Source organism: Neoarius graeffei, chromosome 3, assembly GCF_027579695.1.
Source record: "Neoarius graeffei isolate fNeoGra1 chromosome 3, fNeoGra1.pri, whole genome shotgun sequence".
In the NCBI taxonomy this organism is placed as follows: Eukaryota; Metazoa; Chordata; class Actinopteri; order Siluriformes; family Ariidae; genus Neoarius; species Neoarius graeffei.
In genome coordinates, this window is record NC_083571.1 from 71,710,964 (window position 1) to 71,783,052 (window position 72,089).

Genomic DNA, 72,089 nt, shown 5'->3' on the forward strand with positions numbered 1-72,089 from the left:
CCCTCAACTTGCAGCGAAAATGCAGTCATTCACAAAGAAATTGGAACTGTGGGGGCAGAGAATTGAGGAGGGGGACACAGATTCATTTCAGAACTTGCATTCCTTTCTCGGAAATACCAGCTGTCAGAACACAATCTTGCCATGCATTCAATCGCACATTTCTGCCCTCCAACAACATTTTCATAAGTACTTTCCAGCGACAGATGCGGTGGCACACTATGAATGGCTCACAGACCCCTTCAGTGGAAAGACACCTGCTCACCTCAGTGTTGCTGAGCAGGAGCAGTTCATTGATGTGACCTCAGACATAGGATTAAAACAGCAGTTTAGGGCCAAGTCACTGCCTGCCTTTTGGATTGGGGTGGAGAAAGACTACCCACTGCTAGGTGGAAAGGCGGTGTCCATACTCCTCCCTTTTGCCACTTCTTACCTTTGTGAGGCGGGCTTTTCTGCAGTGGCCTCCATCAAGAACAAATACAGGGCAAGGTTGGACATTGAAAGCGAACTGAGCGTGGCAATCTCACAGTTGTCACCAAGATTTGAAAAACTCTGTGCTGAAAAGCAAGCACACCCAAGTCACTGAAAAACGTTTTTTGGGGTGGGGAATTTTAGTATTCTTACAAGTTGAATGTTTGATGTTCTGCTTTTGGGATATGCAGTACTGTTTACTCCGCAATGTTTTTGAATTTATCAAACGAAAAAACTTCAGCCACAAGGCTTGTAGCCTTGCATACTCTCTGCAATGTTTGTTTGAATTTATCAAAAAATAAAACTTCAGCCACAAGGCTATATTTACGTCTGTGAAGATTGATATTATTATTACAATAATAGTAATAATAAATAATAATAACAACAACAACAACAACAACAACAATAATGTCTGTGAAGTTTATTACTATACACAGCAACATTAATACCCAAGCTGTGGTGGTGGTCTGGGGGGGTGGGGGGTGGGGTGGGGTTGGTGTGTTCGCAAAAATAGTCATAGGTCAAAAAGGGGATCCCCTGAAAAAAAGTTTGGGAACCACTGCACTAATGCAACCCCATACCATCAGAGATGCAGGCTTCTGAACTGAGCGCTGATGACAACTTGGGTCGTCCTTCTCCTCTTTAGTCCGAATGACACGGCGTCCCTGATTTCCATAAAGAACTTCAAATTTTGATTCGTCTGACCACAGAACAGTTTTCCACTTTGCCACAGTCCATTTTAAATGAGCCTTGGCCCAGAGAAGACGTCTGCGCTTCTGGATCATGTTTAGATACGGCTTCTTCTTTGAACTATAGAGTTTTAGCTGGCAACGGCAGATGGCACAGTGAATTGTGTTCACAGATAATGTTCTCTGGAAATATTCCTGAGCCCATTTTGTGATTTCCAATACAGAAGCATGCCTGTATGTGATGCAGTGCCGTCTAAGGGTCCGAAGATCACGGGCACCCAGTATGGTTTTCCGGCCTTGACCATTACGCACAGAGATTCTTCCAGATTCTCTGAATCTTTCAGGGATGTGATTTGGGGCTGGTGAAATTATCTGAAAATTTTAGCCGGGGGTCTGGGGGCCACAGGCCCCCAGCTGGTTCAGGGCAGCGCCCTGGTGGGGGGACAAAGTCGTCAATGAACCAAAGTAGTCAAATTTTGAAATGCAAGGTAGAACTGTCCATACAAGTCGCCAGGTCATCACAGGGCTGACACATAGACACAGACAACCATTCACACTCACATTCACACCTACGGTCAATTTAGAGTCACCAGTTAACCTAACCTGCATGTCTTTGGACTGTGGGGGAAACCGGAGCACCCGGAGGAAACCCACGCGGACACGGGGAGAACATGCAAACTCCTCACAGAAAGGCCCTCGCCGGCCATGGGGCTCGAACCCGGACCTTCTTGCTGTGAGGCGACAGTGCTGACTGCTACACCACCGTGCCACCCTTAATTTTTTTTTTTTTTATTGCTGTAAATTTTGTTAATTATGCCTTAGATATCACGGTAATGTGTAAATAATGTAATGTATCTACATTGGTTGTAAATTTAATTAAGTTCATTTCATTCATTCATAATTATCATACTTTTTAAAAAATAATTTTAAAAATAATAAATAAATAAATTTAACAACCTGGCTGATAACACTGGTAAAGATGATGTTGACACTTCTCTAAAACGAAACTAACTTTATATAGTAGCCTCCATATACACACACTGAAGGCTCAACCCCAAATCACTTCCTCCTTCCTATACAAGTGCCCTACACAGGGGGCACACACAGCGAGCCCCTGTAGTCTCTCTAGTGCACTCTATATGCCTTATGGAGCGGTTTGGTCTTCAGCGCAACAGATTTCCTCTTCATCAGCGCGGTGGAGCAACAGGACAGGGGGCGTTTCCAGCTGCGCAGCGCTCACTTTCACTTGGCCTGTTAGCCAGAGCAGCCAGCTGCAACACATATTTTGACTTCCTATGTAGCCAGAAGAAGCTATACATGCTCCAAAATAGCATTAAATTATAAATAAATGCCCTTGACAGACTTGTGTTTAAGCGGTGCGTTAAAGCTCTTGCTAGCTACATGGCTAAGTAGCAACAAGCCTGAGTGTAAAGTAACAGAACTTCACTGCTACTAGCAAGCCGTGCTAACTCAGGAGCTAACTCTGGTGTCGGGTCTGTTCCCTGAGCAAATGTTCCAGTCATTTTACACCCAAAGTGGAAATATTTCCGCAGACTAAATGACGAATGGCATCTCCTCCTCTCCTTCCTTTCCTCTCCTCTCCGCCCAGCGCGCCGGTACGTGAACTCATTCCGGGTGACCGTCAGCCAACCTCTCGCCTCCCTAAACACACACACAAAGCCCACTAGCTCGACCCAGACAACCGTGTCCTGTCAAACACACTCGGCTCTGCCACGTCGGACAAAACGCACACACAAAAATCTGAGTTTGTTCATGACCAAACGACACACACTCACAGATAACACGCTGATGCGTACAGGGGCCTCCAGCAAGCACGCCATCTCTCTCTGCCCGAGCGAGAGACGATCCGCCCCGACCTGTACAAATGTCTCACGGTATTATGTCCAACGTCTGTAGCAACCTCTTTCTCCAACCATTCCCAGCGGAACTTGTTTTTCACTATTCTGTCGATTTCTTTAACTCGATTTGCATTTTTACGCTCGATCATGGAGGCTGCCATCTTTCAACTCTTTGTTTGAAGCGAGCTTACGTACAGCTATCTAATGGCCCTTTTCCACTACCCTTTTTCAGCTCACTTCAGCCCGACACGGCTCGCGTTTCGACTACCAAAAAACAGCACGACTCGGCTCGCTTCGGCCCTGCTTAGCCCCTAATGCCGCTTTTCCACTACAAACGCGGCTGAGCCGTGCTGAGTCAAGCTGAGTCGAGCTGAGTGAGGCTGTTGGAGTTGCATTTCGACTACAACCGCGCTGAACCGTGCTGGCTGGAAGTGGGTGGACACATTGGGTGGAGTTAGCGAAAGTGGGTGGACGTCACGTGATGTCGTTAAGCAGCGCAAACAGTGACATCAGTGACAGTGGCGGAACAAGTCAGAGCCGGGCCGGGGGCGGGGCAAATGACCGGGCCCTTTATTAAAGCTTATCATAACATCATTTTAGGCTACAAAATGTCCGCAACTGCTGTGTTTACCAATTTCAACACTACCGGGTGCAACTATGTTATTTAGTACATCAAGTCCTTCAAACGAACATGTAACTCAGAAACAAAAAACATTAGGATACTGTACATGGCTCATAATAAAACATCAATAGCCTATACTGCGCACATTATTTGAAGGGCATACGAATGAGCGCTCAGAGGTTGCAACGGTGACAGGAAGAGTCAGAAATAAAAGGAGGGCGGTGCAAACCTCACTGAATGCACTGTGTTTACCAATTTCAACACTACGGGGTGCAACTATGTTATTTTGTACATTAAGTCCTTCAAACGAACATGTAACTCAGAAACAAAAAAACATTCGGCGACATACTGTACATGGCTCATAATAAAACATCAATAGCCTACTGCGCGCATTATTTGAAGGGCATACGACGAGCCTTGCGCTCCGCGAACTCGTCCACGATGCTCTGTATGTCACTGATTCAGTGAGCTTTTAAGCGGTAGTCTCACGACCCGAATAGTAAACAATAAACATGGAGGACATGGTGTCGTTAGTGTTGCTGGTCTTGGTGCTGTGGCTTGTTGTCACCGACAACGCCAACAGATACTGGCAAGAGCGTATAGATGAGGCGAGGCGCATAAGGCTTCAGAAATTCTCGTAATTCGTAATTATTCTTCTTCCGGGTTTGCGGTGTTTACAGATCCCAGCGCGCTCGCGGGGCGTGTGTGGGCATGTGAGGACACGCCTCCTCACCAATCAGTGCACAGGGGAGTGTCTGCTCACGTCCCCAGCCTCACTCGGCACGGTTTGGCTCGCTTCAGCCCCACTCCAAAACGGTGCGAGTTTTAGGGGCTAAGCAGGGCTGAAACGAGTCGTGAGTCGTGCTGGTTTTTGGTAGTCGAAACGCGAGCCGTGTCGGGCTGAAGTGAGCTGAAGCGAGCTGAAGTGAGCTGAAAAAGGGTAGTGGAAAAGGGCCATAAAACTCGCACCGTTTTGGAGTGGGGCTGAAGCGAGCCAAAGCGAGCTGAGTGAGGCTGGGGGCGTGAGCAGACACTCCCCTGTGCACTGATTGGTGAGGAGGAGTGTCCTCACATGCCCACACACGCCCCGCGAGCACGCTGGGATCTGTAAACACCGTAAACCCGGAAGAAGAAGAATTACGAGAATTTCTGAAGCCTTATGCGCCTCGCCTCATCTATACGCTCTTGCCAGTATCTGTTGGCGTTGTCGGTGACAACAAGCCACAGCACCAAGACCAGCAACACTAACGACTCCATGTCCTCCATGTTTATTGTTTACTACTCGGGTCGTAAGACTACCGCTTAAAAGCTCACTGATGTCACTGTTTGCGCCGCTTAACGACATCACGTGACGTCCACCCACTTTCGCTAACTCCACCCAGTGTGTCCACCCACTTCCAGCCAGCACGGTTCAGCGCGGTTGTAGTTGAAATGCAACTCCAACAGCCCCACTCAGCTCGACTCAGCTCGGCACGGCTCAGCTGCGTTTGTAGTGGAAAAGCGGCATAACAAGCGCGTTCGTTGGTTGTTACAGAGCGATGGGCCAATCACGTACCTCGTTTCATCTCAATGACGGAATTACTGAAAGTCGGAACGAATAGGATACAAATGTGGATTTTTGAGCGAAAAATCGGAAAAATTTTTCAAATTTTGAGGTGAAAAAAGCGGAATTCCGCGAATTCGCGGAAAAAATCACATCCCTGAATTCTTTTGATGATATCATGCACTGTAGATGATGATATGTTCAAACTCTTTGCAATTTTACACTGTCGAACTCCTTTCTGATATTGCTCCACTATTTGTCGGCGCAGAATTAGGGAGATTGGTGATCCTCTTCCCATCTTTACTTCTGAGAGCCGCTGCCACTCCAAGATGCTCTTTTTATACCCAGTCATGTTAATAGCCTATTGCTAATTGACCTAATGAGTTGCAATTTGGTCCTCCAGCTGTTCCTTTTTTGTACCTTTAACTTTTCCATCCTCTTATTGCCCCTGTCCCAACTTTTTTGAGATGTGTTGCTGTCATGAAATTTCAAATGAGCCAATATTTGGCATGAAATTTCAAAATGTCTCACTTTCGACATTTGATATGTTGTCTATGTTCTATTGCGAATATAATATCAGTTTTTGAGATTTGTAAATTATTGCATTCCATTTTTATTTACAATTTGTACTTTGTCCCAACTTTTTTGGAATTGGGGTTGTACTTGTTTGAAATGATCAGTCTTGTGGTTTCTAATTTGGCAGTTTTCACTGAAGTACTACAATAATAGTTTGTGCAGTTCTGTGCAAAAGTCCTCAAAATTAATGAAAAGGTTCGACATATGGACCAATAAATGAACTAATTTACACTAAACACAATTAAATCACTTTGTTGTAACTGACTTAAAACATAAACTCTAAGCTTCAGTGTTGCACAGTTTTTACAGAACTCCGCTGTAGGTTGTTGGGTTTTTTTTTCCCTGCATCTTGGAGAAACTCACACGGTTCTTCTGGACATGATGGTTCTCACTCTGCTGCTGTTTCCAAAACCAGAACAGCCTCCATTATGGGTTTATCCACAATGTGCTCCATTACTGGCCACTTGTACATTTCATTTTTTTCCTCTAACTTTTTTTTTTTAATGAAACTTGGAAATCTACGTGTTTCTCTTTCTACTCACACTTTAACACTGGAAACAAACAGCTAAGAATATTGGTGTCTATAAATAAGGAAATGTTTTACATCTTTTGCTCAGGACTGTAAATGAACAGCAGGGGGCAGTGTTATGTTCTTATTTACTGATTGTTTATATGTGTAATGACGTCATTTATAATTTAACTCAACGATCAATGCCCATTAAAAACAGAGAAGGAAAGATCTCTGTGGGCTAAAATGAGCAAGCCTCAGGCCTGATCACGCCTGCTGTGTGTGAAAGAAGCAATAATGGACTTATTGTCATTTACTGAGAAGAACTTTACAGCCTGACTGCTTTAGCATCATCAGGTTTCTAACCGGATGGTTAATTTAATTATTCAATCCCAAACTGGGCAGAAGTTCAGCCTTTTAAAAGGCCATTTAAAAAAAAAAAAATCACAAAAGCAGGAATTTACATGTTTCCATTTTTATTGCAGGAGAAACTGCAAACACTGCATTCTCTCTGACTGATAATACAAGCTCTCTGCAGCTTCGGTCTCTTCCGGTTATAAAAGTTGTTTGAGCTACAAAAATAAAGCCAGAACAATCAGTGATCCAGGAAGATAATCAGGCCATCAGGTTTTTCAGGAACTAACAGTACGTGTGTTAAACTGATGAGCAAATAAACATCACTAATATCTGTAACACTATCTTCTGGATCCGTCTCTCTGTCAGGAGCTTTAACAGTCTGGTGTTATGCTGTGCAGTGTGTTCAGTATTCCTGTTCTACTGGTTTTGCTGGTCAGAGCATTAAACTGTCTCATATTTTCATTTTTCTTGCATTAAACAGAAACCAGTGTGCATTCACTCTGTAAATGTACAGGTAAGATCCAGTGGAGAGAGCAGGACAGTGGTACAGCAGGTAGCTTTGACGCCTGGTTCAATCCTGAGCTCAGGTTTCTGTCTGTGATCAATGAATGAAACCACAAACTAAAAATCACTATAAAATATCACGTGTGGACAGAGACAAAAATATCATCAGTATGAGGAGACGGAGCTGATGAGAATTCTGGGTTCCTCTAACACAGAGCTCTGTATCTGATCTGATTTGGACAATACGGCTGTAACCCGAGAAGCTTAAACACTGAAAGGCAGCTGGGAAACTGAAGCTGATGATTCATTTAAAAACCCTGATGTGTTCCAGTAAATACCCTGAAACATTTTCTGATGAGCTTGCCTTTCTGACACTTGGTTTTTCGCTAACTTTAATGTTGCTAGTCATGATTATATAATGACAGCATGCAAATATTACACTAATATTAAACACTGATGCCTGAAGACATGCCCCAACCCTGCAGGATTTCTCAGCACAACTCATTAAAATAATTAAAAGGATATTGTGATGTGATGAATTATATGTTACGCTTCACATGTGAATACACCACTGAGTCAGGCTCTGCTTCAACAGGCGTTATTCTCGAGTTTTCTTCCTGTAGAGACACAACAGTATATTTCAGTATCGGAATCAGGGTGAGACTTCATCACTCCTGTGGAACTAATGTGACTTTTTTTTCATCCAAATCCTCTAAAGTATTCCACATCATGATTATTTTCAGAAGTTTTATTTAGATATTTACCTCTTTAACTCTCTCTTCACTGTGAGCTGAAATTTTCACATCAGCATAAGTCAGTTCCTCAGTTTCAGACACTAAAGACACAAATCTGATTAAATTGTATGAAACATCAAATATAAAAACTAAACATAACACATGCACAGAAAGCTGCATTACTTACTTGTTTGCCTTTCGTTTTTCAGAAAAATACACACAGATACAAATATTATTAATAACACAAAAAGTCCAGCAGATATCAGGGCAGGAAGCAGTTGAAGGGAACGATCAGTTTGTCCTGTGAAGGTAATGATATATTTATAAATTATTTTATCTACAACCTCAATTCCAAAAGAAGTTGGGATGCTGTGCAAAACATCAATAAAAACAGAATAAGAAGATTTGCCAATCAAGGAAACCCTATATTTGATTGAAAATAGTACAAAGACAACATATCAAATGTTTAAACTGAGAAATGTTATTGTTTTTTGAAAAATATATGCTCATTTTGAATTTGATGTCAGTAACATGTTTCAGAAAAGTAGGGACAGAGGCGACAAAAGACTGAAAAAGTTGTGCAATGCTTAAAAAAAAAAATTATCTGGTTAATTGGCAACAGGTCAGTAACATGATTGGGGATTAAAAAAAATAATACATCCCAGAGAGGCCGAGTCTCTCAGAGGTAAAGGTGGGGATGGGTTCACCGCTCTGTGAAAGACTGCGTGGGCAACTAGTGCAACAATTTAAAAAAAACATTCCTCAATCTAAAACTGCACAGAATTTGGGGATCACATCATCTATGGTACAAAATATCATTAAAATATTCAGAGAATCTGGAAAAACCCTGTACACGAGAGACAAGGCTGGAAACTGACACTGAATGCCTGTGATCTTCAGGCCCTCAGGCGACACTGCATTAAAAGCAGAAACGTGTCTGGAGTGGAAATCACAACTTTTTTGGAATTGGGGTTGTATATGACACAGACATAAGACTAGTGCTTGGCGATATGACAAAATATCACATCACAGTACCTGAAGACCTGATGTGTATCACAATATTTCAGTATCATAATATCTTGAATTTGAGTATCATAAAACTCACAATATCTTAGAAAAATGTACTGTGGTATAATTTATCATAATAATGAGATTAGATCAGATCACTCAGCCCTACATAACTCGTACTAATCCCATGATATTTTGATTCCTGCCTCAAATCCATAAGAAACCTGTAACATGATGCTGCACTTGATTAATATTCCATCGCGTGTTTTTTTTTACGGTATTGTTATTAACTCCACTGAATGTGTTCACAGAGCAAAGCTCACTGAGACTTTCACACTGAAACATTTAAACTACTGAATTTTTCACCAACCAGACTCACAGGCCATCAGTAATGAATTTATTTTACATCTTAATCTTCAGTCACCTCTGTCTCAGTCCTACGTGAATATTCATGATTCTGTTCTGTTCAGAGTGATGATGGTTTCGACTCTCTGACGTACCTGAGTTATAATTACAGAGCTGTGTGATGTTGAGAGAAGTTGTTTTATTGCTGACAGGGTTTGCAGACACACAGATATAAGAGTTCGTGTTATTCTCTGGGTGTTGTATCTGAAGTGTGAGATTGAGGGGAACACGGAGATCTGTGTTATTGGTGATGTTGATTCTCTCATTCTCTCTGTACCAGGATAACTTCACATCTTCTCCATTCTCCACAGAGCACAGGAGGAAACACGGCTCTGTAGAAGACACTCTTTGCTTTCCGCTTTGATTTCTGATTACTGGAGCTGATACTGGAGCTGAGAAACAGAAACACAGATTTACAGTAAAACACAGAGTGACAGGGTGGTGTGAGTTACTGTTAATGTGGAACATCCATGAAACAGCTGTAGACAGCTGTTTTGTCATAAACTCCCCCTTCAGTCCGTCACACAGCGCTGCACGTGCTGCTTTATCTTCTTACATTTTCCATGTCATTTGTTTTGGTCTCCAGCTCTGAAATGTCATTGATTTGTTCCTCTGACGTGTTCACCTGTTCTGTGTTTTACTTTAACCCTTTGGGGTCAAGAGCTTCTCCGGTGAAGCTCGGCAGGTTTAGAATGAGTAGGTCATGTATTTAGAGAAATATCTTCGCGACTTTTTCCATCATACAAGTATGATAAACATATTGACAGAAACTTTATACTTTCCTATGTGCCCACTGCCAAATTATATTATAGATTTTAAATTACCTAAATTAGATGAAACAAAACTCGTCACCTTACACATCCCACCAGAGTCGGAGCGCTGAGCGTTCACTTACACATTCATAAAAGACTGTTCACATGGTAATGGCATGATGATCACTTTCACTCCTTCAGTTTCAATTGGTTTCTCTTTTGCAGTGGGAATGGCCACCGTAAACAGGATAAAATCTGTCAGACATAGGCTACGTTTACATTACGTCGAATCAGCGGATCATCAGATTAACGTTCTTAAAACGATTCGCGTTGACACTAAAACCGTTAGCCGTGCACACAGCAACACCAATACGCGGATACGCTCGGCTCCGCAGGCATCCTGCGCTCCAAATCACTCCGCCCTGAACAGCGAGTGCCCTCTGGAGGGTGCGCACTCCGGCCCTGCGCAGCTCACAGAGCGCGCGAGTGAAGTGAACAAGCCACGATTCGGGACTGAGCCGCTGTGTGTGTGATCCCAGCGCATATCACTTATTACTTGCAAGTGGAAGGATGGCAAGCCTAAAGACAATCATAACTACACAATGGGCAGTATTTGCATCAGTATTTGCAGTATTTTCATACTTTTATACTCTTTAATGAAAGGTGATACAAGGCGGAAGTCTGCGCCGTTTTTCAGCAGTCGCATCACATGACCAACGCCAGCGAATCAGGAAGGTGGATGTCACAGTGACGTTGTCCAATGAGACGCCAGCTAGAGCTCAGCACAGCGTATTCGCGTATTCTCAATGTTTACACAGCACCGGAGCTGATACGATCTAGATTGAATACGTGGACTCTGGCGGATTCCCGTTTCCCCGCTTTTTCAGGGGGGTTAATGTAAACGGACAGTGCGTCCGCGAAGAAAACGAGACAGATACGGTCTAGTGTAAACGTAGCCATAGTTTAGTTTATTTGGAGGTAAAACTTATTACGAGATGGCAAGCAGATTTATTGTGCTTCGGATGATTCAGGACAGCGATTCAATTTCAGGACAGCGAATCAATTCATGATTCAGGACAGCGATTCAATTTCAGGACAGCAAATCAATTCATGATTCAGGACAGAGATTCGGTTCAATCTTGAGAACTGCGACACTGATTAGCAGTGTCTTTTTGTTTTTTGAAACTTAGACTCGATCCAGCCAAAGATCAACTCGAGTAAGTGTAAATATTTATTCTATTGATTATGAGCAGATCGGTTGATATGCGTGCGCTGTAGTGCATACACAGGAAAAATGACTGAGCAATTTTGTTCCAGGAGTTAAAAGTATTTTCCTCAAAAATTAGTTAATTTTGCTTGATTTTGAGTTTGGAGAGTAAAATTTGGAGTTGGAGCAAAATTGCAGAGTAAGAGAGATGATTGTGGCTCTGAACTGAGCAAAATAGTACAAGAGTTAATTTCACGACTGTGGGTGGTAGAAAAGGGCAACTGGACTTGCTTGAAGATTCTTGAAAACGTTTCACCTCTCGTCCAAAAGGCTTCCTCAGTTCTGTCTGACTAATAGGGAGTATCAGATATTTATCCTCTCCTGGCTCAGAATCAGAATTCTGATGACCAGCTCATCTAAGGTGTCACTGAGGCATCATGTTGGTGTGGGTCGCTGGAGGCTGGGTGTGAATGGCGAGTCATTAGGGTGATCAAAGGATTGCCCGTTAGGGTGATCAATGGCAATCTGACTCTCTCTGTCCTCCTGTGAGTCCCCGAAAACAGCTGGGTCCTGGCGTACACCCAGCCGTCTGGGAAGAGTGTCCAAGACCACCTTGTAGATGGTTGACAAATGATGTCTTAGACCCCCACCTCTGTTCAGTGATGGCCGTTCCAGGTTTACAAAAATGGCTTCTTTGACTCCTCGCTCATACCAACGATCCTCTCTAGCTAAAATGCGTACGTCACAATCCCGAAATGAGTGTCCTTCATTGTTAAGATGAAGTATCAGATCTTCAAGCAAGTCCAGTTGCCCTTTTCTACCACCCACAGTTTACTATGACCTGGATGATTGAGAATCTTCACAGACATGTTAATTTCACGACACACTGAACAGAGTCAAATACTAAAATAAAAGTTAAATACCAGATAAATGAAGATGTTGTAAAAAAAAAAAAAAAAAAAAAACAGTTTTAGAACTAGAGATGAAAGTGGAGCAAAGAAAAAAAACCCTGAACTTTTAAAAGTCAAACTAAGATGGGGGGGGGGGGCAACGTTCCCCGAAAATATTTTAATAACATAACATGCAAAACCCTGCATTCTAGTGCATTTTAGTACTTATTTTCACTAAAACAAGTTATAACTTTTAAGCCCTTTTCTTTCATGTACATTAATGATTAACATGTCAAAAATCTCATCTTATCTCATTATCTCTAGCTGCTTTATCCTGTTCTACAGGGTCACAGGCAAGCTGGAGCCTATCCCAGCTGACTACAGGCGAAAGGTAGCCTGGGCCCGCCCATCCTAAGTGTGACGCAACACGAGGGCCTGTTGCGAGCTTAGTCTGGCAAGGCAAGTTATCTCCAGCTCTTCCAAGCTCCCAAAAAATCGGGAGCCAATCAACTTTGAGCATCTCCAACGGCCCTGGGTAGAGGTGTGTTCAAGGCAGTGACGTAGTAGAACTGCGACCGGAAGCCATAGATTGTTTACAGAATCTATGCCGGAAGCGCTTCATTCACTAGAAACATTATGAACATGGAGCAGCGGCAAGCCTTTGACACCACGGTAGATGCTGTATTGAAAGCATTCAACGGGAAGTTCTCATTGAAAACGGTGCAAAGAGCAGCCCTGGAGGTATTTATTCTCCTCCTTCTTCTTCCTGTTACTCAAACAGTTTCCGTCGCGTCACATATGTCAGAGGAAAGAGTGATGTGATTGGTTTAAGCTTCGTCACAGCCTTTTCTGGCTTTGACCAGTAGCAAACTGAGGCATTTCAGGGAGGCGGGTCAACCACGCGCTTTGGGAAACGGTTGGGCTTAATATCTTTGCCAGACCAAATGCTCGCAGAGCTCTGAAGTCGCGTTAGCCAGACTAGGCAAAAGGTGGGGTACACCCTGGACAAGTCGCCAGGTCATCACATGACACATAGACACAGACAACCATTCACACTCACATTCACACCTACGGTCAATTTAGAGTCACCAGTTAACCTAACCTGCATGTCTTTGGACTGTGGGGGAAACCGGAGCACGCGGAGGAAACCCACACGGACACGGGGAGAACATGCAAACTCCGCACAGAAAGGCCCTCGCCGGCCACGGCACTCGAACCCAGAACCTTCTTGCTGTGAGGCGACAGCGCTAACCACTACACCACCGTGCCGCCCTTAAACACACCAATGAATACCAAATTTCTCATGTAAATCAGGGGCGTAGCTAGGATTTTTCGGGGGGGGGGGGTGTCACACACTGACTGGCAGCCTGAGTACATTATGTAACAAAAAATACATGATGTCATTGCTAGTTTTAGGTAGCTTAGAAACCAGCTCTTCCATTATTGCTGTTTCTTCCACGTTTTCTTGATGATGTGTTCTAGAAACGGCACTAAAACTTAGCTTCAAAACCACAAAATGCAACTTTGATGGAAAAAATATATATATAATAAATTGCTTACCTCTCTTCACTTCGAAAGAAGGAGGAAAGTTTTGCTTGTTTTGACATGGCGAATTATTAACACGAGAAAATACTTGTAATTTGCAACTAAAAAGACTGCAGCTACACTGGCAGCTTGAACATGCTTTCTAGTGCAATTGTGTTGCGCTTGCACAGAACGGTGTCAGTCCTGTGCACCTTAGCACGTGCACCTGAAGGCGCGTCTTGGGCGCGCGCGCCTAACGAGCTCCGGCACGCGCACCGTTAACAAAGAACACCCGTCTTTCATCAATGAACTATGTTTGGGGTATTTAAGGACCGCGCCCATGCAAGGACGATGCGAAGTATTACGCCGCGTCTAGGAACGCGAAAAATCCGAAAAATAAATTTCTCCATTCGGAAAACCGGAGATTTTCAAGAGTTTTGTCAAATACCCGGATTTCCGGGTAAATCCGGAAGACTTTCCTCCCTGTAGAACTGTGTTGGAACGTACAAAAAACATGACCTTACCCATTGTGACTTGAACTGATGAGGTTAAGCGTTAACCTGATGGGATTAAGAGCTGGCAGTGGGAGGGGTTTTCACTCTTCTCACTGAATGGAATTTTTTTTTTTACCACACTCACTGAATACCCCTCCTACTGCCAACCTTTTATCCCAAAACAATAGGACATATATTTTTTGATGGACAGTTAATTGTCCAAATCAATGGAGCAGATTTAAGTTTTTGTGTTTGATACATTCCTAAGACTGAACAGAATCACTTCGAGTGACCAAAACAGTTCGACACAATGGGTTAGGTCATGTTTTTCACACATTCCAACCATTCTAAAACTGCTTTTTACAAACATCTTCATTTATGGTGTTTTTTTTTTTAAAAGTACAATCATGACATGCTCGTACATACTACACAGACATTATTGTAGCTGAACTTGTGCTGAATACAAAAAAAAGTCATATGACTTTGAAAATACTGCTTAGATTTGTTGAAATTGACAACAAAAATCAGAGGATACCAAAATCATTAGAGTGCCAGAAAATATCCTCAGACCCCAGAGGGTTAATTAGTTAATGTTATTTATACCCTGTTTCTCTTCCTCCTCATGCAATTCTGAGCCTTGTTCTAGCTTTATCCCACTTCCCTGACCCTGGCATGTGTTATCACTTTGGAATATGGATTTCCCTGTGATTAGTTTGCCTGCATGTTTATGAACCCATTCTTTCACTTCTGACTGCAAATACTGGAATGCCCTTCATAAGGGCACACTATCTCCTTTCACATACAAAATCCATTACTGTATGGGTGAAAACAACACGGAATAAATCATAAATTTTTCATTCTCACTCAGTCTTCCATAATGGATATCGTGTAATCCCACTTGACTGTGTTTAACAGAATGCTACAGAAAGACTTTGGTGCAAACCCTCGAGACCAGATATGAGGAATAATTGAGAAGGCGGCGAGTTCATTGTCATGAAAAGCCCAAGCTGAAATATTGGCGAATTAAAATATTATATAAATAATAAAATACTCGTCTTCGACGCATTCAGCATCATGCTAGCTGAATAGAATATATCTGATATACCATGAAAAAAGCCAGCCAATATTATTATTATACATATACTCCCTCTTCATATCAGCATTCTCGAAGGCCAACGCTAGTTCACCCAAGAGTTGACGCTGTTAGCACGGCAGTGAAGTGACCTACAGCTGGCGTAGAGTTCATCAGCGCAGCAGTGATTGCTCTGGCATTCATCAGTAACACAGGCTAATGATTGAAAAACTGGGATTCCTGTCTCCAGACTCCTGTTCCACGCACGCTCAGCACAGCATTTTTCACTTAAGTATTCATTTCCCTATGTAATTTACTTAGTTACTTTTAAATTAACATTGACAACTACTAACAACAGCGCGACCTGGCAGCCAAAATTCTCTCAAAATCTTCTGCTTTTAATGAAGCAAACCTTGCAGCCATATTTGTTTACAAACCGTCAGAGTCACTCGATAGCGTGGAAGTTTTACATCTCCGACGTGTCTCTTTTCCAGTTTTTCGATGTCCGTAGGTATGTTTTTCTCTTGTAAATATGCATGAAGAATATAGAATGAAGTTTTGGTAGCCTTTCGGGTGTTCAGCGCATCTTTAGTTTCAGTTTTCAGTTTATTTATTTAGTGTGTAATTATAGCATAGCTAATCTTAGCAGTAGCACTGGATTAGCCTCATCATCTTTCTCTCCCAGTGGACAAAGAAATGGTTCTGCATGTGCGTAGCAGAAAAGATTTATCATTGGATGAGCTCTGACGTGTGACGTCGTGTTGTCTTGACAACATGCAATATTGTAACAATATTGGACGCTCATTCTCCATTGGGGAGAGTGGTGTAATACACGTAGGATAAGCGATATGACAACAGTATTGCATACCATCAGTAAACTCACTAGAAAGGAATAGAATACATGTTTTGATTCCAGGGAAAACATGGCCTGTATGCATAATTAGCAATATAGCATGAGTCGAGTCGCATCACGTCTCAGAGTCTCTTCCTGTTTCTGGACATTTCTTTTGTTCAAGCAAAGTCTATTTGTAATATTTTTGCTGATACAGTGGGGCTGCCATATCTGCTGACTTGCTCAGGCATACAAGCCTGACCCCTCGAACTCCAGTTCCCACAAAACCCCACACACTTGCTTTCAATTATTACTCCCTTTATTTAAACCCTGCCTTCTGTTAGTTTGTCTTGTATTTGTTTTTATTTTCCATCCCAGTGCTCATTGTGTCCCTCACCACGACGTTTTCATGCCTGGTGTTTGTTGTTGCTTTGACTATCCTATGTACCGTAAGGCTACAGTTGCACTACAGCTCGCGATGGGTTTGCGAATACTTGGCGATGAAAACTTGGTTATATCACCACCAATCATGTGATACATGGCGAATGTTCTCTAAGCTTTGCGAGTTGTTTTTTGGTGTGTCTCCGCCTCGTGAGTGGTCAAAAACGTCTTGAAAAATTTCAATGCATGCATTGAAATTTGGTGCCGATGTTTTCATCAGCAAACTAAGTGGCAAATTCTCACTGATGGGTTTGGGAATATGTCCCGAAGCTCAGGGAAGAATCGCCATCAAACGCCTCATTTTCACTGAAAACTCATCATGCAGCATCGTGAGCTGTTGTGTGACCGTAGCCTAAATTAAAGGTTTCTGCACTTGCATCTTTTTCCACACCTCAATCCTGATAAAACTATTAAGTGGAAATGTCAGAATCCCGAGAGAGAGAGTGTACAGTCACATAGCTTTATTACATTATCTTGTCATAATTATTTTATATTAGTTACTGTTTTTGATGTGTGTAAGTTTCATTTATAAACATCATGGGTATATACACATAAAACAAGCTTTATATACGATTCTCTCCGACCCACCATTTCAGTTTTCCTTGTTAGATCTGGGAACGTATCCCCCGTGTATACGCCACTCCCACTGTATCTGCAGATATTTGCTTCTTGTTTTGAGTCACTGCCGGTTGGTTTACAGTGAGACAGTCCAAATGCCGTCACAATATCCCTACATCATTTTAGATCTCCGCCAGCACCATCACACCACGTAAAATCTGATGGTTCCAATTCCCACTGGTGCCATAACAAGTGATTTCTGTACATTTTATGAGGTCACCAGAGGGGAGATTAATGGTTCGGCTTTTCCGTTTTACTCTCATTCACACACGACACCATTCCAGCATAATAAGGGGATATTTACGGTTTTCCATGTGAGTGGGTATGGGGTAACGGAGCTTACATTCTGACTCTCAGGGCCCGTTTACACGAGGATGCTGTCGGGTAAAAACGACTAAATATTTTATTGGAAGTGCCTTTTGTCTACACGGGGACGGCATTTCCGAGGCTGAAAAACGGAAAAAATTGAAAACGCCTTCCAGAGTGGATAAGTTAAAAACAGCCCCTGTTGCATATCCATCTAAACTACCCAATACGCGAAACTCTGCTCGGATCTGCTCACGTCGGGTACGCGTTTACGTCATACATATGTCATATACTGTACATGCCAGCCCGGGAAGTAAGAAAGTAAGTAAAAAAGTAAGAGTATGTCTGATTACATCGATCCAACGGACCTTCAAGCTGCTCTGGCAGCTTTAATAAACGTCCAGGAGTCCTTCGAACATCTATACCGAATCTGCACATATATCATTAATGAACAGAGGCGGGTAGAGTATGCTCTTACTTTTTTTACTTACTTTCTTACTTACCATAGCCAGAGTAGTCAAAGTTTTCGCGGCGCAGATGTGCAGATCAGACAAGACGGAAGACGTTGCGCATGCGTGCAGACATAGCGGAGGTCTTTCACAGCACCACCTAGCCGCCTGGCATGCACATCCAATTGAATTCCACACATTTACGCGTCACCATATAGACGCAGATTTCCTCCTTGAAAACGGTCGTGTAGACGCGGAAAAAAGTGAGAACGAAAACGGACTTTTGCGTTTTTGTTTCAGACCGTCCCTGTGTAAAGTGGGCCTCACTCCACATTACACGTTCCCTCAATAGCCTCTTTTTTTCCTCTCTCAAAGTTAAAATAAAATAATGCAGTTTGTCATTTTGAGCAGTGAATGGTTATGTTTAAAACAATGACTGAAGTTAATTTAGTTAAAATCAGTGGATAGTTTCAGACTGTTTTATCTCTGCTCCTTTTCTCAGGTGTTTCCCCTTAGTTGAACACTAGTCTATAAATTTCCAGATTTAACAGATTTGGCACAAATGATTATACAGGTGTTTGTCCATGATGAAAGTTTGTCCTCACAAAAGGTATTTGTTAGTGTAAAAATCTTTTCATGGCAGATTTGTGCGTAAATGATGTTCCTGATGCAGTCTGATGCCACACTGCTCTGATTGGCATCAAACTGCATCAGGAACATCATTTACACATGAATCTGCCATGAAAAGTTTTTTACAATAACAAATGCCTTTTGTGATGGCATGATGACTCATTTCACAGCACACAACCATGACATCATCAGAAATAACTCATTCACCTGTATCTGGAGTTAATGATGGCACATCTCAAAGGATTCCTGATCATAACAATATGGAGCTAAAAACCTTTCAATATTCTGATTATAATTTACTGGATATAGAAAACGATATAGATCTGGACAACAACTTCTTTTTCAAAATTAATGACAACTGCTATTATTATACAAACGAACAATACAATCAGACCGTTAGAACTGACAAATTATCCATAATCCATTTCAACAGCAGAAGCATGTATGCAAACTTTAATAACATTAAGGACTACTTAAGTCAGTTTACAAAACCGTTCAAAATTATTGCAATATCAGAAACTTGGATCAACACTGATAAGGAGATGGATTTTGAGATGGATGAATATGAATTCAACTATATAAACAGGAAGAGCAAAGGCAGAGGAGGTGTGGCTGTATATGTGGACAAAAATTTAGATTATAGGATATTGGAAAATATTTAGTTATTTTCCAGTATCCTAGTAATAACCTAGTTACTTCATCTGTGGTGATCTTAATATTGACCTTTTAAATCCTAAGAAGCATAAAATGACTGACGAATTCATTAATACAATGTATGAGTCTTTATCCAAAAATCACCAAACCCAGCAGAATCACGTCATACAGTTACATTAATCAATAACATTCACTAATGACATTGAAAACAATACTGTGAGTGGATTACTTATCATTGACATCAGTGACGACCTACCAGTTTTTACAGTTTATGATGGCAATTTTAAAGGAAATTATCCAGATACAAGAACAATATATAGATGATTGAGGACAGAGGAAAACATGAATGCATTTAAGAATGACTTGCTAGTGCAAAACTGGGATGCTATATACAAGAATAATGATATTGGCAATGCATATGAAACATTTCTGAGGATATTTACATCAGTATATGATAAAAATTGTCCAATTAAACAATATAGCAGGAAACAAATACACAGATCGACCATGGATCACCAAGGGATTACAAAATGCCTGTAAAAAGAAAAATTACGCTGTACAGAGAATTCATGAAACAGAAAACTAAAGAGGCAGAGAATAAATATAAAAATAAGTTAACCAATATTATTAGAGCTAGCAGAAAGGAATACCATCATGAAATATTAAATAAAAAAACAATATTAAAGGAATCTCTCATCTCATCCCATTATCTGTAGCCGCTTTATCCTGTTCTACAGGGTCGCAGGCAAGCTGGAGCCTATCCCAGCTGACTACGGGCGAAAGGCGGGGTACACCCTGGACAAGTCGCCAGGTCATCACAGGGCTGACACAGACACAGACAACCATTCACACTCACATCTACGGTCAATTTAGAGTCACCAGTTAACCTAACCTGCATGTCTTTGGACTGTGGGGGAAACCGGAGCACCCGGAGGAAACCCACGCGGACACGGGGAGAACATACAAACTCCGCACAGAAAGGCCCTCGCCGGCCACGGGGCTCGAACACAGACCTTCTTGCTGTGAGGCGACAGCGCTAACCACTACACCGCCGTGCCGCCCTTAAAGGAATATGGGATTTATTAAATAATATAATCAAAAATGGCTCTAGACAAATGTTACCCTCAATACTTTATAGATAACATTAAGAAAGACAATATAGATGATATAGTTAATAGTTTTAATCATTTTTTTGTACGTGTTGGACCAAACTTGGCAGAAAAAATCCCTGATCCATCGTCATCGCAGGATTGGAATGATAACCTTATAGATAGAAATCAAAGCTCAATGTTTCTCACGGCAGTGGAAGAAAAAGAAATAATTGATATTGTAAAAAACTGTAAACATAAAACATCTGATTGTGATAGCATTAATATGAAAATTGTGAAAAGGGTCATTGAGGAAATTTCAAAACCATTAACTTTCATCTGTAACTTATTCCAAACTGGCAAATTTCCAAACAAAATGAAAATAGCTAAAGTTGTGCCGCTGTATAAAACTGGGGATAGACACCACTTCACAAACTACAGGCCTGTTTCTTTATTACCACAATTCTCAAAAATTCTAGAAAAAAATATTCAACAACAGATTAGACAAATTCCTGGATAAGCATAAATTACTCTCTGACAGTCAATACGGATTTAGATCAAACAGTTCAACAGTACTGACATTAATGGAATCAGTTGAGGAAATCACTAACGCTATAGATCACAAACAGTACGCAATTGGAATATTCATCGACCTCAAGAAAGCTTTCGACACAATCATGATATATTAATCAATAAACTGGAACGGTATGGGATCAGGGGGATAGTTCTGCACTGGGTGAAAAGTTATTTAAGGGACAGGAGACAGTTTGTGAAGTTGGGTGATTACACTTCCTCATGCTTGGGCATTGCTTGTGGTGTCCCCCAGGGGTCAGTATTGGGTCCAAAACTGTTCATTCTCTACATAAATGATATCTGCAAACTTTAAGTTATTAAAATTATGCCGCTTTTCCACTACCAACGCGGCTGAGTAGGGCTGAGCCGTGCCGTGCTGAGTTGGGCTGAGTCGAGCTGAGTGGGGCTGTTGGAGTTGCATTTCGACTACAACTGTGCTGAACTGTGCTGGCTGGAAGTGGGTGGACACATTGGGTGGAGTTAGCGAAAGTGGGTGGACGTCACGTGATGTCGTTAGGCGGCGCAAACAGTGACATCAGTGACCTTTTAAGCGGTAGTCTCACGACCCGGATAGTAAACAATAAACATGGAGGACATGGAGTCGTTAGTGTTGCTGGTCTTGGTGCTGTGGCTTGTTGTCACCGACAACGCCGACAGATACTGGCAAGAGCGTATAGATAAGGCGAGGCGCATAAGGCTTCAGAAATTCTCGTAATTCGTAATTCTTCTTCTTCCGGGTTTACAGATCCCAGCGTGCTCGCAGGGCGTGTGTGGGCATGTGAGGACACTCCTCCTCACCAATCAGTGCACAGGGGAGTATCTCCTCACGCCCCTAGCCCCACTCAGCTCGGTTTGGCTCGCTTCAGCCCTACTCCAAAACCGTGTGAGTTTTGGGTGCTGAGTAGGGCTGAAGCGAGCTGAGTCGTGCTGCTCTGAGGTAGTCGAAACGCGAGCCGTGTCGGGCTGAAGTGAGCTGAAAAAGGGTAGTGGAAAAGGGCCATTAGTTTTATTTGCAGACGACACAAATATTTTTTGTTCAGGGGGAATTTACAGGATCTTCTGGGGATGATCACTGCAGAACTGTCTAAATTAAAGAAGTGGTTTGACAGGAACAAATTATCTTTAAACCTTAACAAAACTAAATTAATGTTATTCGGGAATTGTAAAAGGAATACTCAAGCACTAATACAGGTAGATGGGGTTGATATTGTAAGGGTATATGAAAATAAATTTCTTGGTGTAATTGTGGATGATAAAATAGATCCCTTCGCAGTAAACGTCATTCATACGTAAGAGGAAATTGCGCGCGCAGCCTGGACTCAAAAAAGACTCAGCGACGGTAGAGACGAGAAGAAATATTTGGAAGAAATGCCTAGTTGTTGTGTTGTCGGGTGTCAGAATCGTAGCAGTGATGGGGTTAAAATGTACACAATTCCAGCAGGATCTCACCCATTCCAAAAATAAATAAATAATCGCCGACGTCTATGGCTACAAGCCATCAAACGTGTAGACTGTGTTAGGGTTTTGCTGGGATTCGAACCTGGTTCGCTGTTGTGATAATCCAGCAAACCCCCACTAGGCCACCAGGGGGATGACTCAAGTGCAGAGGCGTGAAGCGGAAGTAGAAAAGTATCAAAAACAGTTTATTTACACTATGTACAATCTAAGGGAAAAACAAAAAGAATAATCCAAAGCTCAGAAGACAAACCAAAAATAAAAATATCCAAAGGATCAAAGTCCAAAATCCAAATAAGAAAAAAGGCAAAAAACTCAAACGCTCAGAAGATCAAAAAGGTCATAAACAAAATCCACAAAGTCCAAAAGAAAGAAGCAAAAACCAAGAATACAAAGACACAGGCAAGGTACATGGGACAGAGGGAACTAGCACCAACAACATAACATAGGAAAAAGACTCCGTGACAAGGGAACAAACAGAGGGGTATTTATACACAAAACAATTAAGGAACAAGGCGGGGCAGGAAACAGGCAATCAAGGCAAACACAAAAACACAGTGGCGGCCTCTAGAGGCCAAAACAAACATGACGAGAAAAGGAAATAACAGTGGCCTCTAGAGGCCAAAACAGTCCCAGTCCTAACAGACTGGGATGAAAGCACCATCAAAAATGCGCGGGTTTGCAGCGCCCACTTCATCACAGGTAAGATCAGGCTATTTATTAAATCTTTTTTATTCTTTCTAGTCTTCGTTTATTGATGTAGCAAAATACTTTGGTAACGTTTGTCTGATTAGCTGGGTCATAGTTACACAATGTAATGAATATTGTTAGCATGTTAACTTAGCTTTGCATGCAATTTTGTTTGTAGGAGAGGTCTCGCTTGACTCAAGCAGTCCAGATTTTGTGCCATCGTTATTTGTGTATGCCGAAAAACACAATTTTAAAGCAAGGATGGAAAGGTAAAATTGTGTGCCCTCACTCTAAATGCCAACTTACGGTGACTGCTCTAACCTAGCTCCCGCCCCGTTCAGTTTCATTTCTGGTCTCTGCCTCTCGCTTTTTACGCAGCTCTGATTTCTCTTAGCTGCACTCTTTACACTATCATTACTTTCATGCCATTACCTCCTGCAAATTGCTGTTTAGTGTTGGTATTTGCTGTTGTAGCTAAAGCCACATTGCCATCACATCACTGGCATAATTTGATTAAAACAAAATGAATATGAATGTCCCATTGTTAATCAAGTTGTAGTCTCGCTGTAACCAGAATGTTGATGGCAGGCTACTTTTGTAAATAGTTTTTTTTTTAGTTTGACATTTTTTGTAAATAGTATGACTGCCTTCAGGTATCAGCGGAAAACTTACTAACATCGTCCGTCCACTCTTTAATTAAATGCAGATCCGGTAGGCGATGTCCACTTGTTAGAGTTAACTTATTTATGTAGCATTCTCGATCTTGTAACGACAATTGTTTGGCATAATCTGACAGCTCATAATGCTGGCCTATGGGCAGCGCCATTGTTTCTGAGTCCAGGCTGCGCGCGCATCCTGGCAACGGTCGGTTTGTTTACAAACATGCGAAGGGGTCTATAACATGGAAATCTCACATAAAACACGTACAAACCAAACTGTCACAGAGCATTTCAGTACTGAGTAAGGCAAAACACTTTCTGGACTACAAATCACTCCACTTTCTTTACAGCTCACTAATATTACCATACTTAAATTACTGTGTAGAGATTTGGGGTAATACTTATAAATGTACATTACAACCACTGATTATACTGCAGAAAAGAGCCATAAGGACAATTCATAACACTGGTTATAGAGAACATACTAATCCTTTATTCTTAAAATCAAAAATACTAAAACTCACAGATCTGGTTCATTTTCAAACAGCACAAATCATGTATAGAACAATAAACAACCTACTTCCAGTCAACATTCAAAAACTGTTTTTTCAGAAAGAGGGGGGATATAATTTGAGGGGGGAAATTAACTTTAAACATCTTTTTGCTCGCACAACCTTAAAAACACATTGGATCTCAGTATGTGGAGTGAAATTGTGGAACAGACTGTCGGGGGGGGGCTGAAGCAATGTCCAAGCATGAGTATATTCAAACAGCGGTACAAACACATGGTATTTACTAGGTACAGTGAGGAAGGCTGGGACGAGCACTAGGGCTTTTGCACATATTTTTATTTACTTTGTTTATTTTCTATTTTGTTGGTACAGGTAAATATGTTTAAATTACTTGTGTTTAGGAGTATGTGATTTAAGAATAGTAAATAAAATAATACAACCCCGATTCCAAAAAAGTTGGGACAAAGTACAAATTGTAAATAAAAAACAGAATGCAATAATTTACAAATCTCAAAAACTGATATTGTATTCACAATAGAACATAGACAACATATCAAATGTCGAAAGTGAGACATTTTAAAATTTCATGCCAAATATCAGCTCGTTTGAAATTTCATGACAGCAACACATCTCAAAAAACTTGGGACAGGGGCAATAAGAGGCTGGAAAATTTAAAGGTACAAAAAAGGAACAGCTGGAGGACCAAATTGCAACTCATTAGGTCAATTGGCAATAGGTCATTAAAATGACTGGGTATAAAAAGAGCATCTTGGAGTGGCAGCGGCTCTCAGAAGTAAAGATGGGAAGAGGATCACCAATCCCCCTAATTCTGCACCGACAAATAGTGGAGCAATATCAGAAAGGAGTTCGACAGTGTAAAATTGCAAAAAGAGTTTGAACATATCATCATCTACAGTGCATAATATCATCAAAAGATTCAGAGAATCTGGAAGAATCCCTGTGCGTAAGGGGCAAGGCCGGAAAACCATACTGGGTGCCCGTGATCTTCGGGCCCTTAGACGGCACTGCATCACATACAGGCATGCTTCTGTATTGGAAATCACAAAATGGGCTCAGGAATATTTCCAGAGAACATTATCTGTGAACACAATTCACCATGCCATCCGCCGTTGCCAGCTAAAACTCTATAGTTCAAAGAAGAAGCCGTATCTAAACATGATCCAGAAGCGCAGACATCTTCTCTGGGCCAAGGCTCATTTAAAATGGACTGTGGCAAAGTGGAAAACTGTTCTGTGGTCAGACGAATCAAAATTTGAAGTTCTTTATGGAAATCAGGGACGCCGTGTCATTCAGACAAAAGAGGAGAAGGACGACCCAAGTTGTTATCAGCACTCAGTTCAGAAGCCTGCATCTCTGATGGTATGGGGTTGCATTAGTGCATGTGGCATGGGCAGCTTACACATCTGGAAAGACACCATCAATGCTGAAAGGTATATCCAGGTTCTAGAGCAACATATGCTCCCATCCAGACGACGTCTCTTTCAGGGAAGACCTTGCATTTTCCAACATGACAATGCCAAACCACATACTGCATCACTTACAGCATCATGGCTGTGTAGAAGAAGGGTCCGGGTACTGAACTGGCCAGCCTGCAGTCCAGATCTTTCACCCATAGAAAACATTTGGCGCATCATAAAACGGAAGATACGACAAAAAAGAACTAAGACAGTTGAGCAACTAGAATCCTGCATTAGACAAGAATGGGTTAACATTCCTATCCCTAAACTTGAGCAACTTGTCTCCTCAGTCCCCAGACGTTTACAGACTGTTGTAAAGAGAAAAGGGGATGTCTCACAGTGGTAAACATGGCCTTGTCCCAACTTTTTTGAGATGTGGTGTTGTCATGAAATTTAAAATCACCTAATTTTTCTCTTTAAATGATACATTTTCTCAGTTTAAACATTTGATATGTCATCTATGTTCTATTCTGAATAAAATATGGAATTTTGAAACTTCCACATCATTGCATTCTGTTTTTATTTTCAATTTGTACTTTGTCCCAACTTTTTTGGAATCGGGGTTGTAATAAAAAAAATAAATAAATAATAACACACACACACACACACACACACACACACACACACAGGAAGTAAATAGTATTATTAATTAATTGGAAAAGGGGTAGGATTAAATAAGCTAATGCTTCTTCCTACTCCTTTTCAAACATGTTAATATTGTTCCATTGTTTTTTAATTGAATTAAGTGTTTTTATTTGTTCTTTTGTTTTTCTTCTCTTCTGTTTTGTACTACTTTGATATGTTTGAAATAAAGCATTCATTCATTGGTCTTTTTATATTGATGAAGTTATGAAACGTGAAGGAGACAAGAAACACTTTTACTCACCATAAACACTGACACTGAAAGTCCTGGATGAGAGACGTCCAGTAAGAACGTGTAATAAATAAACTCCAGAAAGGTTTCTGCTGATGTTCCTGATGGTTAAAGCTCCACTGATTCTGTCCAGCTGCAGTCGCTCTTTAAATCTCTCACTGATTTCTGTCACAGTTTCTCCTTTAAACACCTGACTGATCAATATCTTTTCCTCTGCTTTCTCAGGTCCATAAAGCCACAGAATCTGAGCATCACTCTGAATTCCAGTTATCCCAGTATGGAGAGTTATAGTGGTTCCTTCCACTTCCTGCAGTGTGACCGTCTCGTCTCCAGCTGCACACAGTAAACCTGCATCACAGATTCAGAGTCAGCGTTACACTCCCAGATATGATCACATACAGTCCATTAAAACTTTACTGTGGTTCAGATTTGTCATTTCAGATGATGCTGTTTTCAACTCAGAAATGTGACAATATTACACTGCTGAAAGTGTGAGCAATTCTGCAAATATATTATGATGTAGTACAGTCATGCCTTTATTGCAAGATGTTGCAGGTAAACTATATACAGTGCTTTGCAAAAGTATTCAACCCCTTAAATGTCATGGGATTCATCTGGATTATAAACGATAGATTGTTCCAGCCAGTATTTTTATTGCAAACCAATATTTTCTGAAAGTAAATTTTCAAAGTCAAATTGCATTATTTGTCAATAGACCTTTAACAAAATTAAAACTGAAAAATGCTGCTTGCAGAAGTATTCACCCCCTTCAGACTAGCATGTGGTAGGAAACCCCTTTGCTGCAGTAACAGCTGTAAGTGTGCTGGGGTCAGTGAATTTCCTACCACTGCAGGTCAGGTTGGCTGGCTGTTAGTTGATTACAATGTTTCCAATAGTGCCACAAATTCTCACTGATTCAGATCTGGATGTTGACGTGGCCACTGAACAAAATTCAGCTTTTTGTTTTGAACTACTTCTGCATTACTTTAATCTTGTGTTTAAACCATTGTCCTGCTTAAGTTTAATCCAAGCTTTAGGTTTTTTTGGTTGTTTAAAAAAAAAACCCTTCTATTTTAATAGCCATTCTTTCTTCAATTTTGAAAAGCAGCCCAGTTTCAGAGGATCAAAGTGTCCCCAGAACATGATGCTGCCACCACCATGTTTCTGTAGGGTTTGTGTCACGCTGTGAAATACAGTATTTAGATCTTTGTCTCATTACACCAAATTAAAAAAAAAAAAAAATAGAAAAGCACTCAGAGAGCGCAGACCTCCGCCAAGCAGCTCATCTCGCGATGATAAAGAATCCTTTAAAAAAATCCTGGATCCAGAAGGTGATCCGGATCACCGCCAGAATTTAATGGATTGTTACTTGTGCCCAGTCACACCTCTGGAAAAAATTTCAGAGCAATCCGTTCATGAATTTTTCCGTAATGTTGCTAACAGACAAACCAACAAACAAACAAACCAACGCTACCGAAAACATAACCTCCTTGACGGAGGTAAAAAAAAAAAAATCCCTAGACTGCTCTTGTGCCTTCATATGGCTCTTCTTGTGCAATGATTTCTTTGTAGCCACACATCCTATACAGTCGTCCATTACACAGAGCTCCTGAAATGGTTGTGTGGTGCACCTTCACTCCACTCTTAGCCACTGGACTCTGTAACTCCTTCAGGGTGACTGTTGGCCTCACTGTGGCTTCTCTCACTCATCTCTGCCTTGTTTTTGAGTTTTGAGGGAAAGCCTTGTCTAGTTCGTAGTTGTGTGGTGTGATGCAGCTTCCACTTCCTCAACACTGATCTGACTGGGATGTCCAACCTTTTAGATACAATTTTACACCTTATTCCTCAGTTATGAAATTCTATTACCTGATCTTTAACTTCCTTAGAATGCTTCTTAGTCTTCATTTTTCACTCCTTTCCTTCAGACTGATGTCTTAATTTTGACTGAAAATTCACTGTAAGTAGTGAGTTCAGACAGCAGTCAATACGATGGTTGTGTAATTGATGAATGCGCTCCCCCCCCCCCCCTTTTGTTAAGTGCTTTTTTTTTTTATACTTTGTATTGACGCTGCTCATAATCTGTTTTGATATTATTGTCCCATCTCTAAACATGCTCCATACATAAATTAACGCACGCAGCTTACTCTCCGGCTTAAATATGGATATATTCAACCTATGCACGCTCCAGACAGGTGTGCCCACAGCACTGTGTCTGCAGCGTGCTTTTGTTCTGATAGCTCAAGGGCTTTCCCCAAAACACTGGTTCCTCATTGGCTAGGAAAAATAAATTTCGGCACGTGACTGGAGATTTTTTTATTTTTTTATTTAACCCTTGTTTAACCAGGAAAGGTCCCATTGAGCCACAATGGCTCTTCTGCCAGGGAGACCTGGCCAAGAATAGCAGGCAGATATTAATACAAAGACAAGGACAAAAACAAGACACTAAATAAAACAAACCATGGGACGTACACCAAATACACAACTGACAATGCAGCCAGGAATAATTAAAAACAAAAGACAAGAGAAAACATGACGCACATAGAAGGTAAAAACAAAAACTGAACAGCAATAAAATGATAAGAAGTGAAAACATGGGCACCCTATTTAAAAGCAATGGCAGTGCTCTATAAAAGTTGATTGTAAAAGATTTTTAAAAACACTGACAGAGGGAAGTGTCTCTAGGTGAAGTGTATTCTGTAGTTCATTCCACATATATGGTGCATAGTATGAAAATGATGTCTTTCCAAGTTCAGTTCTTATTGAGGGTACAGTCAATAGTAACTTATTTGTTGACCTTGTACTGTATACACTTGTGTGAAAAGAAAGCAGAGTCGAAATGTATTGAGGTAAGTTACCCAGTAGCGCTTTTAAAATAAAAATAAGAAAGTGAAATTTCCTTCTAAGAGAAAGAGAAGACCATTGTACCATTTCATGCAACAAGCAATGATGAACTCTATTTCCAGTCCCTGTGATAAAACGCAAGGCAGAATTATATACAACATCCAGTTTTTTTAGCAGTACCAGTGAGGAATGCATATAAATGATATCACCATAATCTAACACGGATAAGAAAGTATTCTCTACCAACCTTTTTCTTGCTTTGTAAGGAAAACACTTTCTTTGTCTAAAATAAAATCCTAATTTAGGCCTGAGTTTCTTTAAGAGGTTTTCAATATGTGTACTAAAAGACAATTTATCATCTAGCCATATTCCTAAGTATTTATAGGAAGAGACTTTTTCTAACTGCGTTCCATTTGTGGTAATAATAGAGCTATTACAGGGTGTGTGAGCACACAGGGTGTGAGATACCCTAGTGCAGCGTTTCTCAACCACTGGGCCGCATCTCATTAGTGGGCCGCAAAGCGCCATCTAGTGGGCCGCGAATTGTTTTTCAAGTTGCAGCTAATTTTTTACTCATAGCAGGGTACAATTGCTGGGTTTTATCTGATGTCACATCCACCTCATTAAGCTACGGTCACACTACAGCTTGCGATGCTTTGCAATGGGTCATCGATGAAAATGAGGCATTTTGGTGGCGATGCATGGCGATATATGAGAGCTAAAAGTTGTGGTCATACAGCACACGAACACTTAAGTCTGGCGCAGCTCGAGCAGTCGCCTGCTCACGGAGCATGTGCGCGCTCTCGGGACCCAGTTGTTATGGGAAACACCCGATACTGATTTGCAGTCAGCATGTGCATATACGAATGTTGCCTTCACAGAGGCTTTCTGAAGTATTATCATCATCACTGTCCTGTTTGCTTCTAGCCATGTTTATAATGCTGTTTAAATATTCTGCTTTATGATTCTGTTTTGCTTTCGTTTGTGTTTTGTTTTTGTAAAATATCACGCCTGCTAATAAAACACTCTTCCTGCACTTGGATCCATCTACCACTGTCTAGCTTATGTCCTGATCCCCAGATCTTTAACCCAGCCACATATAAAAAGTTGTTTGGCTCCGTGTTCTTCCAGGTTTTCATCTGTGTGTCTGTGTAGAATGATGCCTGCAACACCAGGTAGTTTAAGATGTCGGGGAACTCAAAGGATGGATGATTTTCCAACTCGTAGGAAAAATCCTTCTTTATTAGGGTGTCAGGATCTATCCCATTGAGTGGTTTCTGTATCCACTTCTTTTGAGTGCACTACTTGGTTTTAATAACTTGCTTGTTTGCTGCACACAAACATGGCAATAACTTCTTGTGTTAATGGACCAGACTCCACTTTTGGATCATTAATCCCTTTTGACTGAGAATGCCCTGCATGCATGGTTTTGTGTTGGCTTCTGGCACATCCATACAGTTTTAAATAAAATACCTACAATTAAACAGTTGGCTTTTATTGCATTTATTTAATTCCTGGGCTCCCATCTGTGACAAGGAGTGATGTTGCATCTCATTAATACAATTTACAGTAGGTTATTAGATTCAAATAGAATAGATGAGCAAAAATAACTGGGGATCTTTTTTAATGGGCCTCGACTCCATTACAAGTATGAATAGGTGGGCCTCAAAGCAGAAAAGGTTGAGAACCCGTCATACCCTATCCCCCCACTGTAGAGGCAAGTGAAGCCATCTGGCTGCCATCTTACCACTCACATCGTGTGTATTTGGCTTGTGTGTTAAACCATCATATCTGATCAGATTTGCCCCAAGAAAAAAAAAGTATCTCCTGACTTTTTTCCCCCTTTCATTACCTCCTCTTATTTTCTCCACATTACCCCCATTCCTTACACATCTTTATAGTGCTCCATTTCACTGTTATTGTTTTTCTTTTCCAGTCCAGTCTCTGATAATTTTAAATTTAATAGGTGGGCCTTAAAGTAGAAAGGGTTGGAAACCCCTGCCCTAGTGCATTGTGGGATGTGTGCGTACGCAGATTTCAAATCATATATACATTACAGCTTGTTCAATACTCAAACCATACAACTGAACCATCAGTGAGTCTCATGAATGGTCACAATAAGTTGCGCAATCTGCACCAAAAAAACCCCCAAAACATATGTAGTGAGACAGATTGATCCCTTATGCTCAATATGGCGCTTTCATTTTGATGATTTAAGCTGAGGAACAAGTGTTTTGCCGCTTCTGTACACCAGCACCCCTCATTTCAGAATCATATGCAAAGGAGGTTAAAATATGCTAACATGCATTTTCCTTCATGGTGTTTAGAGACATTTTAAATGACTGCCAGAAGCACAGTTTGGCTTCTGAAAAGAATTTTCAGACAAACCTACTGGCAGAATATACGTTTTTTGACGTTATTTACGCCTAATTAATGCATGTATGCAAATTGGCCTGTGTATGCAATTATGAGAGATGCTAGTTGAGACACTTTAAAGATGTTTATGGTCCACAGACACTTCCAGATATTATTCAAGCAATAAAATAAAAACCTATCTATATTACCATTTAACCTCAACTATGTAAATTGGATAATTTTATGCTAATTAGCTTCATTATGCATAAAAAGTAAAAAACAAAACAAAACTGGATTCTGCAGGGAAAAGCAATGGAACGCAAATTGTCAAATTCATCAACTTAGCAACAAAAATAGTTTTATTCTCAGTATGAGCACTTTTTTTCTTAAGCACTACCATTGTTCGTTGCTAATTGCTGATTGTTTTAGACAGGCCCATTTCTTTGAAAAGAGCAATATCTGAGACCTAAAGTTGTCCATAAAAACCTCAACCACTGGAACCAATTTGCCTGATTTTTTTTCAATCAATTGGCATATTTCAAAGATTAATAATTTATCAGTTTTACATCTCTTGACCATACTTCAAATTTCTGTCCAAATTCCCTACGGGAGTTCTCGAGTTTGCATAAAAATGCCTGACCTGCAAGTGACATCAAAGCAAAAATAGAAAGCCGGAGGTCAGCGATGTTGGTGGATATATAAATGCGGGGTCAAGTGACAGTCCATACAGTCACGCATACGCAACTCTCTTTGTTTTTCCACTGCTTTAAGCATTGCCATATCTCTGTGCTGTATATGGTTGTGGTCACAACAGTACTCATGACTGACCCGTTCTGATTTTTTTTTTAGAAGTCCACCCAGGATTCAGAAAGAAGACGAGGAAACTCTGAGGCTTAGTTCAGAGAGGAGACGAGCACAGCTGAACAACATCGGCAGGGCTGATCTAACAGAGGCTAAAACCAAAACAGCTCGTGTTTGCAGTAATCATTTTATCTCCAGTGAGATTCAAAAGCTTTCTTAATAATATTATGGAAGAATTTTATTTCGTGTTGCTAGAATGTTGCTATAAAATGAGCGTTCTCTTGTCATGGTTCACTCAGTCGTTGTTACAATTTTATAGTTATAAAATTATAATTTGAGTGGTTGACCTGAAATAAATTGAAATGTGATTTGTGAGCCATAAAGCTAGAGACTTGTCAAAATGTCACACTTCGACTGTTGTTTACACACAGAAGTAAACTAAATGCAAAAGGAGCCCTAACTTACCCTTGCAAGTACAACTGCTTTGTCATCATTGACTGGTTTAATTAATAAGATATTTATTTACCCATCCAGAGACAAAGTTGTTATAGGCTTCCATGGACTTATAAGCCTTCATTTGAGATTTGTCGACCCACGAAGTCTGCCAAACCAGATAGAACGCAATATCTGGGTACTTGATGGTCAGTAGAAGGGTCTTATCCTCAGAAAAATCCGACTTTATCTTGTTTAGAGACATGCTTTCAGTGGCTGCCATCCTAGTTGCTTTGTATATCCACCACATCATAGCAGACACTCAGGATATGTTGTGTAAGCAGAGACTGAGTTATTGAGAAATTAAATGAGTGTGGGTTTATTTATAGAGCTTTCAAAAGAGAATTTCATCTTTAAAAAAAAAAAGTAAAGCTAAATATCTTTGGCTTTTTCCCCTGAATGATTTCTTATTTTCATTAATCAGATGGTGCACTTTTGAAGCCATAGCTACACTTTAGAAAATGGAAAATACAACTGTTACATTATCTGAGTGGAAAACAATCAAAAATCAGCACAATAAATCAATTATCCCATGGGTTTCTGGTGTTAAACATCCTAAGTCAATAACCACAAGCTTTAATTACTGTGCAGTCAAAAAACACTTTAATTGCAAACAATTATTTAATTGAAGGGAAAAAAGGGTATTAAACTGGACCTGTCTGTCACTGGAATGGTCCCACTCAGAAAACTCCTTCTGTACATTACTGTGCCTCAAAAATGACTCTAAACTCTAATTAAAGTAAATGGGTTTCTTAAACTAATTATGTTCCTCAGCTGAATTAAAGGGAAACTGCGCTCATATTCTTATAAAATACACACTAAAGGTATAATGGATGTCCTGTAGAGAGGATCACCCCAGTGAGAGTGAACATTAATGTTTAGTGTTAATTCTGAGTGTGAAACAGAAGAAACAGTCCACACTGGTGTTTGCTTTGTTTGGAAAGTCACAGCCCTGAAAGCTGAGCTTTCCACAGGACTCATTAACACACAGCTCTAAACTGCTGCTTCACTCGGATGATAGATTAATTACATCCAACTCACTGTTTTATAAAACTCTTTATATTTACAGCTACAGTTTGATGTGAAGGAAAAGTGTAAACTTACAGCACAGTAAGAGGAGAAAAGTGCAGAGAATCCTGTTTCCTGCTGAAATATTCACCACCATTTTAATCCACAGGAAGCGTTTCTCAGCCAAACATGTTCACGTTTTCCTGAATATCAGTCAATGTAGTTTATAAACAGTGGAGATAAATAACATGATGCCTGTTTTTACTCGACAGAAAATTTCTGAAGCTGTGAGTTCAGCGTCTCGACTGGTTCACATCAAACCGCTGGAGCTCCTCCTGTCTGAACATGCTCACTACACTGCAAAAAATTATATCTTAGCAAGTGAAAATATCTTGAAAATAGTTGAAACGATCTAGCATTTCTTATTAGAAGAAAACAAGACACCAATTTTGAGATAATTAAACCTAGTTCTAGATTGCAACCAATTTATTCTAAGATGTTTTACCAAGTGTAATTATCTTACTGCACTGGCAGATTATTTCACTTGATTATAGTCTAAATGTTCTCAAATTTATTATGTTTTTCCTTATATTAGGATGGCTAGTTTTTGTAGTGTAGGAGAGAGCAGGGAGACTTGGGGCTATTCCCACAAATTAATTTCAAGATTACAGAAGCAGCTTTAGGACCAAAAGGTTTCTGTAAATATACACTCATTCTGAAATTTGATGTCTGCAACATATTCCAAAAAAGTTGTCATGGGGATGTGTTTACCGCTGTGTTACATCACCTTTTCTTTTAAAAACACTCAGTGTTTGTGAGCTGAGGACACTGATTGTTGATGTGAACATGAAATTCTTTCGCCTTCTTACTTGATGTATGACTTCAATTGCTCAAACAGTCCAGGATCTCCATTGTCATATTTTGCACTTTATAACGTGCCACACATTTTCAATGGGAGGGAGGCAGGCAGGCCAGTTTAGCACCTGCACTCTTGTACTATGAAGCTATGCTGTCGTAACACATGCAGAATGTGACTTGGCATTGTCTTGGTCAATTAAGCAGGGACAGCCCTTAAAAAGACGTCGTCTGGATGGCAGCATGTTGCTCCAAAATCTGTATGAACCATTCAGTATTAATGGAGCCTCCACAGATGTGCATGTTGCCCCTGCCATGGACAGTAACATACACCCACACCATCACAGATGTGGGCTTTTGAACTTTCTGGATGTTGAGAAATGTTCTTAAACTGTTAGACTGACTGAATGTCTGAGCCTTTCCAATTACCCTGTTTACCTGTAGAAAGTTCCAAACAGGTGGGGGTTTTTAATAGCATTTTACAACTTTCCCAGCCTTTTGTTGTGCCTATCCCAACTTTTTTTGAACGTGCTGCAGGCATCAAATTCAGAATGAGTGTCATTTCACTCACTCATCCCTTGACTGGTGTCATCGGGGAGACATGGCAGCCGCTGAGGTCGATATCCTCTTCCAATTCTTCCAGTTGCTTGTGGCTCGGATGTTCTCTAGGAGGATCCTCTGGGTCCACTCGGTGATATTGTTCATCCAGGCTTTCCTCTGCCTTCCTTTTCAGCATGTGTGTTCAACCATTCCCTGCAGGATCGTTTTGCTGAGGGTGTTGTGTGGCCGAACCAAGCGAGCTTTCTCTTCTTTACTGTGGCAAGGAGAGGTTTGTAGGGTCCTACTAGTCTCCTGACTTTGCACTTGACAAATTAGTTGGTTTTCTGCTCCCTGTACCGTAGCTTATCCGTAGGAGTCGGCGAAAGCATTTGGTCTCGAATGCTTGGATTCTTCTTTCACTCTCAGCCAACAGTGTCCAGGTCTCACAGCCATACAGGAATATAGAGATGACAAGTGATTGAAAAAGCTTGAATTTGGTCTTAAAACCCATGTTACTTTTTCATATCCTCTGGAGTCTTGCCATTGCTGCCATCGCTGCCCCGATTCTGATCAGGATTTCCTTGGAGCTAGTGCCATCTTGTGTGAGTGTAGCACCCAAGTACTTAAACACAACTTCCAAGGGTTCACTATTCATGACGATGCTGGCTTGACTGCCCGCAGTGGAGTTCACATCACCTTCAATTTCTCTGTGCTAACTTCCATTCCATATGCTGCTGCACTTCTTGTCAGTCTGTTGGTCAGGTCCTGAAGCTCCTGGTTACTCCCAGCTAGCAAGTCAATGTCGTCGGCAAAGTGTAAGTTGGATAGGCTACGACCTCCAATGGAAATGGTGCTGTGGTGGTTTTCTAGTGTGTTCTGCATGATCTTTTCTAGGAACAGGCTGAAGAGGATGGGGGAAAGTAAGCATCCTTGTCTCACTCCGACGGTAGTGCGGAAGGATGCGCCAACCTGTCCATTCAATAGAACTGCGCTGTGGGCCTGATGGTAAAATGCCTGGATAACTTGGATCAGGTCTTCTTCTATATGGAAGTCTCTCATGACCTGCCAAAGGCCACTGTGCCACACATGGTCAAAAGCCTTCTTAAAGTCAATGAAGTTATGAAAAGGGTCTCGTTGGTATTCAAGGTGTTTCTCAATTAGGATCTTGCAGTTGAAGATTTGCTCCACGGTGCTGTGCTTTCGTCTGAAACCTGCTTGTTCTTCGGCCAGTAATTCTTCTGTTTTTGGATTTAGTCTGCTGAGGATGACTTTGAGCAGTACCTTGCTGGCATGGCTGATCAAACTGATGGTTCTGTAGTTGGAGCATTGATGCAGGTTCCCTTTCTTGGGAAGTGGGATGATGAGTGACTGCACCCAGTCTGCAGGCCATCTCTTCTGCTCCCAGATCTTCTGGCAGAGGACTTGGAGCACTTCCAGCAGTTTCTCTCCTCCATGCTTGATCAGTTCAGTGGGGATATTATCTGTTCCAGGGGATTTTCTTGGCTTGAGATTGTGGATAGCAGCTTTGACTTCCTCTTTCAGGATTGGTGGGCTGGTTTCATGGATGTCTACTGGGTTGGGATTGATCAGAGATGTGTCTGGATTCAGCTCATGGTTGTAAAGTTCTTCGCAGTATTCTGTCCACCTCTTCAATACGTCAGCACTGTCTGTCAGCAACACTCCGTCCTTGCTTTCAATTACCGCAGTTCTTGGCTGGCTTATTTTTGTTAGGAGCTTCAAAGTGGCATATGCTTTTCTGCTGTTGTTGGACTGCAATCCTTGGTCAATCTCCTGGCACTGCTTCTCTATCCAATCATCTTTTGCTGCTTTCATCTTCTGCCTGACTTCTCTGTGCACTTCTTGGTATTCAGCGTGACTTCTCTCATTCTCATGCCTCTTCTTCCTCAGTTCTCTTCTCTTGTCACACAGCTTCAGCACTTCGTTGGTAACCCATGGCTTGTTCCTCTTGCGTTCTTTCCCGAGCACATCTTCAGCTGTTGCAGTCAGGGCATCTCTCACATTGTTTGCCAGAGTGTCCACGTCGCAATCCACAATGTTGAGAGCTGCAAATCTGCCTCCTACTTGAGCTTGGAAGGCCTCTGCAATGCTCGTATCTTTCAGTTTCTCCAGGTCAAAACGGATGCGGGTTCCTGCTGGTTTTCTTTGGCAGCACAATTTCAGTTGGTAAGTCATCATGACTGAAAGGGTTCCCCCAGCTGGAACGGTCAACTTCTCGAGACCAATGCCCTCGTGCCACCTGCAGAATTCTGGGGCGAAAAAACACCGCGAAAAACAAATTGGCTTCACCACTGTTTATTCACAGTTTTCTTGCCCCAGAATTTCTCGCTCTTGGTTCCTGCTGGTTTTCTTTGGCAGCACAATTTCAGTTGGTAAGTCATCATGACTAAGTCATGATCACTGCCAAAGTCAGTGCCAGGGAAGGTCCTTGTTCTAGCCTTGTTGATGCTGGATTTAAACCTCTGCGGGGCCAGTATGCAGTCAATCTGGCTGTGAGTGCGGCAGTCAGGGGAGTGTCAGGTTGCTGTGCGCGATGGTTTATGGGGGTGGAGGGTATTTGTCAGTGTCAGGCGATGGCTGTTTGCAAAGTCTAGCAGTCTTAGACCTCTGTCATTGGTCTCTCCCATCCCAAACCTGCCTACAGTTCCTACCCAGTCCTGGTATGCGTCAGGTCCCACTTTGGCATTCCAATCTCCCTGTACTAAGAGGAGAATGAGTGTATATTTACAAAAAACAAAGTTTATAAGATTGAACATAAAAAAACCACTTTGTATTGTAGTCCATTGAATATACGTCAAAAGGATGTGCAAATCATTGCATTCTGTTTTTATTTATGTCTCAGAGTGTCCCAATGTTTTTGAAACTGGGTTTGTAAAATTTGAGCTTAAGGATTATTAGAACATCCTTTAACATCATGATGGATATTTTCCAGCACTGAGAGTAAGTCAGGATAAACTCATACTGGAATTAAAGGAGCCTGTAGATGAGGATTAAAGAATGTTCAGGGCTTTCTGTGATTCATATTCAGACACCAGGCTGTGCATCATAAACTCCAATTTGCATCTTTATCAAAGGTCTTGTTGTGAAGTCATTCGCATTTAAAATAAAGTGGTTATGATTTTACTGTGTATATTAATGGAAGTTGTGAGAACGGAAATGGAGAAGAGTTCTGATTGTTCCAGGACTTTGTGTGTGTGTGTGTGTGTGTGTTAGATCAAACACTGATGAGAGAAATAATAAAACCACCAGTGAAGTGTCACCTAAATGCCTGTTTTTATCCTCCTATTTCCTGAACTGAACTGTTGTCATGAAGACCTCGAAATAAAAGAATCTATAAGAGCTCTGACCCAGATAAAACATACCACAGAGATGAAAAGATTAAAATTGTTTGAGCTTTTCCTGTATAGTTCATTTAAATAATGTGAGAATCCTTTATCAAATCAATCAGCAACTAAACAAAGGCTTTATGTTTATCACTGAGATTATGAACTTGTTAGTAACGCACTGAACAAACAAGTGTTTTAGGTTTGATTTTTACTTTTTGTGAGAAACAGCATGTGTCAGTGTTTATAATATACTTTTGTATTTTTAATAAATGTCTGGTATTTTTTCTGATTTGATGATTGTCAGTAATCACTGTCAGTAATTATTGTATCAAGCCTGTTGTAGGAAGTTCAACACTGAACTGGACTCCTGTCTCGATACTGACATTTGTTCATCCTCAGGTAGACGTTACATCACTTGCAGGTAACACGCCAATTTCACTTCAGTCTGTAATTATCAGAAATATCATGCTCATGCTTGCAAATATTTAATAAAAAAAAAACTTGATGTATTGAATGACATGTCATTTTTATGTGTGACATTTTAAAATTAGTATAATGACGTTCTAGACAAAAAAAAAAATACTCAATGACTCAACTGGTTCTCAATAAACACATTAACACTTGGTGTAGAATGAACACAATGATCACTTCAGAGCAGGGGCGATTTCTCAGAGACAACAAGGGAAGCCGAGCTTCCCCTAAAATTCTCTCCCCAAACTGCGGCATCTATGACGTTGAATTCTCATTAAAACAATAACTTGCATAACATAATATATGCCCAAGATTGTATTTACGTTCATAACTATCCTGTAACTTATTTGAGTGATGTCTGACGAACTTGCAATTCGCTACAAGAATCACCTTTGCTGCCAGGCTGTAACCAGCGTTGCCAGATACTGCTGACGTTTTCCAGCCAAAATATGTTCAAAACCCGCTAAAATGCACTTAAAACAGCCCAATCTGGCAACACTGGCTGTAACCTTTCTTATTTCAATGGGCTCTATGGCTGGCAGCTGGGTTTCCGTTGCAGTCTATGAGAGGGCTCTGAACAGCCAATTTCGGCTAGTTGTTATTGGTTAAAATCGACAAAATCGTCACTTCCAGGGAAGCCGGGCTTCTCTGGGACTAAACGAGACAGTGGGAGGGACAAGAAGCCGGGCTGATGAAGGATTATTGGAGGTAGTGTTTGAAAGACATGAGGAGGGCAGGCTCTGTACTTCGGCGTCGGCGAGGAACACGGAAGTATGATCAGTCAGTCCCTAGCGGATGTTGAGAAAGTGTAGTCGTGTGCCAAAGTGCTGTCCGAATTTCTTTTCATATAAACGTTTCTTCTCAATGATGTCTCTGTACATTACTCTGTAAATAAATGTAAATATTACTCGTTGTGCTCCGTTAACTTTCATCCATTCTATCAGTTTGATCATTCGTGAATTCACTCGTTTATTTCATTTGTAGTTCAATCTGGTTGTAGGCTAGCTTGAGCCTCATTGGGATCTGCAGTGCTAGCTGCTAACAGAAATTGGTGAAGTCTCTGGAAAGCACAACCAGCTGGTATGACAGGGTCACAGACCATTTTCTGGAAAAGGAGTGGAGGGCAGAATTTGTGTATAAATAGTGTGCATCATATAATGTTCATGAATCTGAAGTGTGTATATTGTTCAGTAATGTTAAGAGAATGGTGGGCTCTGTGTTATAGGTTATACCTGGGTATGATATTCAAGGTTCTGTGTGTTGCATAGCCTACCTGGTTATGAATTTCCAGACTGTGTTGCAGAAGATGTTCAAGGATGTGTTGCACAGCTGGGTGTTGTGTTAAAGACTCTGTGTTGCATATCAGGGTATGATTGTTCAAGGCTCTTCGTTGAATAGCCAGTGATTTTTGGATGTTTGATATTTTTGATTAAGGATATGAGACACTAGCCTGGCAAGCCAGACTATAACATGAAATGTACAAGCAAAAATACTTTCTGCCACTAGGTAGGGTTGTCTAGTTCACTATGCTAATGGGGCACACCTTTCTATGCTTTGATATCCGGCCTACAGGTTTTACGATGAATGCGTAAAATGGGCTTCCCCTGTTTTAAAAACCAGCAGCCGCCACTGCTTCAGAGGTACTTCCAGAACTTCACAGGGTAAAACAAATGTAAAGTTGATGATTTTTGCTGTCTGGTCGTCCATCACCACTTCCCTTTTACTGTGTGCGTGAGATGGCGAGAAGAACACTGAGAACCAACCACAAACTTGTGCAACAACCATGACAAATGTCACTGTTTTATTTCCTTTCTTTTAGGTGAATGATTTTGGAGGTTGTGTTATAAAGACGGGGACACTGAAGAGTTGTCAGTATTTATGTTAAATGTTGTGGTACCTGATGCTTGTTAAAGGTAAAATCACACCCTCAGTTCTGTAGATTTGTGTCTCATCAGCTAAGAATCAGGTGAATTAGTTCAGCAGTGCCCAGGTCAAATGACACCTACATGATATCAGTATTGAAGCTGGTATTTGATGGAATTTTTATATAGAAATGGATAATTATTGGTATTTGGACATTTTTCAGATGAGAAGATTATAAACAGTTTGATGCTTTGGTCAGTAAGAAAAGAGAAACACTGAAAACAACATCAGATGCAGAGAGTATTCGAGACTTCACAGGCAGTTTTCATTTCCTCTGTGAGTCCTGTATTGTGCTGAAGAACCTAATGCACCATCCCTCCATTTCCCATTATCCACAAATCAATACAATGACCATATCAAATGCTTTTAGGATCTAAAAAGCCCATGTGACTGGAAGCAATAAAAACCCACTGTGCACCAGAATAGCCGGGGGAACACAATATTATAGTTGGTGAATAATATAGAGAAAACTAGTTAGCAAAACTAAAGGGCAGATTTAGCTGGGGAAGCCATGGCATAAAGGTTAGAGATGGAGCCATGGGCCTAAAGGGTCGCTGGTTCAATTCCCTGGATCGGCAAGAAAAATCCATGGCTGAATGCCCTTGATCAAGGCACCTAACCCCCAACTGTTCCCCAGGCTGGCTGTGTGTGTGTGTGTGTGTGTGTGTGTGTGCGCGCGTGCGTGCATATACTCATTGTACATTACTCTGGAGAAGAGCGTCTGCTAAATGCCTGTAATGGAGAGAGAATTGTATGGCGCGTGTAGGACTGAAGGGAGTCTTCTCTGGTTTTTGGGCAGCACGGTGGTGTAGTGGTTGCACGGTCGCCTCACAGCAAGATGATTCTGGGTTCGAATCTCATGGCTGATGGGGGCCTTTCTGTGTGGAGTTTGCATGTTCTCCCTGTGTCTGTGTGGGTTTCCTCCAGGTGCTCCAGTTTCCCCCCACAGTCCAAAGACATGCAGGTTAGGCTAATTGGTGGCCTTGGGTTGACGTGCCCTTGAGCAAAGTACCTAACCCTTAACTGCTCCCCGGGCGCTGTAGTATGGCTGCCCACTGCTCTGGGTATGTGTGTGTGTGCTCACTGCTTCAGATGGGTTAAATGCAAAGGACAAATTTCACTGTGCTTGAGTGTGCATGTGACAAATAAAGGCTTCTTCTACTTCCAGTGATTCAGACTCTGAATCTGTATCCTGATGATTCAGTGCTTTAATGATATTTGTTCTATGTTTATCCGTCTTCCCTTCAAAGACCAAAACTTGTATTGTTTTTTTCCCTAGTTTCTTTTTCAAGCACAAATTTCACTTCTCTGTTTTTTTTTTTTGTGGTTTGTCTTTCATTTCTAATGAATTTCAAAAAAGATCCAAAATACACCACTCTTTTTTTTTTTTTTTTTATCCAGCCACATCACCACATGGTTTAAGTTACAGACAGAAGATAAGATCTCGGGGAGAGAGAGAGAGAAAACGAATAACAAACACTGATAAAAAAATAACAAAGACAGAGAGCGCGCATGTCTGAGCAAGCATTTAACTTCAACTGAAAACACTCCACTGTTTGTGATAACACACTCCTGCATGACCACGCCCTGTAACATTCTCTCTCTTTATGCAGGAGTGTGAGACCCTGAAAATGTATTTAATACCACCGAAAAGCAATCACAGGTTTATCTCTACCTCTGTCAGGTTATCATGTCTGAAAATGATCCAGAAACAGAAATCCCCAGCAGGTGTTTGGGGATAATGATGAATGAGTCAGTTAATAGCTGATGCCTTTCCCCTGCTTCCTGTTTTCCCAAACAGCCAGCTGGAACGTGGTGAGAGACTAAAAGTATGGAACTGATGGTGGGAAACAGTTTTTGTGTCTGGGCTTTTTGCTTTCATTTTGGAAGTTAGAAAATGAGTTGCATGACCAAACAACTTCACCCAAAGATTATAATGAGCCTTGTATAAAACAGGAATAATTGCTTCAAACACAAACTGACACACAACCTTTTCGTGCTGAGTGACCCCACCCTCTGATGATTCAGCAAACACATCTGGCCAGTTTTTGCAGTTGAATGTGGTTTTCTCGTCTGTCACTGCTTCCCCAAATAGCCAACAGTTTAACACGATTCTAATCCTCATTTGTATTCGCAAATGAGAAATATTTAAATAGTCTGCTCATTCTCAAACGCAACATTAAAAATTATAACAATGGTCTGTTTCACGTTCTCTAATATAATTATACAGTAACAGGAAGCATGATCAGGAGCTGAAAACCCTCTTCATAAGGACTGTCGTTATTTTAAAAAGGCGGGAGAAAGAGAACACTCACTAAACTAGTTTTTCATGTGGGTGTGAAGAGCTGTTTACAGACACATGTTAGCTGCAGGGAATAACCGTGTAACAGAAATGAGGAAGGACCACAGCAGACGTCTTCAGAAATGTTAAAACAAGTTCTAAAAAGATGACAAAGTTTCTTGTTTTTAAAAATACACTGGAATTTTATAGAATCTGAAGTTACCCAATTCCCTCCTGAAGTTCCTGTACACATCATGCTGAGCCTCTTCTGATGAGAGCTTTTTACATTCAAAGTTGCTTTGTTATTGATTTATGGTGCAAAATCACATGGACAAGCTTCAGACTCCATAATGGATCTGTGAAGGTTCTGTTTCAGAGCCAGAATATCAGTTTTTATCTCATCTCCTGTGCTGTAATGTGGATGGCATTCAGACTTAACATCATAAACCACAGAGTGTCAGGAAGAACAAGCTGGAACAAGCTGAAAGCAGATGGTTGCTTTAACAAAAGAGTATTAATGTAAAACAGAACCTTCAGCTTTATATCTGCCTACACAGACAACTCCAGGTATACTGACTCCTGTCCTAATGTACAACAGTCTGTTTGATTAGGTGGGGGAGGGGAGGGAACAGAGTTCCCTGGAGCCAGTATACATCCTGATGATGTCACAGACATCCTTGAGACACGACAGCAAACATGGCTGTGCTCTGAGTGGGAGGGGCTTAAGCTCTCTCGCCCGTCTATCACAGAGACGATGTAAAATCATGGCTGTCTGTGAGCTCATGTTTGTGGAAGGGAGCAGATGGCGCTTTCCTCCGAGTGTGTTATGCAGCACTGTGATGCAGCAGAAGCAGCAGTTTGAAAGGATGTGCTTGGTTAGCTTCATGTGTCTTGAGGAAGCATGCGTTAGCCTTCACCCTCATTCATCTCATCTCATCTCATTATCTCTAGCCGCTTTATCCTGTTCTACAGGGTCGCAGGCAAGCTGGAGCCTATCCCAGCTGACTATGGGCAAAAGGTGGGGTACACCCTGGACAAGTCGCCAGGTCATCACAGGGCTGACACACAGACACAGACAACCATTCACACTCACATTCACACCTACGGTCAATTTAGAGTCACCAGTTAACCTAACCTGCATGTCTTTGGACTGTGGGGGAAACCGGAGCACCCGGAGGAAACCCACGCGGACACGGGGAGAACATGCAAACTCCGCACAGAAAGGCCCTCGTCGGTCACGGGGCTTGAACCCAGACCTTCTTGCTGTGAGGCAACAGCGCTAACCACTACACCACCATACCCTCATTCAAATAGAGAAAAAGATAAAAGGTATTACCGTCTCCCTGGAACTTTGTCTTGAACTTCTGACTGTGGCTTCGGAACTTGACGGGCATTTCTTTAGAAAGGAAATATCTCTGATCATGGGAGCAGGAGATTTTTTTCACAGCAGTAGGAAGAACCTAGTACGCCTTTTTATCTGTAACTGTCACTGAATCCCTTTGTTTCACTCCAGCTTCGAGTCCACAACAACAATGCTCTGTGAAAACAGCTTTCTCCAAGTCCTGCCATACAGTCACAGTGTGCGGCCACCATCTCGCCATTTTCTTCACCGATAATTCATGGAGTTAAAGGTTTTTCGCTCATTCTTTGCAAGTGGTTAACCTGCAATAGAATATAGCTTGTAGTCAGGTCACGTGACTTTTGTTTGCGAGTTTATTTCTGGTGAAAGAAGTGGTGGTCAGACCAACCGATTTGGCTGCCGTTATGTAAAGAACGAGTGAAACTGTCTCCTACTATTTTCACAGTTTAGAGGCCAATGCACGGTCAAGATACCTTCAGAAAGTTGCTCTGTGCAGTGGGATAGATCCTCACATGCTAGTAAAGAAGGATTTTTCCTGTGAGTTGAAAAATTATCCATCCATTGAGTTCCCCAACATCTCAAACTACCTGGTGCTTCAGACATCGTTCTACACGGACAGATGAAAATCTGGAAGAGCATGGAGGAGTACAACTTTTTATATGTGGCTGGGTTAAAGATCTGGGGATCAGGACACTACAAGATAAATCCTGTATTGTTTTTCCCTGGGTGGTTAGGTTAACTGGTGGTTCTAAATTGCCCGTAGGTGTGAATGTGAGTGTGAATGGTTGTCTGTGTCTATGTGTCAGCCCTGTGATGACCTAGCGACTTGTCCAGGGTGTACCCCGCCTTTCGCCCGTAGTCAGCTGGGTTAGGCTCCAGCTTGCCTGCGACCCTGTATAACAGGATAAAGCGGCTACAGATAATGAGATGAGATGAGATTAAAACAGATAAAATGCAGTGAGAAGGTACATTCCAACATCTGTGTAGGTAACGCTATGCCACAAATCAACATCGTCACTCCAGTTGAAGGGATTTTGTACAGATCATAACCACTAATAAACTCTAATTTCCACGTATATCTATCCTTTGCTTCTTTCTGACTTAGATTATCCAAGTAATCCGGTAGTAAAGCTTTTTGTGGCTACTGCCTCATATACATAGAGGCTGTAGCCACTATGTCATCGTGTTGTAAGAATGTAAGAATGAGTGTAACAATAGCGCACTGTGCATACGCATACAGGTGTTCCTATTAAAATGGCCAGTGAGTGTATACAATTCAGTTCACCATTCGAAATAAATGGACTAGACTAAAGAAATCGTTTTCAGACATGTTTATGCTTGTTACCGAGGGAAAGTGTGTTCCTATTTTAAAATATGCTCCAGGTTGTCCCCCTGTCCTTGCCTTCTTCAACCAGTGGTCCCATATGTGTTGTAGATGTGACGCACTTCCGAGTAGTTATGGGAAGTTGTCGAAAAGAGTATTGAGACCACTGAGCTCTAGCGCCAGGCCTTTTCCAGGAAAAAAGAGCTTCGGTCATGGCGACAGCGTGTGTATGTCAGCCTTGGTTCGGAGATTTCAGTTTCAAAAACTGTAAGAGTTAAGAGTAGAATAATATAGAGTACAGACACTTGGTATATTTTACTTCTATGATTTTTAAATTGTTCATTTTTTGATTATGCTTCATTTTTGTGGCTACTGCCTCACTGAGTAAATATATATGCTGTATTTACTGTATGGACATGGTTTCAGAAAACAATTTTATTTATAAGCAATCGCCACATGTACCCATAGGGTACCTATTTTTTAGCTGTAGTTTTCTTCAAACGTCAGACGTCTGACATTATCAATATCACTTATCTTCAGTATGTAAGCAAAGTTTTCTTGTCCCCCAGGACAAGGGGAGCAACGGTTGCTAACATACCGTAAGTGTGACGTCAGTACAAGGGGTCTATAGGCATGTGATCGAACTGGGAAGAAAACATTTTCAAAACCCAACACACAATATCTTCAGGGGTATTAGCTAACCAAGGAATTGAAGTTAAGGCAATCGATTGCATGCTTTCAGTTTGCACAACTTCTCCAGGAACATGACCTAATTACAGAGAAGATATACCGGATAACCAGTCGAAAACAACACTTCCATACCACAAGTTATTGCGTGAATGAAAAAAAAACACTGTTAGAATATGTTGAAACAACTTTTTTAAAGTGTCACTGCCTCAAGTTGATTATTTTCCTCCAAGCTACTGAAAAACCACAAGGACATAAATGTCTCCTTCCGGAAAAGTTCACCATATTAAAATCTTTCTGATGTCACCAAATGCTTTAAAGTCTGAGTTGTGAAAAAGTAAAATGCTGTTCCTGTGAGTTTAATGTAACATCCATTATAAACGATCAGCTTGGGATAAAATTCAGTTCCTAAAAATTACATGTACGTTTTTAATACAATGTTTTATGCCTCGTCTTTCACATGAAGCTGCAGCTGACAAACACGACTTGGCCATGGTTTAACGCAGCCTTTGGGGATGTTTCAGTGGCACATGTGCAGAACTTCAGAGTAAACAGGAAGTTTTGATGGTCAGCTCATGTATGCATGATGTATGTGTGTGTGTGTGTGTGTGTGTGAAGTCTAAAGGAAGTGACCGATTACATATTTTATACAGAATTATAATTTACAGATTCATATTTATATCTGAGTGTTTCGTATTTCCATGTTTTCTTGAAGAATGTTTTCATCTTTTATAATCAGAATCTCACGTAAAAATGTGACTTCGTGCATGACTTGTTTGATATTTTGGGTTGTGGTTTTTTCCATTTCCTGTCTCTCTGACTGTAAGACCCTCTTTGTAAACTCTTCGTCTCGTTTCCTGTTGAACAATCACGTGAGTAAGACCCTGAATGTGTGCAGTGTGTTTTGCTTTATGATGTATTATTATGATACTGGAATTATTTTTTTCGACTTCTCAATTTGACAACTTCGAAAATTTGTTATAAGAGCTGTCCAGTTAAATAAAGGATCATGTTGCAGTTTATTTTTTTATTGTTGTCTGCTGATCTGTGACCTTAAATAAATAAATAATTGATTGCAATGTATCTGCCTGTACGTCACACATCCTTTCCAGATCACTGCTCTATCTAACCTTTTTAAACTCAGACTCCTTTGAGCTTCTAGAACATGTTTAATGCAGGATGAAGCCCAGATGCCCCACAAACCAGATGTCTGAACTGAACAGCAGCTGGTCTGTAATTACTGATCACATAACTGCCTTTTGTTCGTGAACGACTCGGTGTGTTTGTTCTCAGGCCTTCCTTTGTTAGTTGTGCCTGTATGTTCATCTGGAGATCAGAATGCATTAAATATTTAATCTAAAGCATTTTAACTGATGCATGGGGACGGCCGTTATGGCAGCACGTTACACAGCAACACAATAAATAGGAAACATAATTTGAATTGTTTTCTGGAGGTTAGAAATGCTCTGTGTGGTGGTTATGCTTTTTTATGCTAACATACAGCAGACAATTTTATTTCTGTGTGTCTTCACCTCAGTGTTGTGTTCTACTTTTAAAGTGATAGTTTGATGCGTGTAGGAAGAAGCAGTCCATATACCATACACACTTTCACACACAAACCTTGTTCGTGTGTTCAGCCGAACAGCACAAACCACATTCACACACCAGTAGACTGCCCTACATACAGCTAGCCACAGGTTCTATTATGAGTTGCAGTGAGACAGAGATGCATGAGACCCTGTGCACACAGAGGTTTTCTTTTGAGAACATGCATGCAAAAGTAATGGCACGTTCATTTGTGTCAAACCTTATTTATTACAAATGATTCCAAAACATTTCCTGTTTGACTTTAGTCTTTGTAGCACTACATCACACTGAGGTGAAGCTCCATCTACACCTCACATACAGCATTCTACATCACAATCTCCAACAAATGAAAACACCTGAATGTGAACCTTGTCAGCATCTTTTTACATCTTTTTATTTCTTTCACACATTTGGCCACTTGGTGCTCACCACTTCCTTTAGAGCTGTGACAGAAATACTACTTGAAAAGAGGTTTGTGATCTGGCGTGATTTACCTGAAAGCCGCTTCCACACTGGAAAACCAGATAAACCGCAAGCTCAAGAAGTAAAAATATCTTAGCTGCAAAGATTAATGATAGAATAAAAGGTGATGGAAAGTTCATTAATAGGAGTAAACTTTGGTAGGGTCACCGAGGCGAACTGGAACAATGATTCCGACTGGGAATTTGACTCCATCCCAGGCCACACTGCTCACACAAACCTCTAATTTTGTAGGCTAACCATGGGCATCGTTTTGGTTTGAAAAGTGCTGGGATACAGATGGGACTTTACATGATCCTACCCGTCACTGCTCTATTGCAATGTCTGCCTCTGTTGTTATCACGAACATAACCTGAATACAAATGCACCCAATTTCACAGGTTACTGGGACTGTGTAGGGCTTTAAAACTAAAACATGATAAAAATAAACAGTATATATCTCTGTCAATTCATGGCCAGCAGATGCAGAACTCTGCAGAGAGAAAATATCAAGGTTTTCAAGATGTGCAATAGCTATCTCTGAGAAACAACATTTTACATGTTGTCATGTTAGTTTGCCAGATTTTAATATTGTGCAACGTTTTCTTAAAACTTCAACCATTCCTTCTTTAGTCTTTATTCTTTCTTTGGATCTTATTAGCTTCTACAATGAGGTCACTAGTTTTCAGGTTCATACAAAAACAATTTTAAAAAAATGTAAAAATCATGCAGTATTGATAAGACAAGAAATGCAATATAAGCCAAATCTGAAGATCAGGAAAGAGGTGAAATGACTCCATCATCATACTATCAATAGGTAGTGTAACAGTAGGCTACATTAATACATTATTGTTTTAACTTATTTTATCATGTACCGACAGATGGTGCTAATTAGGGCCCGAGAACCGTTCGGTGCGAGACCCTATTGTTTTTCGAAGGATTATTATTATTATTCTGCCACGTTTGGCCTTATTTGAGGCATTTCCCATGCATGAAAACTCATGAAATTTGATACATACATCAGTCATCACTACTCAGCCACAGACTTTTGGCCCTGGGCGTGGCCCAGGGACTTCATAGCGCCCCTTTTTCCATTTCCCATTGAAATGAATGGGTAGAACTTTGGAATGATGATGTCATAAGGCCATTTGGAGTGAAATTACACATGGTCATTTTTAATATACTCCTCCTAGATGGTTCATCAAATTCATGTCAAACTTGGCAAACATGATGCCAAGATATTGCTGAAGTTGAATTGCTATGGGATTTTTGATATGTTGTAATATGTTGAAATATTATAACATATAATATGCCAAGATATTGCAGAATGTTGGACTTGATATCTTGTAATATGATTCTGATACTCTTTGGCCGTTATGGGCCTGTCTGGTATAGCGCCACCAATGGGCCAAGGAAAGAATAAGGTTTTGAATATGTGTGTTTTGACACATGATGAAATTTAACATGCTCCTCCTAGACGGTTCATGAGATTCATGTGAAATTTGTTATACGTGATGCCAAGATGTCACTGATATTAAATTGCGAAGGGATTTTTGATATCTTGTAATATGTTGAAATGGCCTTATGATTTTAATATCTTGCCACATAACCAGGAAACGTGTCAGAAAGCCACAGTGCACTGACTTTATGGTCGGACACTTCTTATTTCAATAGATATTATGATTTTTATGATAACCTGATGCCCAATGGGCCTGCCTGTTATAGCGCCACCACCTGGCCAAGCAGGAAATGTGCCAGAAATTGGCAATGCCTTAACTGATTGATCTGACACTTTACAAAATATTGTGTATTATGATTGCGATGATATTCACATGTGTAATTCAGATGTCTAGCACAGCACCACCATCTGGTCAAGCAGGAAATGTGTCAGAAATTGGCACTGATTGATCTGACACTTTGCAAAATATTGTGTATTATGATTGTGATGATATTCACATGTGTAATTAAGATGTCTAGCATAGCGCCACCATCTGGCCAAGCAGAAAATGGGGAAAAAATGTTCAATTCATTGATGGATTGATCTGAAACTTTACAAAATATAGGATATCATGAGTCTGATGATATAACATATACAATTCTGTGCACACTCATACACACTCACCGTCATATGCATATTTATGCATACACACATACACTCTCTCACAAGTATGCACTCACATGCACACGCAACATCTATGAGCACACTCTCTCTCACACACACTCTCTCTCTCTCTCTCCCTCTGACAAACAGACACACACACAAAATAATATTGGAGCTCCAGCGGCGCACCATCTCATCTCATCTCATTATCTCTAGCTGCTTTATCCTGTTCTACAGGGTCGCAGGCAAGCTGGAGCCTATCCCAGCTAACTACGGGCGAAAGGTGGGGTACACCCTGGACAAGTCGCCAGGTCATCACAGGGCTGACACATAGACACAGACAACCATTCACACTCACATTCACACCTACGGTCAATTTAGAGTCACCAGTTAACCTAACCTGCATGTCTTTGGACTGTGGGGGAAACCAGAGCACCCGGAGGAAACCCACGCGGACACGGGGAGAACATGCAAACTCCGCACAGAAAGGCTCTCGCCGGCCACGGGGCTCGAACCCGGACCTTCTTGCTGTGAGGTGACAGCGCTAACCACTACACCACCGTGCCGCCGTGGAGCACCATACCTAAGAAAAAATGGTAAAACCATCGAGTCGATTTTTTGTGGTTTGTCCGTGTACATGTACCACCAGTCATACACACCGCCTAGTGGCCAGTGCTAGTAATTACCAGTCATGCACACCGCCTAGTGGCCAGTGCTAGTAATTACCAGTCATGCACACCGCCTAGTGGCCAGTGTTAGTAATTACCAGTCATACACACCGCCTAGTGGCCAGTGTTAGTAATTACCAGCCATACACACCGCCTAGTCGCCAGTGTTAGTAATTACCAGTCATACACACTGCCTAGGCGGCACGGTGGTGTAGTGGTTAGCGCTGTCACCTCACAGCAAGAAGGTCCTGGGTTCGAGCCCCGGGGCCGGCGAGGGCCTTTCTGTGCGGAGTTTGCATGTTCTCCCCATGTCCGCGTGGGTTTCCTCCGGGTGCTCCGGTTTCCCCCACAGTCCAAAGACATGCAGGTTAGGTTAACTGGTGACTCTAAATTGACCATAGGTGTGAATGTGAGTGTGAATGGTTGTCTGTGTCTATGTGTCAGCCCTGTGATGACCTGGCGACTTGTCCAGGGTGTACCCCGCCTTTCGCCCATAGTCAGCTGGGATAGGCTCCAGCTTGCCTGCGACCCTGTAGAAGGATAAAGCAGCTAGAGATAATGAGATGAGATGAGACACACTGCCTAGTGGCCAGTGTTAGTAAGTACCAGTCATACACACCGCCTAGTGGCCAGTGTTAGTAATTACCAGTCATACACACTGCTTAGTGGCCAGTGTTAGTAATCATAGACATATAAACATAGACGCCGCCTTCTGCGTAGAATCATACGTCATCCTCGCCGCCATATTGGATGTGGCAAAGTGGAGATTCTTCAACCGTCTCTGGTATAGCGTCAAGACAGTAGCTGAGAATAAAGATGCCTCATTCATGTGCTGCGTTTAACTGTACCAACAGGTTTACCGTCCAAACGAGATCACATGGGATTACTTTTCACAGGTGAGACTGGAAAAATACTTTTCATTGTATTTGGTCATTATAACATAATTTTACGAACAGATTTTTCTGACTTTGTGGCTAATATGAAGTTCCGCGCATAATAGCCGTTCGGTGAAACCTGTCTCCAAACAACAAAGTATTTCCTTCGTAATTACGCTGATTGTTGTTAGTTGCTTAGCTAACTTTTCACATACTATGTAGGTTTCCCAAAAATAAAGCCATGAAAAAGCAGTGGGAGACAGCTGTGCAACAAGAAGGGTTTTCTGCTACTCCATCATCCATGATCTGCAGTGAGCACTTCAGAACGTAGGATTTTGACAGAACAGGTCAGACAGTCAGGATCAGAGAGGGAGCTGTTCCTTCAGTCTTCAGTTTCCCAGCTCATCTCCACCGGGTAGGTTTATAGTTATAAGCAGTGAGAATTAGATAATACAGTGCCACACTATGATGAACATTTTTGAACGTATGATGAATGTTTTTAACCTTTCTGAATGTGAAGGAATCAGTAATGTATTTTGTTTTGGTATGACGTTAGAACCTGGCCGAACTCAGTTTGGCGGTCATTCAGCTCACTTTATTCAACGAGAGTAGGTCTGTGTGGTGACTCAATAAATAAAACAGTAAATTTTTATTTTCATTCACTATTTCCAGTTTTTCCACTATTTCCATCATTTATCATCAGTCTTGTAGGTTGGTTATTTTGGCCTCAGGTTTTGGTAGCTTGCTACGGTATGCTGACTGATTAGGTTACCTGAGCTATCTATCGCGTATCTGTCGCTAGTTTGCAGTGTACAGGGTATTTCGCACACTATTTATAACCATCACATTAAAAGTTATACGTGTTGTTTTGATGCCTGTTTGTTTCCCAAATATATACATGTCTTAATGGGTGAATAAAAGGCATCGAGTTAAATATTATTGTAGAAAGGGGCTTTATGAAGTTCAGTTCATTTACTTGCACTGGTTTTGCCACATCCAATATGGCGGACACTCTGACGTATCCCAGCAACGGGGCCACCAGCTCAATGCAGCGTCTATATGTCTATGGTTAGTAATTACCAGCCATACACACCGCCTAGTGGCCAGTGTTAGTAATTACCAGCCATACACACCGCCTAGTGGCCAGTGTTAGTAATTACCAGTCATACACACCGCCTAGTGGCCAGTGTTAGTAATTACCAGTCATACACACCGCCTAGTGGCCAGTGCTAGTAATTACCAGTCATACACACCGCCTAGTGGCCAGTGCTAGTAATTACCAGTCATACACACCGCCTAGTGGCCAGTGCTAGTAATTACCAGTCATACACACCGCCTAGTGGCCAGTGCTAGCCAGTAAAGAAATAAAACAAAAGAGACTGGCTAGGATATAAGAAAATTCTACAACCCAGAAACAGATGGGAGCTCCGCTTTTAGGCAGTGCCTAAATCTATATATTAGTGACCTGCCATCATTGTGCATTTTGTTGCAGACACACACACACACACACACACACTGCAGACACAGGAAAGCTAAGATGACTTAAGATTACAGTGTGAGATAGAGATAAGGAGGAGACACATGTATCGTTTTGTACATATATAAATGTACATTTTCACACCACAGAAACACACACACACACACACACACACACACACACACACACACACACACTAACAGTCTTTGTCTGACTATCTCTCATCTGTCAAGCAGTCATGGCATTTGCAACATGCACATCACCTTTGAACATTTGATGAACATATGACATGTGACTGTTTTGTTGGGTGGCGGAATGTCCTGGGTTGCGGAACCAAACGTGCGAGGGCCCGTCAAGGCCGCCAGCGGCTTTAATTAGCTTTGTCATTGCTTGTGTCACACAGGCTACTGCACTACATTCATGTACGGTATGTATTATGCTTACGCTATTGTAGTCTGTTTTGCTGTTCAATGTGTGAACTTTCTCGAGCTTTTGTGGCATGACAGAGTTTTGGCAAATCCATCTTCTAAGTCAGGGATTCTTAACCTTTTTGACACTGAGGCCCAATTTTTTCAGTGCCGAGTGACCTGGGGCCCTAAATAATCACGGTGTAGATTTAATTGATCTCACTCATTTGTATTCAATGATAAATCAAATCCACTCACAGTTTAACAAGCTAACAAGCTAAAACATGAGTAAATTTTAATGAATAATAATGAGATGATGAAATGTGATCACCACAAAGATTTTTATTAAACCTACTGTATGTTAACTTTTGTGAATCATGGAACAAATCAAGCAAGGAAAATCTGAAGGCTTACATCAGGCTTATTAATAATGAAGACCAATATTTAGATTTAAGATTTAACAAAAAGGGACTAAGAAAATCAATCAGTAGATCAATAAAAAGATAGTGGTTAAAACATACATTCAAAGTAACATTTCTTTAATTAAACTGTAAATAATTTTAAATGCAAATGACACAATAGCCTTAATAGCCTTTTTTTTTAAGAAGAACCAAAAGATGTTGCTTTTTGTATTCTGAACAACAATCAAGTAGTTGAACAGTCAAAACAGTCCATATTTAGGCCTAACAAGTTACAACTGTTTTTTTTTTTTTTTTTTTACATCTTCACCTCTTAATGAGACACTTGGGCCTGCTTCTGAGACACAATCAGATCCAGACTGGGTGGGATGGGGGAAAGGCTCATTCTGAGAGTAGCCTCCAGTGATGCTCTGAGTCTGTTTCGGGTTTTTGTCTTTGTTGTGGCCACAATGGAGAATCCAGATTCACACAGGTAAGTAGTTGTGAATGGGAGGAGGAGTTTCACAGCCCTCTGTGCAAGACATGGGTACTCTTTTGAGGCAAGGATCCAGAAGGATCCCAGGTCCAGTTTATCCCACTGCAACTTTAAAGTGCTGTCGGTGGAGACTTCCAGAAGCTGGGATTCCAGATGTGAGGGCAAAGCAACATCATTTGCAGTGGGATCCACAGAAAATGGGTCCAAAACCCACATATGTCCCTCTCTGGGGTCCTCTGGAAAGTATTCATTAAATTTCTCTGCCAGTTGTGACAGGTGCTGAGAGACTGAGTCACTGATTTTCACATGTGGGGAGTTTTCCAAAATGTCAGACAAAAGTGGAAACACATCCATCCTCTTTTCCTGGGCCCTTTTGCTCCACAAAGCAAGTTTCTTCTTAAAAGCTTGAACTTTGTCTGCAACAGAAAAAATGTTGCTGTTTCTTCCTTGAAGTGAGGTGTTCAGCTGGTTCAGTAGTGAGAAAATATCACACAGGTAAGCAAGTTTAGCTGTGAAGTCTGTGTCAGCATAGTAATGTGCAAAGGGAGATTTTTTTCTCAGTGAGAAAAGTGAAAACCTCATCCCTCAGTTCAAACAAACGCTTGAGAACCAGTCCTCTTGAGAGCCATCTCACTTCACAGTGATAGAGCAGTTGGATATGATCTGCTTCTACATCCTCACAAAGCTTTGCAAAACATCTGGAGTTCACAGCATTGTTTTTAATGAAGTTGATGGTTTTGACACTTACTGTCATCACTTCGTGAAGCTCTGGTGACATCTTTTTAGCTGCAAGGTTTTCACGGTGAAGAAAACAGTGTGTCCATTTGGCTTCTGGTGCGCGGTCGAGTATCTATCTGATGACACCGTGATGCCTGCCAGTCATTGACGCGGCACCGTCACTGCACACCCCAACACAGTTCTGCCAGTCCAGGCCGTTCTCTTTGAAGTAGTTGTCCATGCAGCTGAAACATTCCTGAGCCATAGCGCGTGTTGGTAGCTCTCCACAAAACAGTATATCTTCGTGCAAACTACTATCCCAGCGATATCGAACAAAAACCAGCAGCAGCGCAGTATTAGTGAGATCCGTGGACTCGTCGAGTTGTAATGAGAAAAATGGACTGTCTTTTATCCTCTCAAGAAGCTGCTGCTGTATGTCCGAGGCCATATCCACAATGCGGTGACTGACAGTGTCGTTGAAGAGTGGAACAGTCTGAAACTTCTTTGCAGCAGCCTCTCCGATCAGCTCACGACACATATCCACAGCGGCAGGAAGAACCAAATCCTCCGCTATGGTGAAGGGGGTTTTGGTTTGTGCCACACGTTTGGCTACCAGATAACTTGCCTTTAACGCACATTTAGAGCTGCCAGTCAGTGACACGATACTTCTTTTCTGTATTTGTAGTCCGTTTTCTTTTCGTTTGAAGTATTCGGTCGGCTTCCCCACCAGTGTGGGATGCTTTGTTTCGAGATGCCGCTGCAGCTTTGACGGCTTCAGCGCTTCATTGGAGAGCGTGAGCCCACACTCCACACATTGGGCTCGTGGCTCCTTCTCGCTGCCCTCATTTACAAACCCGTACTTAATAAACTCTGGGTTGTACTTACGTACAATATTTGTTTTTTTGGGTGGGTTGTCTTCTTTCTTTTCATCTTGTTTACACTTTAAAAACTTATCCATGGCTGTGCTTGTTGCCGTTGCATTACCAGCATGGATAATAGTTCCGGTTTGCAAACGTGGCATACAACGTCACAGCATAAACATTATTATAATGCATTATAGTCACATTAAAATAATAATAACTAAACTATAAATATAGTGTGTTATTGCCTATGATTGAGTGTGCTGCCAACAAATTTCGATTCTGGAGTAAAAAATTTTGTGTGTCTGTAAAGCTAACAAGCTACAGTCCAACGGCCCTCGCGGCCCATTGGTGCAAAACTGAAAGTTTTTTGCGGCCCTCCAGGTGGCGCTTGCGGCCCAAGTTTGGGCCGCGGCCCTATGGTTCAGAATCCCTGTTCTAAGTTTACTTTCTTTTTTTTTTACTTGTTGAAACATATTGCCTTTGATGTCATATGATCTCTTGTCGCACTCTTTGCTATGCCTTCATGGTGATGTAAGATGTGCAAACTGTGTAGCCTATGGGCTGTTGTCACAGTGTTATTAGCTACTTAGGTAGCTATGCAAGGTATGTTGTATGACCTGGGGCCTCATGTACAAAGCTTGCGTACGCACAAAAAAGCTACGTACGTCACTTTCTGCGCAAACATTCATATGTACAAAGATTGACTTAGCGTGGAAAAGTGCGGTACTCTATGCAAACCTCATGGCTGGCGTACGCACATTTCTGGTGCATCTTGGTACTTGGCGACACTTAGAGGCAGAGCAACGCAACTACATTTAGGCCTACTCAGTCAAGAGTCATGACATGGCGATAAGAGGCATCCAAAAATGCATCGGAACATCAGGATGCGTGAATTGAAATGTATGTCAGTCATACGACATTGTCGAGACATATAATGCGAAACTGTTGGGTAAATACCAACAGATCCATCAACCATCCCTTCCATATTGTAATTACGGGAAATGAGAAACCCCAGCAATATCATTTCGATATTATTCCCATTGACTATTGGTTAATTAATTAAATTAAAGAATGCACATGCAGGACCATGCATTGCAGCTAGCTTAATAGATCTTCCTCGCGCATTTGCCGCGAGGTGTCAGACTGAAATATTATTATTAGTTGATGTTGCGTGGGGTAGCCTTATCACATAATTACCAAGATCAATATATGAAACGATTTCCAAGTGCGTACAAATCAGACACAACCGCGGTGTGTGGGGACCAATCACTAGCATGCATCAAATTAAATGAGGATATAAAAGCATGCGCAACATGTGGCGATAACCAATAGGATGACAATGGCATGGTTGGCCTTATTGGAAGACGCTGCAAATGGTCGGATTAGGAGGGAACGGGTGTTCCGTGATTACACCGATTTCCTGGCTCACGATGATGACTGGCTTATCAGCCGATTCAGACTTCCAAGAGCCATTCTTTTGGAGCTCTGTGCTGAGTTGGGCCCGGGGTTGGAGAGGGAGACGGCGAGGAGTCACGCCTTACCCGTTCCTATCCAAGTCCTGACCACGCTTGGGTTCCTAGCAACAGGCTCATTCCAGAGGGAACTGGCCGACCGGTCGGGAATGAGCCAGACAGCTCTCAGCCATGCTATTCCGTCTGTGTTAAATGGGATCATCCGACTGTCGGCCAGGTACATACGGTTTCCCTATGATGTGGCAGACCAAGCACATATAATCTGTACATTTATAGAGTGGAAATGTTTCCTATTCATGTACACATATTCACCCTCAGATGGCGCCTTTATAGCAATATGCGTGCAGTCGATCACTCCGATTACATTTGGAAAACCGGCTATCGCTGCAAATTGCACTTTTATCTGTGCACTGTAAACCCGAATAAGTTGAGTTTACTTTAAAAAATTGAGGAAAGTGGTTGCCTTAAAAAAAATAAGTAATTATTAATGATTGAATTGAGTACCTTAAACTTACAATCTTCTGGTAAGTTTAAGGTACTCAATTCAATCATTAATAATTACTTATTTTTTTTAAGGCAACCACTTTCCTCAATTTTTTTAAGTAAACTCAACTTATTCGGGTTTACAGTGTGATGCCCTAATGCGCCTGACAAATATCGTGGCAAGGTGGCCTGGGGCGACCCACGATGCATTCGTCCTGGCGAACAGCTCGGTGGGAAACAGGCTGGATGCCGGCAGAGTGCGTGATGGGTGGTTACTTGGTAAGCAATCTAAAACACTTGAAGTGAATTCACTTGAAATATACACATGTTGGATAGCTTATGCTGGACCTATCCCAATTGCTCATAGGAGACAGCGGCTACCCACTCCGAAAATGGTTACTGACCCCCCTAGCCAACCCACGGACTGATCAGGAGCAGCGCTACAACAACCTCCACGCACGGACGCGGTCAGTGGTGGAGCGCACCATTGGCCACCTGAAAAGCCGGTGGCGCTGCCTTGACTGGAGTGGGGGGGGTGCTGCTCTATCAGCCCGACAAGGTGTGCCGTATTGCGCTGGCGTGTGGCGTGTTACACAATGTGGCACAGCGGCACGGTGTGCCAATAATGGAGCAAGACCTGCCGGAGGACCCAGACCCTGGGCCTCACAACGAGGTGCCACAGCGACATGGCATACAAACCCGGCAGCGCTTAATAGCCACAATGTGAAAAGGTAAGGGCAGACGGGACACGGGACACCATTCATTTTTTAAGATATTCTTTTAATGTGTTATTCAGTTCCTTCAATTCCTCGCGGATTCCCTCAAGGTTTTCGTTAATCGCCTCTATCCCCTTTAAAATTTCCCCCTGGGACTCAAGGACCGCGCGCGTCAGCACCCGGCCTGTGGACCCGGCGACAGGGGCAGGCGGTGGAGAAGGGGGGCAGGTGACGCTGGATCCGCTCGGCTGGGGGTCCTCTTCCTGCTCGGGTGGGATGGACTGGGGGCCTCCTGTTGTTCCCTGGCACCCTGCTAGAATACATTTGTCATTAAAATCCTATTGTGGAAAATATGTGCACATGTTTTATTTCTGGTTACATGTGGCTAGGAATATTAGGCCTACTAAGAGAGGAAGACATTTCCTCAAATACAGGGTGTTCCCGAAAAAATGTACACATTAGAGCACTAAAGGTGTTTTTTTGTTTTCAAAACCCATGTAACTCAAATAGACACTCATTGTGGCGCAGGCACTGTGGACGATGCGAATCATACCGTTATCTTGGTATAGGCTACATTCACATTCAGTGGCATACAATCAGTGACCGCTGCACACCGGCGCGGGAACCGGGGGTGCGGGGGGTGCGGCAGCACCCCCTGGTGGTGCGGCAGCACCCCCTGGTGGTGGACCCTCAAAACTGACATGAACATAAAACAAAACTTACGTGAAAATATATTTGTTTATTTATTTGTTTTCATTTGGCTCTGCTGATTTTATATGTCATGTTTTAGATGTAGGATGATGAGGGCTACATTTTAGTTATTTAAAAAAGGATTTAATTAAAACTTATAACTTAATATGTAGCCTAGTGGACCATCAGAATTTTTTTTGCCGTGACGTTGACGTTCAGCTTTTCAGCGCGCGAAATTACAACAGGAAGCGAGTAGTACGAGTCGACCGTCTGTAGAGAAGAGTAAGAGTTAGTTAGTTAGTTAGTTAGTTAGTTAGTTAGTTAGTTAGTTGATACTTAATAGTTACTATGTCTCAGAAGAGAACCATGTGGATTTAAGTGGAATAATTGCGAGAAGTCATATGATCAAGACAGCGTTTTAAGATAAGGCCATTTGGTTATTAATTTTGCCCGCTGTATCGTGTTCACTTGAGCCTATTTGGTATGCCTTGAACAAGTGCAGGTGTTGCTAGCATCGTGCTTTGAAGTTGACTCAGATGTAACTACAGTCTTAAAAAATGTTCGTTTAAAACGGTGTGTCCATGCTCATCATGTTTTACTTTTACTTTTCTTAATGGAGAGTGTGAAATACTGCTGCATCACTTATGAGTGATTTTTGCAATAGAACACTAAGTTAGTGTCACTAACCCATAGTAGTAGGATGAATGGGTTCATGGATTTCGGTCTGTTGATTGAGAGAACCATGGTGTTTGTGTTGTTCCAGTGAGAGTGTTGTTCTGTTTCATGCGTGTGTGTGTGTGTGTGCGTGCGTGCGACTAACTACTGTATTTGAAATGCACACTCGCTTGACTGGATCTGGGTATGTAAGGCTGTAATCGGGTGGAATCCGCGTCTCCTTCAGTTTATCTAGAGCAGATGTAAAACCTGCGACTGTTAAACCACAGCTGTGCGCTTCTGCTTCTAAAATAACCTGTCCTTCGTAATCGTGTTAACTGAGAATTGTCATTGACAGACAGGCTTCAGATTCTTCCGTCATCACTCAAAAAAAAAAAAAAAAGTCGTTTTTACGGATTAGGCCTATAAGTAGTAGGCAGTTTAACGAAATATTGCAATTTCAAGCTTAAAAGGATTTCGGACGCCTGATTGGTTAAAATGCAGGAACTGCATCTAATGCCGCTTTTCCACTACAAACGCGGCTGAGCCGTGCCGTGCCGAGTCGAGCTGGGTCGAGCTGAGCGGGGCTGTTGGAGTTGCATTTCGACTACAACCGCGCTGAACCGTGCTGGCTGGAAGTGGGTGGACACATTGGGTGGAGTTAGCGAAAGTGGGTGGACGTCACGTGATGTCGTTAAGCAGCGCAAACAGTGACATCAGTGACAGTGGCGGAACAAGTCAGAGCCGGGCCGGGGGCGGGGCAAATGACCGGGCCCTTTATTAAAGCTTATCATAACATCATTTTAGGCTACAAAATGTCCGCAACTGCGGTGTTTACCAATTTCAACACTACCGGGTGCAACTATGTTATTTAGTACATCAAGTCCTTCAAACGAACATGTAACTCAGAAACAAAAAACATTAGGATACTGTACATGGCTCATAATAAAACATCAATAGCCTATACTGCGCACATTATTTGAAGGGCATACGAATGAGCGCTCAGAGGTTGCAACGCTGACAGGAAGAGTCAGAAATAAAAGGAGGGCGGTGCAAACCTCACTGAATGCACTGTGTTTACCAATTTCAACACTACGGGGTGCAACTATGTTATTTTGTACATCAAGTCCTTCAGACGAACATGTAACTCAGAAACAAAAAAACATTAGGCGACATACTGTACATGGCTCATAATAAAACATCAATAGCCTACTGCGCGCATTATTTGAAGGGCATACAGCGAGCCTTGCGCTCCGCGAACTCGTCCACGATGCTCTGTATGTCACTGATTCAGTGAGCTTTTAAGCGGTAGTCTCACGACCCGGAGAGTAAACAATAAACATGGAGGACATGGAGTCGTTAGTGTTGCTGGTCTTGGTGCTGTGGCTTGTTGTCACCGACAACGCGGACAGATACTGGCAAGAGCGTATTGATGAGGCGAGGCGCATAAGGCTTCAGAAATTCTCGTAATTCGTAATTATTATTCTTCCGGGTTTGCGGTGTTTACAGATCCCAGCGCGCTCGCGGGGCGTGTGTGGGCATGTGAGGACACTCCTCCTCACCAATCAGTGCACAGGGGAGTGTCTGCTCACGCCCCCAACCTCAGTCGGCACGGTTTGGCTCGCTTCAGCCCCACTCCAAAACGGTGCGAGTTTTAGGGGCTAAGCAGGGCTGAAACGAGCTGAGTCGTGCTGGTTTTTGGTAGTCGAAACGCGAGCCGTGTCGGGCTGAAGTGAGCTGAAGCGAGCTGAAGTGAGCTGAAAAAGGGTAGTGGAAAAGGGCCATAAGAAATACAAAATTTTCTGGGGGAGGACCCCCAGACCCCCCTTCAAAAAAATGTCCCAGGTCACGTCACAGCACCCCCTGCCACTCCCGCGCCGCTGCTGTTGCATGTCTCATAGCATACACTTTGAACATCACTTTAATTGGAGGTGACAGAACAATTAAGTGATGCATGTGAATTCTATTACATTGTGCTAAAGGCAGGGATTAACGCGAATAAATGTTAATGTTAAATGTTAATAATAAATGTTAAATGTTAATTTGATTAACGCGAAATTTCTAACATTTAATTAACATTAACGCGTTAGTAAAAGTTGCCATGTCTTTTACCTAGCGCGGGCCTTACTGCAGGTCTATTTATACTAATTAACATATTCAGTGTGGAATAATTGAGGGAGGAGACGGGGCGGGGAACGGGGCTCGTGCATGTGCGCCGAATTCCACGTTGATTGGGATGTACAACAGGAGAGTGCGTGGAAACCTTCGTACGCACTGATTGATACATCCGGATTTTTTTGGTCGTACGCAAATTTCCCGATTTTGACGTGCGCACGTATTTAGTGGGAAATCCACGCAAGTCTTTGTACATGAGGCCCCTGGTCCTTTACTGGTGGAAATTTAGCTTATTTTGCAGCATTTGACTGTGTCTGTAGCAAGAGTCTTTCTCTTCTTTATTCTCTCAATTTCTGCTTTGCCCTTCCTTTTCTTCCAACTGTCCATCTCACTGGGTGACTTATGCAAAATATTATCAGTTACAGAAACAGGTAGACGATCACTTTGTGCATTGCTGAGAGATGTGATGACGAAAGGCCACCAGGGTTTCCATGTTGGGTCCTGGCTTTGTGTTGGACCTGAAAAGAGAAGTCCTGGAGAGACAAGAACCAGTGAATAACACAAGTGTTGCGGTTATTTATAATGATTATCTGGGTGTAAAACAAAAACCTGGTTAGAATTTTAATATGTTTAAGTTCTTCATACTAACATGATGTATGTACAGTGGTGCTTGAAAGTTTGTGAACCCTTTAGAATGTTCTATATTTCTACATAAATATGACCTAAAACATCATCAGATTTTCACACAAGTCCTAAAAGTAGATAAAGAGAACCCAGTTAAACAAATGAGACAAAAAATATTATACTTGGTCATTTATTTATTGAGGAAAACGATCCAATATTACATATCTGTGAGTGGCAAAAGTATGTGAACCTTTGCTTTCAATATCTGGTGTGACCCCCTTGTGCAGCAATAACTGCAACTAAATGTTTCCGGTAACTGTTGATCAGTCCTGCACACCAGCTTGGAGGAATTTTAGCCCATTCCTCTGTACAGAACAGCTTCAACTCTAGGATGTTGGTGGGTTTGCTCACATGAACTGCTCGCTTCAGGTCATTCCACAACATTTCGATTGGATTAAGGTCAGGACTTTGACTTGGCCATTCCAAAACATTAACTTCATTCTTCTTTAACCATTCTTTGGTAGAACGACTTGTGTGCTTAGGGTTGTTGTTTTGCTGCATGACCCACCTTCTCTTGAGATTCAGGCTACATCCACATGACAACGGCAACGAGATTTTTTTTTTTAAATATCGCGTCCACATGGGCAACGGATCAGAAAAATATAAGGTCCATATGGGAACGGAACACTTGCTGAAAATGATGCAATACACATGCCACACCTCTGGGTGTGCTGTAAGACAATTCCCCTGGGGGAAATTGTGAGAGTGATGCAGTGCGTAGCATTCACAGTTGCAGGAGCTGAGCTGTACTGTGTGAATGTGTGACTTGCCTTGAGGCTTCAGGCATGTCTGTGTCTGAGAGGGAGCAGCCCCTCCCTCCCGTGTGTGTGTGTGTGTGAGAGAGAGAGAGCGAGCAGCCCCTCCCCCACCCGCGCGCTGCGAGCAGAGACTCAGAGAAGCACACAGAAAGGGCAGTTTTTCCTCAGAGTACACCCTCCAAACAACGGGGATTTACACAAAAACGGAAGGAGATACTCACAAAATTCTTTCACATTGAGCGCCACGAGGCTCTCCTGAACACATTGATGTAATTTTTTTGTCTGTAGTGAAAAAAATGAGGACACTAGAGCGAGTTAAAAACGAATGACTTTTCTGATTTTGCAGTCAGAGCGCTTTCAGGATTTGAATGGGAGTCTATGGGGCAGCGCGCCTGTCCTCTCCTCACTTTCCTCTCCTCACTTTGGTGGAGTCCAAACTCTTTAGAGATGGTTTTGTAACCTTTTCCAGCCTGATGAGCATCAACAATGCTTTTCCTGAGGTCCTCAGAAATCTTCTTTGTTCGTGCCATGATACACTTCTACAAACATGTGTTGTGAAGATCAGACTTTGATAGATCCCTGTTCTTTAAATAAAACAGGGTGCCCACTCACACCTGATTGTCATCCCATTGATTGAAAACACCTGACTCTAATTTCACCTTCAAATTAACTGCTAATCCTAGAGGTTCACATACTTTTGCCACTCACAGATATGTAATATTGGATCATTTTCCTAGATAAATAAATGACCAGGCGGCACGGTGGTGTAGTGGTTAGCGCTGTCGCCTCACAGCAAGAAGGTCCAGGTTCGAGCCCCGGGGCCGGCGAGGGCCTTTCTGTGTGGAGTTTGCATGTTCTCCTTGTGTCCACATGGGTTTCCTCCGGGTGCTCCAATTTCCCCCACAGTCCAAAGACATGCAGGTTAGGTTAACTGGTGACTCTAAATTGACCGTAGGTGTGAATGTGAGTGTGAATGGTTGTCTGTTATGTGTCAGCCCTGTGATGACCTGGCGACTTGTCCAGGGTGTACCCCGCCTTTCGCCCGTAGTCAGTTGGGATAGGCTCCAGCTTGCCTGCGACCCTGTAGAACAGGATAAAGCGTCTAGAGATAATGAGATGAGATGAATAAATGACCAAGTATAATATTTTTGTCTCATTTGTTTAACTGGGTTCTCTTTATCTACTTTTAGGACTTGTGTGAAAATCTGATGATGTTTTAGGTCATATTTATGCAGAAATATAGAAAATTCTAAAGAGTTCACAAACTTTCAAGCACCACTGTAGCCTCAAAAAATAAGTCTACCCAGTCAATTCCGTTACTTATTATTTACAGGCTCCCCGGGCCATATTCTGAGTTTCATTCTGAATTTGCAGATTTCATCTCAGACCTTGTTATTTCCTTAGACCTAGCTGTAGTTGTCCGAGATTTTAATATTCACTTCGATAACCCTGAAGATCCTCCAAGTAGTGTCGTGTGTGTATGTGTGTAATACACCCACGTGCAATGAACCGGTGCTACAGGTGCTCTAGCCCCTGCCCCTTCTCTGTTTGCTGTCCAAAGTGCCCTTTTCATAGGGACTGTTTTGTTGTTGTTTGTTTTTTTAATATTTGTAAAAGATAAGTTAGCTCCAACATCAATATTCTCTACAATTTGACAATAATATATGAACTTATAGATTTATAAAATAACGTTTTTCTATGTAAATGCGGGCATCAATCCGTGACGTCATGCATTCAGTGAGCCTCCGTGCAGAAAGCGCATGCAGGCGGTTGGCAGTGGGAGACAGTGCGAGGAACGGCATGGCGAGGTCACACTGAAAGTCTCCTTTCATTTCTTATCTGAACATGCTGCAATATTGTGCAGCTTAGAACACAACAGTAAATGCGTAGGGTTGTTTATCATTTAATGAAGCCGCCTAGGCTATATTTAAACCGTTTGCTCCATCCATTTCATTAACGTGGCAGATTCGGAAACTTTAGTTTGAACGACGGCGTTAATAACATATTCTAGCAGCTTCGAAAACTTAAGGCTGAATGACGACGTCCACAGCATATTCTATCAAGACACACAGAATGTTCAGTTGCAATTGAAATTTAGTTTTGAATAAAGTTAACTTGTGTGAAAAATTTGTTCCAAGGCCCTTTTTTGAATGTTGAGCCCCTGCCCCTCCAAAGGTCTTTGCACGGCCCTGGTGTAATTTTATATATATATATATATATATATATATATATATATATATATATATATATATATATATATATATATATATATATATATAGCCTATATATATATATATATATATATATATATATATATATATATATATATATATATATATATATACAATAGAAGTCAGAATGTGGCTGTTGAAATGTGTTGTATACACTTTTTCATGAATGTTGTAACTAGATGTAAGAACTACATCTAGTTCTTAAATTTTAGTGTGAGTTACACAAAGCAACAGATGTGGTAGAAAAGGATGATGTGGAAAAGGTAGAGTATTTTTAAAAGTGTCTTGCTGAAATTATGATGTTTTTGATGTTTTGCTGTAATTATTCTGTTTACATGCTGCTACATTAAAGGTCTAATAAGCAGTGAGCTTTCCTTAGGTGAGCTCGCTCCTTTAACTCATGTAGCTCCATCACTACGCATAACTTTCTTTCTTGATTTACACCTCATATTATTGGATTTATTGTTAACATCATATAGTATAGACATTACTGCGTGTTCCAGATGGTCTTTTTTGTTTTAGGGTATGAGCAGATTTGGCGGTCAGTGTTCAATACATGATGTATATACATCCATTCTGTATAGTGATACTGACATCGGATCTCATCAGTAATCACTGTGTATTTATTAAAGGTTTTACTAACAATTGTTTAAAGCATTTGGCAATTAATTTACTGAGGAAATTTAATAATATCACCTTGCAGTGTTTGAAAAGAAAAATAAACAGCACCATTTTCATGCGTTGTGTGCAATACAGACTTTGACCACAAGGTGGGAGCAGAGCACAAAACAAATCAGGAACTGGTTCTGGATCAATGTGAGAAGGTTGTAGTTGTGGAACACTGATTATGGCCCAAATGACCATCTCTTTACAGCAAACTTTAATCAGTTAAAATCATTTCATTTTTCTCCCCTATACAATTTAATTTAACAAGTGTTGATGTTCAACTGTTAATGTTAAGTGTACTTCTCATAAGGATAAAAATAAAGGCTACATTGTGACCATGCCTGATCAAAACCTGTACATTTCTGTGATATAAAAATAAAAACAAACGGAATTCAGCTACTTCTATTTTTGTTTGTACAGTAAGCCATATTAGCTCACAATCAACATCACACTGGTTTGACTTGTGTACATGAGCATTGTTGTAAATCTCCACCTCAGTAGAAAAAAATGGAAAAAATGCTCAGAGGTCAGTTTTAGAAACCTGAGACCTGATTTTCTGCTTCAGAACAATCAGTGCAGACATCATTTATTGGTTCTGGCTGGATGATACGTCTTTGTTTCATTTCATAGCCATCTGGACCTCAGTGGATATACAGTAGGTTCAACTTTTAAAGTTAAATTTCTACTTTAACACTAAATTAATCCTCAGTTCAATGTTTTTAAATTGTCTAATTCTGTATTTAAATATATTTGTCTTAATTAAATAATGTATACATGCAAAAGCTGTTTACTGACTCTCAGTAGAATTTTACTGATAACATGGCATTTATTAGATTTTTGAAAATGTAACCAGCAGATAAGCATAATTTTAGGAAGAATAATTCCATTAATAGTGTACATGCTTTCCTTTTTTTTTCTTTTATACATACACTGTTTCTGGAACTCGAATCTCACGGTGAACACACTACAGATCACACAACAACATTAACTCACCGTCTCCTGTGATGTGGAGATTTTAGGATGAAGTTAAATTCAATTCCTGACCATGCAGAAAAATACACACACACACACACACACACACACACACACACACACACACAGACAGACAGACAGACAGACAGACAGACAGACAGACAGACAGATAGATAGATAGATAGATAGATAGATAGATAGATAGATAGATAGATAGATAGATAGATAGATAGATCCTTTTAACCCAAATTATTCTATTCACATTCACTATGAGCAATCGCGCGTTCTGATTGGCTACTCTCCTACTAGGCTATCAGCTCATATACCGTGAGTAGAGAAAAACAAATTGGCGGAACATGTTGCTGAACCAACCGAGGACGAAATAAAAGTCTACTTGAAAACAAAACCCTAAAAAATACAAAAAAAGCAACAAAATTTGGAATAAAAGTATCTGATAGTTTAATTTTGTATTTTTCAAGAATTATTGTTTTAGCATTTTTCACAAATTGCTACTGTTATTTCGTCAGTTTGTTTACATTCTAAGCGGAAATGATTTTGTCAGACATTTTGTATAAAGTTTTTATTGATCAAATTTGCAAAAAATAAAAATGCTCCGTTTCTCTCAAATCCAGAGAATGTGGATAGAATAAAACAGTTATTCCACTCAATCTCATTGTACATGGCTTATAGCCAACTTGGTGCTACACGCCTCACTGTTAGATGTACAGCGGAATAGCTGTTAAATGTACAGCAGCCACAGGACAAGAATATGAATATCAAATTCCTGAATAAAATCAAACTAAATAAAAATTAAGTCAATCAACTATAATTTAATTAAGCAATAAATCAAATAAACACTGTTACTGTTACAGTAAAATACTGAGTGGTGTGATGAAGTGGAGTTCCTGTCACCACCTGGGAGTTCAGTGTTTTTCTAACAGCACATCCCCAAGTGTTTTATTCCGCTTATACCACAGCAAAACAATGATTACAAATCTTTATTTATTCAAGAACGTCATACATTTTATCCATTTTACAGTCACATTTAATCTTCTTGATGCAAGTTGTCACTGATGTTATCAGGGGTGCCGCCAGAAATTTTGGGCCCCATGAAAGATTAGAATTTTGGGCCCCCCAACTTTGCCCACCCTCGTCACAATTGCACTATTGTCATTATTTGACTTTTGATAGCCCATGGACCTTGAGTTTGTGACTTTGTTATAACATTTTACCTATGTATTAACCTACCAGGGACTAGATGAAAACTGGTCAGTGACTAATTCTGGCGCATTTACAATCACAAATGAAAATTCAAGATTTTGCCACATGCCTTCTCAGTTTCTTCCTGCTCTTCCTTACTCTCTGCTGCTTCTTCCTCACCACCTGTGCTGCTGGTACTCCCCCTGTTCTCTTCCTGTACTTCAACATTTCTGGTGTCCTCCCTGGCTGCTGCATCATGGCCTGATGAGGGGCCTGGCTCTGTTATCAGCAATGCATGCAAGTTAGTTAATGCATGAAAAAGTTTGATGCATTTAAATGAACTCCATACTCAGTAGCCTTACAAATGTTACCCATAAAAGACAGGAACCATCTTATTATAAATTTATTTCAAAGTGACACGGAGTGACATTTCAATTTGATCAATTACGTACGTATTTCTTCATATGTTGTAACCTCTATCCCTCTTTTATGTGTGCTGCGCTTTCTCCAGCTCCTCAATTTGAAACCAATGGTTTAGAACGTGTGAACATTCCACACATGTAACCATGTCAAACACTTGACTGGTGTCCATTATTAGCAACACTTTAATCTAGCAAACTGTATATGGCGCTCGCTCATTAAAAACTTCAATCCTAAAGCATTTATGGGTTGTATTGCTGCTTACCTCCTTCTCCAAAGGGGGGTTCAGTGATTTGGTAGGGCGGAGGTCCCCCTGAGACCGAATCTGTGCATATTTAGGGCACCCCATTAGTTATGAAACTGGTTATTAGCACTAGTTATTAGCACCAGCATAACGTAATATTTCATCTTGTTTATCACACAAGTCAGTTCAGTTATTAAAATGGAAAAAAATGTCACTGTACAAACTGTAAAAGTGTTCTCTTGATAGGCTAATCCAACCACGTTCATACTGTTCATTTACCATTCGCTAATATTTTGAACACACATGTGAGCGATAGCTACCTTTCTTTGGGAAAAACTGAGTGACCAGTTGCCTGCCTCTCCGGTCCCTCTCAGCTTTCAGCTACCTTTCTTTATGTTTTTGACAGCCACTCTTCATATTTAGCGATCATAGACTGTACGCACTCCACTGCTGGCTGGCTGCTGCACCGCGACACAGCAGCAAGTAGCGTTGCACTGATCAGCACACAGATTTAACGCATCGCGCTTCTACTAGAACTGGACCGTACCATTTCGCAAAAGGGGGAGGGTTAAATGACAATATGTTGAAGAACTCAAGAAATAGACAACCTTGTTCAATTAGCTCATTTTACCAGATGGAATATTGCATTGTTGTTATTTCAAAAGTCTTATTAAAATCATTAAAAGCATATTATCAGCCCCTTAAAGGGCCCCATGGCAGTGCTGGGCCCCTAGAATTGTTCTAACCTTTCCCCCCCTGGCGGCACCCATGGATGTTATTGCAGCTATAAACAGTCGTTCCCCCACCAATCTTCTCTCTTTACTCTTTTCTCTGGAGTTCACAATCTAGCATTAAATAGCACTGTGTTATTAATGAGATTAAATAATTCTCAGAAAAGAAAACAGAAGAAAGAAATATTTCACTGCTTCTTTTTTTCCAAAAATGTGGTCTTTGCTACGTTTTTGGAAGACAATAACCTAATAAAACATCTTTTGGGGATTTAAGGTAGTAAAAGAGCAAGGTTTTGAAAGATGTTTAAAGATTTAAACAAGATTAAAACAATGTGTTAAACAACTTAGAACATGGCACCTTTGGCTTGAACCTACCCATTTTCAAATGATCAAAAATATTGGAACATGTACCTGACAGGTGTGGGTTGTTTTTTTCCCAGGTGTGTCCTGTTAGATTGATTGTTTACACAATCAGTACTGCAGCTCTGAATTTATACTTTTGGTTTAAGCCCTGGGTTTAACCTGTGAAGACTGCATTTGTTGTGAAAAAGGATAAACCAACATGAAGACCAGAGAGCTGTCTATGGGAGAAAAGCAAGCCATACTGAAGCTGAGAAAAGAGGGGAAACTCGATCAGAGCCATTACACAAGCATTGGACATCACCAATACAACAATCTGGGATGTCCTGAAAAAGAAAGAAACCACTGGTGTAATAACAACCAGATATCGAACAGGTCAGGCCAAAGAAAACACCAGCAATGAATGACAAACATTCTCAATCTTCTTCTTCTACTTCTTATTTTGGATGCTCCCATTCAAGGTCACCACAGTGGATTTTCATAATTTGCACATTTGATTTGGCATAGGTTTTTACACCGGATGCCCTTCCTGACGGAACCCTCCCCAATCTATCTGGGCTTGGGACCAGCACTAAGAACGCACACCCCCAGTGGCTGGGTTCAAGATGAACCTCTACCAAAGTGATGTAAAGGCTAAACTGTAGAGAAAGAAAGGATCTGCTCATGGGTGAAGCATGGTGGAGGTAGAGTCATGGCTCGGGTTTACACGGCAGCTTCTGGAATGAACTCACTGATCATTACTGATGATGGAACTCATCAGTGACCCAAAACACACTGCAAGACAACACAGGGCTTCATCAGGGGAAATAAATGGAAGGTTTTAGACTGGACAAATCCATCACCAGGCTTTCACCCAACTGACCAGCATTTCACCTCCTGAAAAGGAGACTGA

The 72,089-nt window shown here is 41.4% G+C and overlaps 1 protein-coding gene across 1 annotated transcript; it reads right to left on the reverse strand.

Annotated features, from left to right (window-relative positions):
- Positions 1–6,724: 6,724 nt before the first annotated feature.
- On the reverse strand, positions 6,725–34,331 carry LOC132883508 (CD48 antigen-like). Its single transcript, XM_060917218.1, has 6 exons — positions 34,065–34,331; positions 26,484–26,819; positions 9,369–9,665; positions 8,048–8,161; positions 7,891–7,961; positions 6,725–7,743 (listed from the first exon to the last, which is right to left on the reverse strand). The coding sequence occupies exons 1-6, from the start codon at positions 34,123–34,125 to the stop codon at positions 7,666–7,668; spliced, it is 957 nt and encodes a 318-aa protein (XP_060773201.1). The 5' UTR covers positions 34,126–34,331; the 3' UTR covers positions 6,725–7,665.
- Positions 34,332–72,089: the final 37,758 nt, after the last annotated feature.

Coding starts and splice junctions, on each gene's coding strand:
- LOC132883508 (XM_060917218.1), bottom strand. CDS start 34,125: ATGGTGGTGAATATTTCAGCAGGAAACAGGATTCTCTGCACTTTTCTC. Junction 9,666..26,483: donor TTTCAGTGTCAGTGTTTATG/GTGAGTAAAAGT, acceptor TCTGTTTCTCAG/CTCCAGTATCAGCTCCAGTA. Junction 7,962..8,047: donor GAAAAACGAAAGGCAAACAA/GTAAGTAATGCA, acceptor TTGTGTCTTTAG/TGTCTGAAACTGAGGAACTG.